The 72,089-nt window shown below is 35.6% G+C and overlaps 1 protein-coding gene across 1 annotated transcript; it reads right to left on the minus strand.

Annotated features, from left to right (window-relative positions):
- Positions 1-7,418: 7,418 nt before the first annotated feature.
- LOC145660641 (vacuolar protein sorting-associated protein 26C) lies at positions 7,419-43,748 on the minus strand. Its single transcript, XM_081725936.1, has 7 exons — positions 43,575-43,748; positions 30,695-30,838; positions 27,632-27,862; positions 23,497-23,655; positions 18,723-18,819; positions 15,143-15,268; positions 7,419-7,941 (listed from the first exon to the last, which is right to left on the minus strand). Exons 1-7 carry the CDS (start codon positions 43,641-43,643, stop codon positions 7,859-7,861), a joined length of 909 nt encoding a protein of 302 aa, XP_081582062.1. The 5' UTR covers positions 43,644-43,748; the 3' UTR covers positions 7,419-7,858.
- Between the last annotated feature and the right edge of the window lie 28,341 nt (positions 43,749-72,089).

Here is a 72,089-nt window from a genome sequence, read left to right on the forward strand (position 1 = left end):
TATGCGTTTTTACTGAAAATATTTTATAGATACTGCTTAAAATTATTTTACTGTTGATGGATATTTGGAAAAAAGGTAGCGAAAGCATTTGTAATTATTGTTTTGTTAAAAAAAAAAAAGCGAGCTAAACACGCATATTTAGTACGTTGATCAGGGATGTTAAATGTTAGGAAATGAGAAAGATATTCCATAAAAGCATCGCATGTATTTGTTATATGAAGTTATTGAGAGATAAACGAAGAAATATGTGTATATTAGTTTATTAAATGTAGCCGAATAAGATAAAGTAGCTGAGCTTTTGAGAGCGAGTACTTGTCACTATAATGTGCTTAAGGAATGTGTAAGTCAACTGTCGTTGCGACTAGAATTTATGTAGAGCACATTTGCAGAGTTATTATGACGATTTATTGAATTTGAAATTTATGTTGATCCCTTAATATAATGATGCACTTGTGATAGGAAAAAAAAAGATAAGGTGTCTGAGCTGTAAACCGTTAGCATTTCTTACTAAAGTTATGGTTTGTTTGAAAAGGAATCTGTACATGTGTAATGATAAACGAAAGCAAGAGGACAGTAAACGCTATATGCACTAAATTAAACAACAAGAATTCAAAATTTATGTTGTTGCTTTAACGTATGTTAATGGAGTATTAGTGATAGTTGCAAACAAAATTGAAGTATTTCAGTTTTATGTCCCACGGTTATGTCAGCTAGGCTAAAAGAAACGGTGATGATGAGAAATGAATGAATGAAATAGCTGAATGAAAAAATGTAGAAGGAAACGGAACAACCTCGAGAAAACCCGCGTACACGATGTTTGTCCACCACAAAGTTCACTTGGTGTGAGCGGGAATCGAACCAGGGACCTCACGCATACTCTACCACCAAGCCACCGTTGTAAATAAATAAATAATTAATTAAATTAATTAATTAATTAAAAGTTAACTAAATGAAGTCTAATAATTCTGATGACTTGCTCTAAATATATTTATTTGGAAAAAAATTATAAGAAAACCTCGTTTTGTTAATATTCGTTTTTGTTTTGACCACATTTTATATTACCTAAGTATTATAATTGTAGCAAATATGAATGTTTTTAGGTTACTGAAGAAGGAATATTTGTGTGTTCAAGATACTTTTGATATTTATTGTAAACTTTGAATTACTATTTAGACATGTGTGCTATGTTTGTGTAAACATTGATGTATGTTTAGGATGCACATAAATTATATACACTATCCGTCACGTTATTTTTCATAACCGTTGAACCTAGTCATCTCAAAAATACTTATAATTATCTTTATTGTTGTAAAATCAGTATAATGTATTCAATATATATTGCTTAGACCAAGAATATTTTGACAAACCACATACTTCTGAAGAAATAATAGTGGTAAGAGAAATATATAAAGAAAAAACTTGTGAAAGAGATACTGAATAAGAAAAAAGTGTCTCTAAAAATTAAATTAAAAAATAAATCAATAAATAAATCCACATTCAGGTGAAGTAACCATTAACATACTCAGTCAGTAATCTTGATATTAGTAAAAAGTTAATAAGCTCGAAATATTTCAGTGCTCAAACAAATTGAACTTCGTTAGAAAGTATAGTGACTTGAAGTATGTCAGTACTTGAATAGTACTGTGCCAGCATCTTATCCATAACTTATACTTCGTCGACCAATGGACTTTTATTCATGACCAAGTATATACAGGAAGTTCTAAATATAAGTGTTCAACATCACGACAAAACGGCGCAGGGTCCTTGTACAAAAATATAACTAAGTTGTTACATTCTTATTGGTTGCCAAGAACTGCATTCGATATATGAAGCCTAATTTAAACAAGCAAACAAAAAAAGTGAACGAAACATCTCTATAGTTACTTCCTTTGTGAGTTAAAAATCTTGCGAGTAGTACAGTTCTACTCGATTTGACATTAAGTATTTATGTATTGATAACTCATGTTGAAAACCCCATATATTTCAATAATGTAAACTGAAAAGTGCCCATCTTCCCAGAAGCTACTTTCGGTAAGTTCGCAACTTTCTGCAGGATGGAACTATGTTCTTATTGGCTAATTATTGACGCTCTCTTGTCGGACTGACCAATCATGTTTCATTGCTTTCTTCGGATGGAGGAACGCTATCTACCTTTGTTCAATTCACAATATGGCGCAAACTCAGTAAAGCAAGGTGCGATACGTACTTCTGTTTCCCTTTTTACACTAGTGTTATTGAAACAGTCTGGCAAATGGAACATCGATGCAGGTCGCAAGTATGACAAGTAAAATCAAACCGCTATTATCTGTAGTTTCAAAAGATGACAGTGGATTTATCGAGAAAGTTTACCGAAAGAGTAGATCATTAAACTTCATGCTATAGTCAAGGCCGAAGCTTAGTTTTGCATTTTCCAGTTGCTTCGTTAATTTCTCATAAAAATCGAGCACTGAACGTGTTATATCAATCACAGAAATAGTGAATTTGTGAAAAAGAAAGAAGAAGCAGTTTTAGTGAAGTCGTTATTTTTTCCAGTCACTAATCTTTACATGAAAAATTATCGATCGGCACTAGATGGTTAAAAAAAAAAAAAAAAAAAAGCAAATATGTAAATGAAGTTAATGTAAGGACAAAGTTCAGAGAGAGAGAACAAACGAATCAACATATCAGCTTGTGCAAACATACGTTGATATGTAATTTTTATTTTTCCTAGTGTTGAAATATTAATTAGCTGAATTGTTATTCTTCGTATTCCTTTTGCTGCATTCATGTTAATACTTATAGTATCCAGTGTTTGTAGGTCGCAGAATGTATTGTGTTTTGTAACAGCCGATTGTCCTGCATACATTCTTTGTCGAAAGTTTTGAGTTCATAACATAATTTTGGCGAGCTGAACGAGTTCGAATACGTCGCTTTTGAGAATTACCCGAGATACCTTTTTCTTGATTGTTGCCCAACGTCACAGATGGTATTCAATTAGCGCGTTGGACACACTTATTATTTTCGTTTGTAAACCTGTAATTGCTTTTTCTAATGATTAACACATTGGTGCTCTCTCGAGAGGCGACACCTGTTTTATCAGCGAACGTAACTGACAAGTTTTGTAGTGTTTTTAAAATAATCTGTTCTATAGATATAATTTAGTGACCATTTGTTTTCCTACATAATGATTTCCCTTGCGAGAAATACTGAACTACAAGTTAAAAAAAAAAAAAAAAAAAAAAAAAACTTGCAGTTCCAGAGCAGTGATAAAACAAAGAGCAATTCAGTGCACGGACCTTTATGTTTCTAAGTACTCTCCATCACCATTAAACAACTTTTCCCAACGTTTCTGCAGCTGCACACAGTACTCTAGTGATAAAACTCGGCAATCGTGCATGCAAACTGTTTGAATTGCTCTTCAAGATGCTGCAAACCGTTATTTGCTGGCACTAACAGTTTCCATGCAATTAATATTTATAATCAGGGATGTTTCATGGGGACACCCTGTATATTTATAATTTTCTTAAATGCATACATTAATGTTCTTTGCGCAGAAAATGGGTTCTAAATTATATATGGAGGGTGACCGCGTGACTATGTTACAAAATTTAAGGGATGAATCCTGGCACGAAAACAAGAAAAAAAGTTCAAATACACTTTTGTCCAATGTACATAATTTCGGAACTACAAGGTGCCGAAAGCGTGGGAAAATCACATTCAAAGCTGTATAGCTCGACTATGGTGAATGACAACTAATGCGGCATAGTCACGTCAAAGACACCGAAGCTGCTGTATTCAAAAATGCTTAGGTCGAGATCGTGCAATTCGTGCACAAGGGATTCCCCAAAAGAGCGTAGGGATTCCCGGATAATCTGTCAAGAAAGATGGGTCGAAAAGGATACGGATGAATAGCTGTCGCAACTGCTAGCAATAATGCGTCTGTACTAAGTCGATATCTCGCACAAGCACAAAATGGCGAACAGTTTTATACGTGTCATGTGTGGTTGCATAACGCGCACTAAATAAAAGTGGGAAAATATGAAAGGAAAATGTGAATAAATTGGTACAAATGGTAAATACATGATAGTACACTGTCCTGTTCATTGTACGTATAGACGCGTTTAATAAAGGGAATAATCATGAAACGTACTAAAATGTTGTACAAACATCACACTAACATTGTTTTCTTCCATGTAGTTTTGTCATTGAAAGCAAGTAAAACTAAGGGGAAAAACCGGGGGATATGGGTGCTTTCTTCCAGGCACAAATCTTATTTTATTTGATGATACGAGCCGAGGATACTATTTACGAGAGGGGGATTGTTCCGCCATCCCATGTTAATGTGACCACTGCCAGAGAACAACAGTAAAATATCCATTTCTTATCATTAGCCGTAATGTGCGTTACCCGAACATAGAAAAAGAACAAGGAAAAACAATTTATCAGGACGTTTGTTTTAGTCGCTGCTTCCGATGTTTTGCAGGACTGATTCCGAGATTTTGTCTAGAATGCTTAACATGTCGTCATATTGTTATCGTTTAGAAGATATTTTGTTTTCACAGACGGTGTTATCGCCTTAAGTACGCCACAGTTTGCAGGTTCGATCACAAGCATTTGTTCTTCCTTCTGTCGTAGAAAACAATCGAAGGTAAGGAAAGTATAAGACAACCCTACTAGAAGGCGTTGTGGAAGGTGGAAGGTCATTCTTCATGTAGTTTGTTCGTAGCGTACGAGTTCCTTAGTGCAGTTTGTGCTTTGCTTGTTCGAATGTGAGATCAAATGGAGTATTCGATAGCAGAACTTGCGGATATGATATTCGTATACGGTCAAGCAAATGGCAACAGTCGAGAAGCTGATAGGTTATATCGACTGAAGTATCCACAAAGAAGACATCCAGCCCATACTATGTTTGCCAGACTTTTTCAACGCTTACGAGACACGGGGAATTTACAACCTCAATATTACGACCAAGGAAGACGAAGAACCACAAGGACTCCGGACTTTGAAGAACAAGTGCTTGATCGTTTCGCCCAAGACCCAACAGTAAGTACCCGGAAAGTAGCACGTGAAAGGGGAGTAGCACAAGATACTGTTTGGAAAGTAGTACACGAGCAACAGTTACACCCCTATCATCCGCAGAGGGTTCAGGCCTTACGTCCAACTGACTTTCAACCTCGCGTTCGGTTTTGTGAGTGGTTTCACCAACGCTCTGTAATTGATCCGCAGTTTGCTTCCTACGTGCTTTTCACCGACGAAGCTTTTTACGAAAGACGGGATATTTAATAGTCACAATAGTCATGTATGGGCAGACGAAAATCCTTATGCAATTGTGGAAAGGGGCCACCAAGACCGATTCGCCATAAATATGTGGGCGGGTATTATCAATGATCAGATAATAGGTCCATATTTACTAACACCACGATTAACTGCCACCAGTGTATACGAGATTCCTGCGAGACATACTGTACTTCCAGAGTTATTAGAGGATGTCCCTCTCGGTGTTCGTCAACGGATGTGGTTTCAACATGATGACGCCCCTGCCCACTTTTCAGCTAGTGTTCGAGAGTGTGACAGATGGATTGGAAGAGGCGGTCCTTGTAATTGGCCTGCACGTTCCCCAGATTTGCCTCCATTTAATTTTTTCTTGTGGGGTCATGTCAAAACACTTGTCTATGAAACGCCTATAGACAACGCAGAAGAACTATTAGCATGAATACTCGCTGCCTGTGATACTATAAGATCAGCTCCTAGGTTGTTACAGCGGATGCGTCAGAACTTACTGCGACGCTGTAACGCCTGTGTTGAAGTAGAGGGACGCCATGTCCATCACCTATTGTAGGATAATTGGGAGATTTGTCTCGTTTACAGGTAATTGATGATGTTGTTGGTTGCATTCAATCCTGCTGTAAAATGTTGATTGAAGACATTATTCGCATTCTTGTGACTTTTGTTTTTAGGAAACAACCTCTTTTGCATTATGGTTGTTTCGCTCAGTTTTGTTTGTTTGTTTTCAATGACAACAATACATGGAAGAAAGACTTTAATAGTGTGATCCTTTTACAACATTTTAGTACGTTTCATGATTATTACCTTTTATTAAAAGCGTCTGTTCAATGATAGGACAGCGTAATATCACGTATTTACCATTTGTACCAAATTATTCACATTTTCCTTTCATGTTTCCCACTCTTATTTAGTGCGCGTTATGCAACCACATTTGGCACGTATAAAACTGTTCGCCATTTTGTGCTTGTGCGAGATATCGACTTAGTACAGACGCATTATTGCTAGCAGTTGGGACAACTATTCATCCGTATCCTTTTCGACCCATCTTTCTTGACAGATTATCCGGGAATCCCTTGTGCACGAATTGCACGATCTCGACCTAAGCATTTTTGAATACAGCAGCTTCGGTGTCTTTGTCGTGACCATGCCGCATTAGCTCTATCGTTCACCATAGTCGAGCTATACAGCTTTGAATGTCATTTTCCCACGCTTTCGGCACCTTGTAGCTCCGAAATTATGTACGTTGGACAAAAGTTTATTTGAACTTTTTTCTTATTTCCGTGTCAGAAATCATTCCTTAAATTTTGTAACATAGTCACGCGGTCACGCTGTGTATATATATATATATATATATATATATATATATATATATATATATATATATATATATAGTAGGCAGGATTCAATCTCATGCTACAATGAACTTATACAGAGATCTAGGATGCTAACCACTAAACAACAAACGCACGACTCATGGTTTTCTTTCTGTGTGTCTTAGTATCGTGAGATCTTGCGCCTACAACAGACTTCAATCGTATATTACACAATATGTCAGCTTTTGACTTGATCTTTCATTGTATTATTTATGACTGTTTTCTTTATGTCAATTAGATATTTAATTCGTGGTAATGTCCAGATGATTTACTCCTCTTCTAGACCCTTCTGGATTTTAAACAGAATACTCCGTGGCAGAATGGAGGGAAAATATATTTTCCTGTAAGACAGACCCGAGGGACGTAAGAATCTAGGTTCGTTTTTCTTAGATGTACTCTCTGAAAGGCACAAGTGTACAAGGGGTCTAAATGATCTGACCCCATCTTTAGAGTTCGTGACAAACAACATAGGGACAATAGTTTCTACCGGTTCTCACACTTCCTCCCACATTCTCACTCCAAAATTATTTTATAATAATTCACTTTCATTAATCATTTGTCTCCTCTAGCCTACAAAGCATACTCACGGAGCATTAAACCAAAAAGTAATTCCCCTTTCTATACAAGATTTGCTTCAGTTCTAAATAGCGCTGAAGAAACATGTATGTAACACTATGAATTATACATAAAACTGGCTATTATTAATTTCAAAGAAAATCTAGCGCGAAAACTTCAAAGGCTTAGAGTCATTGATGACATTGCACAATGTAAATGACTGGATACAAATTCTAATACTTCCATTAATTTTTCCCGTTCTATACAACATGAAATACCATATATCTAAAGAAGTCTTACATAAGTTGTAAATATGACATTTTTGAAAGAAAAAAAGCAAAATTTCTTTTAAAATAAGTTTAGTTTTCAACAATAATAGAAATTACAAATATAATACAAAATTTTAATCTATCCCGCAGTAAATGTAGAAACGCAGACAAGTACTGTATAACAATAAATCAAATGTAGCTAAATTACTTTAAAATATTACAAGGAAAATTATCACATATCAACGACAGATACAATATATACACAAACTTATTATAAATGCAATAAGCTGAAATCCATGGATTTCGTTATTTAGACATTACACTGAGTCCAATCGCTGAGAATATTATTTAAATAGTATTTGCAACTCTTAGAAGACAATGAAACTAGGCTGTTGCTCAGTATCTCGTCAACACAATAGGGAAGTTCTCCGTGATAAGATGGTCATCTTGGAAAATTATTACAATATTCACTTCAAATTCTGAAAATAAAACAGAGTAAGAACTTAATAAGGACATCACAAGAAAATTGTAGTTACTGTTTTCTCTTGCACCATAGTGGATGCAAGAAAAAAAAAGATCATTAAAGTTTAGAATATTTTTGTACAACAGCAAAACTGAGAAGAACATGACTTAAACGAAATGTTGGTGTGCATTGTCGAAAATGTTATATCTATGTAAAATTTAGTTAGCCATATCCATTACCTCAAATCCTTAAGCACGCAAACATACGCCTTGAGCCAAGATTTTTTCTTTCTTCCAAAATTACTCTAAAACATGATCTTGAAGTTGGATTGAACTGTCCTGGGTATTAACAAAAAATTGGCTACTTACCAATGAATCCTTCCTTGAAAAATTTAAAGATTTTGACGTTTCGGAACTCTCAGCTGGTTCCTTCCTCAGTGGCAAAGTAAAAAGGATTAAAACGGAAAGGAGATAAAAGGAGTAAAACCAGGAATATATACCACTATATAAAAGTAACGTACAAAAAAGATCCTGAGATGAATAGAGCAGAGTGAAAAAAGAATGAACTGAATAAAACAGAACGTGGTGTCTATGTTAGGCCACTATTGCCAGATACAAAGTATGCATCAAAGGTAGGTACCCAAGCTCGATCAATATTGCCAGTATCAAGGTTCAATGCAGGTTTGTATTTATGAATAAAGAACGATTCTTTAATTTCCCGTTGTTTTTTGATTTTGCTGAACTTATTACCCTAACCTGTTTCATATTATGTGAATGTTGTTTAGATGAAGTGCCAAACCCGACATGCCTTCTTCTTGGACTTTTTGGATTGTCTAACATGTTCCTTCATACGCGTGTTAATATTATGTTTAGTTTGGCCAATGTATGAGGAATCATATTCGCAATGGACGCGGTAAATACCTGCCTTATTTAATGGATCGACAAAATAGCTTTTAAATCCAGAGAGATGTTTTTGTAAACTTTTGGGGGGAATACTTGAAGCAGATATGTTATGCTTTGCAAGAATACGTTGAATTTTTGTTGAAAGTTGTGAAAAATAAGGAATTTCAATCCAAGTTTTTGCTTCTTTGGAAGTTACCGTTTTGAGGACTTGCAGCGATCTACGTGTTTGATTAAACCATTTTTGTAAAATACACAGCTTATAACCGTTTTCTTATCCTATTTTATATAAAAACTGTATTTCTTCATTGAGATCTTCTTGACGGTCACAAATGAATAATGCTCTACGAAAGAAGTTCTTCCAAATATTGGCCTTGTACATTGGCGGATGAGCTGACTGTTGATGTATGTAAGTAGTGCCTGCATTAGGTTTACGATATACTTTTGTAATAAATTTATTATGTGATCGGGTAATCAATAGGTCTAGAAATGGAAGGCCGTTCGTTATCAGATTCACGTTCAAGGGTGAACTTCAGCCTAGGATGCTGATTGTTGAATTGTTCAAATATTTGTGTAAGTGTATTTTCGTCACGAACAAGTAGTAAAATATCATCAGCATAACGGTAATATCTAACGTATTTAAATGTATCCTGCCGTAAAATAGACGTTTCAATCTTATTTAAAACAATATTTGACAATATTGGGGATAATGTGTTATCCATGACTAAGCCATCATTCTGAGGAAAGTAATGATCTTCAAACTGGAATATATTAGTTGTTAAACAAACCTCAAGTAATTGAAATAAAAAAAAAAAAAAAAAAAAAAAATAGTTTCATAGGTAGAAGCGCCATTTTGTAATAACCAGGATCGAGTGCTACTGATAGTAAGTTCCAGAGCTGAGAGTTCCGAAACGTCAAAATCTTTAAATTTTTTAAGGGAGGATTCATTGGTAAGTAGCCATTTTTTTGTTAATTTTGAATATCCCCCCATGCGGACATTTCTTAGAGTAGATGAATTAATAGATTGTTATCCTCTATTCCGCATTTCTACCATCACTTTTTTGTGATATGCACGAGTGCCTGTTTTATCAATCTGTCATCGTTTCAATGTACGAGGAATTCATTGACGTACATCGATTATTAAAACTACAGGACACTCGCCTTTGGGAGGAGAATGACAACGATTACAATATACGTCTCTCTACGTTATTTTTCGGTGCATAGGCTTTGTCTATGTTAACAGGCAGTGCTTTCTCAAATTACGAGTCGAAATTATGGAGGAATCATGAATTTATTATTTGAGAGAATTCGTATTCTGTTTCATTTTAAGTTTTCTTTAATTAATTTATCTCCACAACGTGATTATCGTCAAAAGACACTGGGCTAAAATAGCCTTCGTCGGATGTTCCAGCTGAAAGAAACCGCTTCACCGAGAGGACTATCAATGGGGGAACCCTCTAGATTGCTACCAGATACTGTGTAGATACTTTTCCATTCTATCGTAATTCTTTCAATTTTACCTTTTTTACATCACAATGTTTTCTACACAAGTGTTGCAAATCATTTCATAAAACAACCCAAGTTCCAACTTCAGTACCTTTTGCTCAAAATGGTTATTGTTCGAAACCCCAGGATGGGCTTGTCAGCTCTAAACTCCCAATTCTTAACGTATTATTCTGAGCTATAAGGACTGACTTCCCCGTACTGCACAAAACTTCCTTCAGTAAACTATCATTATTTTTGTGGGTAGAATCACTCCTTATAGAATCTTATGAAAAAAATTGTATTTAAAATTTGGTAGGAATACGTTGAACGGTATGGCCTCTAGGCGAGTGTACAAATATTGGGACGAACGAACGAACGAACGGACGGACGGACAAATATCCAAAGATCACTTTTTGGGTATGTAGGGGACCTTGAAACGAATAAATCCGCTAAAATCTCAAATTCCGCGTTTCAACAATCACCATACGTTTTTCCTTCCTTTTGTTAGTCGAAAGTAAAAAGGGAAAAGAACTCGGACGTAACAGAAAATTTTTACATTTGCAAATTTGTAGAAAAAAATCTCGTTTGAAAATTTCTGACTGGAAGTTCTTTTATTTGACTTTTTTGAGGTACAGCTAAACTTAGTATTAAACAACGACAATTTGAACCTACAAAATATTTTAAAAAATCATAAAATTTACATATGTCTCTCCCACATTCTGGAGAGGACCAACTAGTAAAGATGTTAAGGGAGAACTAATGGTTAGTTCTTTCTTTTGGCCCTCCTAGAAGTGGTCCATGACCATCGGGGGAGGTCGTTGAATTGGAACGAGTGATCCAAATTTCGAGAGGGTGTATCAGTGATTTAATAGCATTAGTTGTACTCTTAGGCCAATTAAAAATACATACACATACACTCACACGGATGTCTTGAGGCGTGCCTAATTTTAGGTTCGGGTGTCTTACACATGGAACAGAGGAACATCATGTATCCATATAATTTTTTGACAGGAGGCACTTGGTCTATTTTCTACTACTCAATTTTCGGCTGTGCTACGTTTCGGTACCCAGCTGCCTACATGGACAAAATGGACAAAGTTTCTCTATTTACAATACATAATCGTACGAAAATACTTTCCATCCACACAGTCACCGGTCTCTCTCTGGGGCCGTTAGGATTTATCCGTATTGACTCCAGTTACGGGGGTTCTTGAAGTTACATATGTTCTCGATCTTCATTCTGCTTGGCACTGTGTTCAGTCGTGAGGTCATTAAGCTAGTTAAACACTGCTAATTAAAAAGAAAATAAGTCAACGAACATCACACATAAGGGAATAAGGGAATGTATTTATCCTCTTAGCCGCCAAGTTTTTTTAAAAAGAAAAGTTTAAGGATAACTTTTGTAAAGAATATTTCATTTTGATACAATATGGTGCGCATTCATTTTCTTTGAGGCTTTCCTACAATCTCTACAGCTTGGCATTGTAATAATGAGAGAGAAACTAACCGCAGTTAAGGTGAAATACCTTATCCCTACTGTAAAAAATACGTTGTACAATGGCTTCCGTAAAAAGAATACATTCGATTTTGACACAACACGGCATATATTTTTTCTAAGACTTCCAAATCATCCCCACTACTTAAGAGTTAAAATTAGTCAAGGATGAGGGAGTGAATTAATTCTTCCTTCCTCCCATTAAAAAAGTTGTTCCATGTTAATTATCGAAAGGAAATTTGATTTTGATTCAAAATCACGTATATTTTCTCTGGAAATGCTCAATTATTTACTCTGCTTGGAGTTGAAATCACTCAATTAGGAGGGAGTGTATTATTTATTCATAATAATAATAATAATAATAATAATAATAATAATAATAATAATAATAATAATAATAATAATAATAATATTAAGTAAACAATTTGTAAAAGTTACCTTATTTTTTATGAAACTGGTGTGTATTGTGTTTGATTAGTTTCACTCGAATTGTTTACGGTTGAGATTAGTCAAAGAGAAAATTCTGAATTTACCTATCTGAATGAAAGCATATTAACCACAACCGCTAAAAGTTACTCACTTCTACGAAACATTTACTGCATATGCTTTTATTTTATTATTTTTTTTTCAGTCTCCCCAACTGGGCATATTGATTTTGAATAACATCAGTCACAGAAAGAAGACAAATTCACCTCAACTTAAAAAAAAAAAAAAACGTAAAATTAAAAAAGAAGAAGAAACTGTCATTTTCATGAAATGAGATCTGTGTTCTCTTGGAATCTTAGGAACTACTACTGTTTGTTGTGTCTAAAATAACGTGAAGGGTACTGTGATGAAAATATATCTTTCAAGAACTGAAAGATCTAGCTTTTACAATGCATATCACAAATTGGAATATCAGTTGGCTCACAGAAGGAACATGGAATTAATGCAGAAGATTTCCAACTAATGATTCACTCGATTTTCGAGATTTCCTCAATAATTCAAGGGTGACCTTCAACTGCTTTGAGTAGAAAGATTCATGTTTAACACTACTGTATCTAATGCTTAAAGTGTGTCTGACAACAATCAGTAATAAACCACACAACGAACTACACGAGTGTCATCCCTGGATATCCAGGTATATCCACTACCAGTGGATTCGTAGCCAGTATTTTCTATTGCTCATACTACGTAGAAAATTCCACATTTAATCTGTAACAATATCGTAAAATGGACCCATATGGATATGAATGCGATTACTTGGCGATATTCTTTATATGGAACCTTCATGGTAAGCGTCATAACGCCATCAGAAGCTGTGGCCGCCCAATAAATCTGACTGATTGGCGTGATAACAGGTATGAACTGCTGGTATCGTGTTACGGTGTACTTCGCAGATGGATCACTTGGACGATTAAATTGACGAGTGAGTTACATTTTGATTTTGTGCACTCTTTCATTGGATACAAAGTATCTTACAATGAACTCTGCCAAAAGCAGGAACTTAAATTTACCATGCCGAAAGGACCCAATTTTGATACCAAAATATGTGAATCTGGCACCAGCAACAGGGGTAAGTTAGGTTAGACATCTTCCTCATCTGGACCGCCTTTGTTCTCCGGATTTTGCCGTAGAAAATTCCACAAAGACAATTTATTGGAATAATCATTGAAGATCTTCTGTTCTGATACGCCAGAGGACCGGAGGGATTGGATAGGAAGCTCTCCCCTTTATAGTCACCGATGGACAATTAGCATGTTCGAAATTTGAAGGAATAAGAACATCAAAATAGTGAAGCGTGTATACATTCAGTGTAATTAGTGTGGAACGTAATAACACTAACACCTGTGTCTATTCTGTAAGCTATTGCCTTAGTTCAAATAAACACTTCAGGTCTTAATGTAAGCATGGATTTAGTTTTCCTACGAGGGAAATATTATGCACAAGAATTAGCTTCATTTTATTTTAAAACTTAACTATCGTTTCACACATTTTAGTATTCATTAAGAATACTTTGGCTTAGTTTTTTTTTAAATTATTTGTCTGAGTTTTAACTCAAATTTTAATATCAATTCTAATTAGTTGCCCTAATTATTATAACTCATTCCTTTACTTTGGTTTCAACATCAAAGAGACCACTGGCGTTTCTGGCATGTAAAATTTGGGGGGACATCGAAGAAAGTGATTAAAATGGTGCTACCTAGCCCAACCTATTTATTATCTTCGATTCCATTTGTTACCTTTCTGCTTACCTTCACGGAACCCCTAAGGTATATCAAGAACTCTGATATAATCGTTCCACAGCCTGAATAATATATTCCAAATAAATATAATTATTACTATTTATTTATTTATTTATTTGTTATTCTGTCGTTAGTAAATAAATTAAATTAGAATGAAATATTGAATATTTTGTACTTCAAAATATTGGGGGGGGGACGCGACCCCCTCGTCCCCCCGCCAGAGACAATCAATTCTTCGATTAATGTCTCACTGGCAGCGAGATGTAGTGAGGCTAACAGACTTCGTGTTGTAAGAACGAAACAGGTAAAGAGGTTATCGTGGTGGATCACCGGTCTCTCTCTAGGACCATTAAGATTTTCTCGATATAGACTCCAGAATAAGTTACGGGGGTTCTTCAAGTTACATATATTGTCGACTTTCATGTTGGTTGGCATTGTGTTCAGTCATGTGGGGATTAAGCTAGTTAAACATTGATAATTAAGTTGATATAGCAAAACATTTTTACGAAAAAAAAAAGTCAAAGAACCTCGTACGTATTTGCATACGGGTCAGTCATCACAGTCCCTTATACAACGGAATCAATAAACAAACGAAGCCCTTCTGGTCGTAGCTAGTCAACTTTTGTATTTAGCGGCTAAACAGTTGAACAATCAGGATGTTGTCGAAACGATATATTGCCCCTTCATCCTCCATTCCATAGGTTTGCTCTTCTGCAGCTTTAACCAATATTTTTCCATCACAAAGTGTGCAGAGTAACATGAAAAGAATGAAGAGAAATAACAGTTTTCTTGTCACCATGTTTATGTTTGTGTTCAGGGCTGAATGTCGGTTAAGCTACTAGTATGAGCACTCTAGTTTATTGTCACGGTGACCTGCACTCGATAAAAAGCGCCCTGGAGTTTCCTCAGTTTGTATAGGTAATTTAATTCTAAACGCGATTGTAACAGCGCGGAATTTACGAGACATCTGATACTAAACATAAAAAACTTATGCCCCCCCCCCCCAAAAAAAAAGGAAAGGTAAGGAAAGGAAAGGAAACTACAATTACTGAAATATGCTCTAGGAAACTTATTTCTAAATCTTAAACGCAAGGTAAGAGTTTATTTACTTACCAACTTTGAAATTACTTGTGGTTAGCGTGGGGCATGTAAATAATCTTGGGAAAATCATGTAGATAGGGATTGCCATTCCACACGGAACATCACCTTCACCAATCTGAATATTCTGAATTTCTGTGGCTGAAATAAAATCAGTGATCCAAAATATAATAATGAAAGGTCAGATAGAAGCTTCACTTACACAACAATTCGTCAGACGTCAGGCACCTTCAATCCATTTTTGAGGCACCCCACTTTGTCTAGTTTACCCGTAAACCATATCACTATACGATAATACATAGAATGTTGTTTCGATTTTTTTTTTTATTATTTTTTATTTATTATTTATTTTTTTTTTTTTCACGTGTAAGTTAATCCAATTTATTTAGTTCCTTGTATGAACAAAGAATTAGAGATTTCGTCTACACTGTGCAGTGGATCTTTTGTTGATTTTGACGGAATTGCTCTTCCAGGAAAGTTTTTCTTTTTATTTCCTTGATATTTTTATTTCTTTTACTCCTGTTTTTAGCTTCCGTCAACAAGGCATTCTGGAAGAGGGTAAAATCAAAATCTGAAGTGAGATACTTGTTAATCTTAGTTTGCGCGAATTTGAAGAAATCCTGGTATAGGATGAAATGTAAAATGTAAATTTATGATCAGAGGATAAGACGTAATTCATGGACGTAGGAAGGCAACTTTTCACATATTCAAATATTCTGACATATGTACGATTAGTTTTGAAATATTACGCATGGGACAAATTAATGTTTAAAAAAAGTGTATTCTGAATACATTTAATTTAATATATAAAAGAGAAAGTGATCGTGTGAGATCGAATCACCTCAATCACGGAAATGTTTTACATAACTTTTTGGATATAGTCATCAACTACTTCGAACTACATTTCATTTTACTTTGATAAAAATGCATATTATAAGGGGGAGCATTTTTCTACACTTTCAAAATTTACGCGTGAAATAATTCAGATACTACGAAGGCCGTTCAGAAAGTAACCTCCGATTGACTAAAAAAAAAAAAAAAAAAAAATAATTTATTATATACATTTGAAAACTATTTCTTCGCACTATTTTCAACATAGTTTCCATAAACATTCACGCATTTATGATATCTCTGCACTAGTTTCGAAATTCCATCAGGATGAAAATCTGCCTGTGCCTTGAGCCAGCCTGTAACCGAATCTTTCAGCTCAACATCACCAAAGCGCTGAGATCCTGGGAATTTGTGCAAATTCATCGGAAAGCTCGAGATTGTGAAACGTCGATTTTCACGAACTTTTCCATCAATTTTCTGAACGAGTTCATCAGTGACCACTGATGTCCTGCAACTCCTCTCTTCGTCCACTTTTAAATGAACGAACCCACTCATGAACAACTCCTTCACTCATCACATTTGGTTCATACACGGCACAAAGTTCCCGATAAATAGCTACTGACGAATATTGTTTTGCATTAAGAAAACGCATTACAACTCGAACCTCGCATGAGCTCCTTCGTGGCTAAACGGTTAGCGTACGCACCTTTGGTGTGCGAGACCCGGGTTCGATTCCCGGCGGGAGCTCATGTGGTTCGAATTCCACGTTTATCAGTAGATCCCGTCCCATATAGCTCCGCTGCTGAAAGGGACGTTAAACTTAAAATCAACTCAACTCGAACCTCGCACTTGGCGGAGTTTTCTATTGCAGCACGTATTTTGAGGCGATACAAAAATCTGGGCTCATAGTGGTCTGGTCCCTTGTAAATAGTTGAAAAGTGACCAAAAGCACACGAAAAAGTGACCAAAATCTCATCATGCCCCTTTTTCTTTGTCAATTTCTCCATCACCTCTCTCTTTGTTTGTTGCTTTGTTTCATCTTTTCTTCTTTACTTCTTTTTGAGCTTTCTTCTTTCTTAGGTTTTCTAAGTATGCTTTGTAGTTACGGTAAGCAGACTTAGCAGAGGTAAGAAGCTTCTGAGTAAGTGGAACCAGTTCTGCCCTATTTCCGAATTTCTTCATCCCAGACATTATATTTAACTTAGCATTGAGAGTTCTCAAAGCCATGAAATACTCAAATTCATCACCTACTCTTAAGAAGAACATGCAAGAAGTATAACACAAGACGAACCACACAAACACCATACACATAACGTTGAGCGGAGCGTTAACTATTACGAGAGAAAACTAAAAGACTATTATGATAGAAGAAAGAAATAGACACAGAAGGGTTCTCAACCCCACCTTGAGAGCTTAAGCATCCATCAACCATCCACTGTGCTTTTAGAAAGAATAAAAGCTGAAGTGAGAATAAAGCTGACTGTTTCACATGTTGCAGCAAGTACTGAAGTTTTCAGAAGAGTAATGACTAACAAGTTTCTGCCTTTTTCCATTTATTTTTATATTTTTCTTAGAAAACTGCCAATGCAAAACGTAAATCGCACGAAAAAGTCACTTTACCCCCCAAGAAAGTAACTTTTAGTGACAAATTTGAAAAAAAGTAACTTTTGGTGACCAACTTGAAAAAAGGTAACTTTTAGTTTTAAAAAAGTGACTGGCTATGAGCCCTGAAAAGTTGAACTAGTGATCAGCCAACCTTCACTCTACCACGGCTGGATGCAGACTGATCTACTGCATACGTCTATGCAAAGATGGTAGCGCTGACCCCACTACTTTACGCACAGTGACCAATCGGAGGTTACTTTCCGAACGCGCCTCGTATTTTTGTATTATTAGGAAAGAATTTACATTAGTCATATAACCATTACAGCAGCGTTTCCCAACCTTTTTCAACTTGCGGCACACTACAGGTGTAACTTGATTTCTTGCGGCACACTCATATAGATATTATTATTATTATTTGTAAATATAAAATACAGTGTTATTTTTTCTCTGTGATTACTGATCTCACAGAGAAGAAAGCTCGATCACTGGTTTTCCCCAGTGGTAAATCATTATGCTTATTTTCCATTCTAATTTAAAACTTGACAACAATTACAATGAAATATACGACTCAGGTTTCTAAAAATACAATTTCTTTTTCGAAAACTGTATCCAACCTTTCACAGAAAAGGAAGATCACTAAATAATGAACGAACAAACAAATCTCTTTTACTTTTAAAACAGAAATGCAGGTAATTTGCATGCATGTTTGCTTTGTCGAAAGGATTGAATGATATTTTAAAATTTCAAGTTATGAAATTGTCTGCAACAATAAAGAAACAATAATGGTCATAACAATGATAACAAATACTTTTTTCAACATTAAAAATGTACAGAAAGTAACTCAGTATGAAACTTAAAATTGTAGATTTATAGTAGAGGTTCATTGTAATGTGAAATACAAATATACATTTTCCCTATGTCTTGCAATGTGATTGCTATAGAATTAATAATTTTGTTTCAATTTCCTCGCGGCACACCAGCGGTCCACTCGCGGCACACCGGTTGGGAAACGCTGCATTACAGGACTCAAAACTTTAGAAAACGCAAAAAGAATGCCTCGACAAATATTTTGACATGATTACTTGTAGTTGTATTCCGCAATATACCAATTTCATAATACTATGAAACTCTATGATATACTTTGAGAAATATTTCTTACCATCTCTTGCATAGCCTTCAGCACATCCACACGTTTCTACCCTAACAAGTTGCAGTTCTACGGATTTTATTGGTACTTCACAATGTTCAACTACCAACTGAAAAGAAAATAACAGTGGAAATTTTAAACATTTTGCAATAAAATGAAACAACAACATTTTTTGTCATAAAATGAAAGAAAACAGACTTCTTTTCCTTTTCTTGTTTTTCAATACAAGGAAGTAGTTTGGGCGAAAATCTATAAAACTAATATTTATTACGTATTTTGTTATTCTGTTTACAAAAGTTGTGAAACAAATTAAATGTATCTTTAACTGTACGGGCAGCGTCTCAGTGTTTGTCTATACGTGTCAATGTTAAAAAAGGCAATGAACTTATAACAGACTTCAAAGGCAAATTTTATTTCAAGAGCAACTACAATAACTTAAGTAATTTGATAAATCATCATAATTTGCGCTTACCTTACACATCTTCCAACTTTTTAGAAGTTATTAGGACAAATTTATTCTACTTTTTTAACAAACTCTTTAAACGCATCTTAACTCCTCATTACTCACGTTAGGAGTTTACCTAATCAAATCTAAGCTGCATTGATACAACGAAAAACACCTCTACTAAAATGTAAGAAAACATTACGAATGGTATATATAGTAAACATCTAACTTTAGGCCCACCTAAACATTTAAAGAAAACTAAACATTTACTCTAAGATAAACAGATAATTAAGAAAACATAATCTAAGACTAAAAGTAAAAAATCACTCATTCTATTAGAGGTTAAATCAAGAATGTGAGAAGATAAGAGAAACCAAGGTCTTACAAGGAGACTTACGGAAGTGTCACTCACCGACTTGAATGAAATTTTGCATACTTGTAGAACATCGAAAAATAATCGACACGTATTTTTTTTATTTCGGCAATGGTGCGAGTTTAAGGGCAGAAACCACCCTTTGAACGTTAGGGGTGGTCTCCAAGTATAGACAGAAAACAATCATTTCATATACAAAAAAAAAAAAAAAAAATACTACCAGGGGGTTCATAGGACAACTGATTCGGAATCTGACGTCAAAATTACAAAATGCAGAATGGCGGATCCAATATGGTGATAACAATTTTAAAAAAGTTTTCTGGTTTGAAATGCTCTGCAGTTAGTCAAGAACAATCATAGTTGGCTGGGGTTACTGCGAGAAGGTTGCAGACCGATTTGAAACTCCTTTCCGTACTTATTTTAACAGGATGCTTGATTAAAGTAAATATCTGTACCTCTCACTATTCGGGGTGCTAAAGTGAATCCCCTCGTATCTTACTATGTCAGAATTTCATAGATCCTCAATTGTTACAATTATGAATTTATTGAGAAGACGTTTTACAGTAATGACATTCCGAAAAAAAAAAAAAAAGTATGTGATACATAAACATTGTTTATACCACGTAAACCTTATTGCGGCAATAACTGTGCACAAATAGCAAAATGCTGCATAATTTTTGAAACAAAATGTTACGGGATTTTCAAACGCAGGTTTCTCTCTCTCTCTCAAAGAAGCGCTTTCGTGCCACGCATACCTAATAAGATTTGGAAATCTGGGAGAAGAAAACTGATTATGAATTCGTGACTGGATCTTGATTATATTATTACATAGATGTAAATTTATGTTATAGTTGTAGAGAAGAACGTTATAGTTGTAGAGAAGAACAATGTCAGAAAAATGTCTCACGAAGTATTTCCACAGCCTAAAAAAGAACAAATGAAGAGGCTGAATCCTACTAGTTGTTACTGCAGGAAGGATTTCTATTTTGAGGTACTCTCTTGTTTTTAAAATTGGTTCAAAAGTTGATGAATTGTGACTCAGTCCACGAATCTAATATCAAAATGGACTTTGCAATAGACGCTGGGCTAAGTACCCCGAATAGTGAGAGGCGAGGGGACTTACTTTCAATAAGCACTCCATATAGTGAGAGGTACAGAAACTCACTGTAATCAAGCATCCCGTTAATGTAAGTATAAAAGGGGTTTCAAATCGGTCTGCAACGTTCTCGCAGTAACTCCTGCCAACCATGATTGTTCTTGACTAACTGCAGAGCATTTCAAACCAGAAGACTTTTTTTTTTTTTTAAATTGCAATCATCATATTGGATCCGCCATTTTCCATTTTGTAATTTTGACGTCAGATTCTGAATCAGTTGTCCTAATAAAACCCTGGTAGTATGTTTTCTTGTATATTAAATGACTGTTTTCTGTCTATACTTGGAAACCGCCCCCTAATGTTCAAAGGGTGGTTTCTACCGTTAAACCCGCACCATTACCAAAATAAAAAAAAATAAAAAATACGTGTCGATTATTTTTCAATATTCTACAAGTATGCAAAGTTTCATCCAAATCGGTGAATGACACTTCCGTAAGTCTCTTTGTTAGTGAGGTAATAATTATCCTGTCTACTCATATAGTATCGATGTTGAGAAAAGACGTCAATTCATAACAAGGGATTTTGTTTCTTGGAAATGAAATCTTTCAGTTAACGTCCTACGATTATGACCTTTAGGCTAAGGGAGACTATAATTAATAAATAACTAATTATTAATACTTGTTCTAAGGAGGATTGTGGATAACGGATGATAAAGGTTTAATAGGATAGATAATTATTTTAAGTTAGTTTAAGTAGTAATATTAGCGAATTCTTATCCTAAATATTCATTTCTCTGTTTCCATAGATGCTGGTAATACCCATGAATAATGTATAAATAAATACATTCTTTTGTGAACTCATGTTCATTAGCTGCTTCTGTAGTGTCACACAAGCATCTAAATAATTAACATTCATATTTGCTACATATGTAGGTGAAAACTCAGAATCATAACCTTACTACTTTAATTTAGAAGATTTACGAATTGATTTACATGATAGCTTATGTTTATTGCAGTATATAAGTACGAATAATATGTGAAAATCAGTATAAGGTGCATGGCTGTGTAGAGTACACGTATGAAGGATTACGTCAGTCGGCAAACACACTATCAGGGGAAGTGGGAAAGGAAGAAGGGCATATATGTTAGGCACCATCCCGTATTTGCATGGTGTGAATGAGAAAAACCTCACTCAGGCTGACTGCCCTGAAAAACCATGACATCTTCTCAACCGAATGGAGTTCATAAAAGAAAGAAAGAAAGAAAGTAAAAACATTATATAGCCTTAAGATTTCGTTTATATATTCATACATACTTCTGGGCTTTATTCGCATCTATGGTCTTAAGCCTGCCATGTATGAGGGACAACGTCCCTCACCGAACACATTCAGGGAAGGGGAAGGAAGAAAAGAATGGGAAAAGAAGGTAGTAGCCTGGGACATGTATGTTAGATACCATCCTGGCACTTGCCCGATGTACATGAGGAAAATCCAGGAAAACCCTTAGAGCGTTTGCACACGTCCGCCAATGCCGGGTCCGGTTCCGACAATGTCGGCGATGGAATCGGTGGCAATGTAATCACATGGTAGCTTGCACACGCTTTCCGACCCGGCAAAAACACCGGTGGAACTCCCGGGACCGGCAAATGCAGTCGGTCTAGCCGCCGCCGACAATGTCGGTGTAGGCTCCGGCTCCGGTTTTGTCGGCGGCAATGTTTTCTTATGCGTGGATGCACACGCAGCTAGTAATGCCGGAGCCGGCTTGCTGATCGATTTCTTCAATCTAGCTACAGTGAGTGAGTGGCAAGGCGTTGTGTATTCTTGTTTCTTTTCTGTATTTGGATTTTTTATTTACTTCAGTGTTTTCTGTTATTTTCTTTTTTCACATCACTTCAAATATATAATGAAGAATGAAATAATCAAAATGGCTGTGAGGTACCACAAATATAGCGGCTTGCTATTTTCATAAATTCGCAGCAAGGGAAATTCGGATCTTGTTTGAATTACCCAACTACGGCAACACAGAAAGTGAGTTTCACAGATGTATGTATGTATATTAATTTGTTATCTTCTACAGCTAAAACTTACTTAAACGATTTGAACAAAGGGGTCATTGGATTCGTTTTGATAGAGAATATGTCTTAGCATATATGAAGTCATAATTTTAAAAAAAAATCAACATGGCGAAAATGAACAAAATGGAGATATGAAGAAATTATGAATCTAGGATAGTTGCCCAGTTTTTATCCTGTTAATTATGCAACCCAGTATGTAGGGTATGAATAACGTAAGTACAGCAAGGCAAGGAGATATCGTTTGTTTATTGCTGGATTCATGTTCTCCCCTTCACGTTCACACTCAAACTACTTCTCGGCACCAGCATTACCGGGATGTGTGTGCAAAGCAGCCCCGGTTCCGGCATTGCCGGGGACGTGTGCAAACGCTGTTACTCAGGATTACTTGGCCTGAAAGAGCTATTATACCAATTTGACCGAATGTTCTCACCAAGAATTGAATCTGGGACCACTCGCACCAAAGACGAGAGTGTTAGCTACTACGCTACGCGAAGCTACATCCTTAAGATTTCGTTGCCAAGTGACAAGACAAGAAAGAGTACGAAAATTAAATACTAGAGAAACAGCGAAAATGGGTATGGGTAGTATTATTACTGCAAACTGTATGCTTAGACTTGAAACTCGATCATGCTAGAAGAGCACCGTTATCACATTATCTTATTTAGCAAAATTATAACTTCATTTCATAAAAACGATACGTGACATCACATTTAGGAATATCGTGCCTCAATATTCAGTATTATATCATCATTCAAAGAACGATGTCTACTAAAACTTACTAAAGTACAAACACAATTACCTCTCCTGTAAATGGTTTGGTCAAACAGCACACTGTTGAATCTAATTGACCAGTGACTCGAAAACGTGGTATTCGAGTCTTTTCCTTAACATTCTGTAGAGATTCTGGAGTGATAGTGAATTTTACAGGCTTGGGAACAGCTTTATCACACGCTCCTTGCTACAAAAAGAAAATGACCAATAGTAAATACACTGTACATTTATACACACAACTTTTGAATTTTATTTTGTGAAACATTCATTATGACATAAAGCATTCTTAAAAAAAAAAAAAAAAAAAAAAAAATCTTTAAAATGACATGAAATGATCATCATAACACAAACTTAAATCACTATCATATTTCTCACCTGCAACATTTCCAAATTGCTAATATAATGATACAATGTAGCTTGAGAAAATGCCAAAAGACACGTATGAGTAGAATGAAATTTATACCAGAGATTTTATTATATTATTCCAATGAAATAATTGCAATTTCAGAATGGTGCAACCCTTTAACTTTGATGTATCAGTACCGAACCTCCTGTGTTGCAATCAGAGCATCTATATGTCCTAAAATCAAATCAAACAGGAGCTCGATGTATTCCTAGTGAATCATCTTTCACGCTGCATGTCTGCGACTCCAGAAGACATCGACACTGTCTGCTGGAAGACCGTGACGAACAAGATGCAATTCCATGTGTTCGCTGGGCGACCGTGCAGCCCAAGAAAAAAAGTGTTGTTGGAAGAATGCTTACACATATGAACGATATACTGTCCTGCTGAAATTTTAGGTCCGATGTTCTCTGAAGGAAATGTATGACTTTGGTTCTTGAGGTAGATGTCATTGGTGAGGTTGATTCAGTGCATAGCAGCTGAGGTTGAGTGTTATGTATCATGGCATCCCACATCATCACGCTTGCCATTGACCGCTATGACGTCTGGCCATCACTATATTGCAGTTTAAAGTGGTATTGATCTTAACATTATCGTCTTCCACTCAGCGCGCCAGCCCATTGTAGCCTGAGGTTTACGGTTTTGTTTCAATGAAAGCTGATGCAAAAGCATGTATTGCACAGTGGTCCAGGTCATGCTAACACAGTAGACGATTCTGTACTATGTATCACGGACATTCGTATAAGATCTGTATTATCCAGCGATGTGTCAAATTGCAGCCTCCTCTGATGGATCGTCGCTGCTTACATAAGCGAAAACAAAACTGTCATGGTGGCATGTCCTGTACGCAGGATAATTTTGCAGTTCAAGAAATTTCCTTTCCGTACCGTACGCAGATATGTGGTTCTTTTAAACTATCATCTATTTATATTGTGGCCTTTGACATCGAGAAGCTTAGTAACGCTTACCCATACTTTTCCCATTTGCTTAACGACCTGACTATTGTGTGAACCGCCCTCTCGCGGCAATATTGAGACACAGAACCGAGGGATTTACTGAGTCCATTCCACTGACAATGTAACTTTTCGTCGTCATACAAATCATGAGAGTTTGGATCCATTCCCGTCATTCTTTCTTTGTGTTGCAATTTTCATAAACAGTCGTGTATGTGGCGTTTACTTGCTTTGATATGTTTCATGAATAATATCTTAATAAACACGAAGTCTCCCTTATTACTTATAGAGATTTCACAGTACAGTTTTCGTTTATTATTATCATTAACCAACTCTTAAATACATCTATATTTTGATTTCACTTTGTAGAAAGCCTTCAAGTTGTAAGCTTTATTTAAAAACGTACAGTATAACCTTGTTTTAAGTTCCCGCATTTAACGAAAGATTAATTTGGTTCCGAAAGATACTACATGCAAAAACGAAAGCCATCTAGTAAATTTTCTGCATTTAACAAAACAGAAGAAAGAAAATGCGGAAGAAAAATCATTACTAATGTGGAAAGTATTGATGTGCATAGCATAAGGAACACCATATTTACTAAAATCGATACGTCTATTTGTATATGGGTACTTTAATTACTGGCGTGAATAATCTTGATAACTGTCACTGTATTGGAAGCAGTGATAATGTTTAGAAAGAAATTACACAGAAGGCTAGTACACACCGCAAAAAAAAAAGTCCTGTTTCCATTTTCAGCCTAGAAACAACTCGAAGAGGATTAAAAACATGAGGAGAAATGTGGATAGGTAAAAAAAAAACCTAGTTAAAAGGATTTAAAATATGTGAAGCATAAGTCTTCGATATTGTGCTTCTTCAGTGTGTCTTCAGACTTGTGCTTCACATATTTATCTATACACATTTCTTCCCCATGTTTTAAGACTGAAGATGGAAACAGGGTTTTCCGAAAGCGCTATTTAGAAGAATACTTTCGTTTTTTGCGATGAGTAGTACCCTTTTGTGCACATTTCTTTCTATTTTGATAACTATTGATTGACATTAGGATCGATACTTTCATGGATTATCACAAAGCTCGATTTCATAACGGTCCGCGTGTATAATAGTTTATTTTCACTTAGTTCCGAGTTCAATTCCTGACTAGTCCTTACACTTCTAAGCTTTGACACTTCGGGCCTTGGTCACGCAGTACAAAAACAGGAACATCAACAAATATGAAGGATGCAGAAAAGGAACGGACTCATTATTAAAAAGCTGGACACTTGTAGGGCTATGGAAGTTACAGTCGCCAAGTGAAGGTTACCAACTCCTGTTAGTGCTTTTGTGTCAGCAATTTATGTATTTTCAATCACTGTCTTCATTTTTTTTAACTAGCTCTTCTTTCCTTTATAGCCTCTTATCTACATTAGGTTTTCGTTATTTTAGGGAATAAAGAAAATTTCAAAATTTAGTGTTTGAATTTCATTTTGTGTTCCAAATAAAATTCTTGAATAATATTATGGAATGTATCTTTCAAATACTTCGCAGTTCTAAAATAGTATATTCACTCTTTCCAACCCTAACGTGTCTTTTGACAAGTACACTTATAGATATATACACTCTTTCTATCATTCTTACGATATACCTGACAACTACACTTCATTTCATAGACCCCTGATTTTCTGTTCCAATATGTATGAGAGCTTTTAATTTGATCATGTTTTTGATGCAATTTTTCAACGCTACTCGCAGTCCGTACCATGAATATAACTTTTCCACTGCCATTCTCAACTTCGGAAATATAAATAGTGAAACCCGTTTGACCTTTGGAATCTTATTTTCAAGACCGTCGATTCCAAAATTATCTAATTACATTAACTTAACAAAGTGGATATAGAATATCCATTCAAATTGCCATTCTCAATAAATAAATAAATAAATAAACCATTTTCCGACTTAAAAGCTCATATAACAAAGTTTTTCCACATATTAGATTTAGTAACTAGCGAACATGCTGAACTATAATGAATATAAGGTACACAATGAGAAAAGCTTCTTGTTAGCGGTCTAATGTTTAGATCTAGATACGTAGGTAATTTTCTATATTGAACTTCACATCTTTATTTAAGTGAATCCTCACACTGAGCATGTTATGAATATAAAATCGTAATAATGAAATGTTATATAAATCGATTCTCTCTTCCTTCCTCTTTAGGAAAGAAATTTTCAAAAACGCTTATATTTAATAGGGACTTCTATATGTCGAGTTTCATCTCCCTAACGAACCATGAGATAGTTTATTCTTGGCAATACATTTGAACCATTTTTAACCCCCGCTCCCAAATGGAATGTATTCCAAAACATCCTTTCTTATCCCTTGCTTCCATGACAAAAGGGATATGCTTTTCAATCTAACGTTTACAACTGTATTAGTTTGGCCTGGGCGTTAATGAGTCATTTTAGTCTTTCATATAATAGGATAGACACAATCTACACCAATCAACTATTCATTTATTTTGACAATAGTATACTCAATAGGCACGTGATCGAACTCAACCGCTTACCACTACATCGCCATTAGTTGTTCATTATTCTACGCACACTAATCCTCGAACATTTGCGCACTCAACTTCAAAGCCATTGTAAAATAACCTTCAACTTCTCTTTATATTCAGGATCGAGTTACGCAAATGAGATAACAACTACTTTACCACATACTCATAAGTAATATTGCAACATCACACTCTCCTGTTTACATGAATTACTGCACAAAATAAGTCATAAATTATAATTTATAGAAAATATTAGCTTACCTTGTATTCAACTATAAATTCGGCTACTTTTATAAGGTCTTTGGCTAAGAAACTTCTTTTCATTTCACACCGAAGAAGATACTGGATATTAACAAACACACCATGGTATGTTTCATACAGAGTTTTCGAGCCTCTAGGCTTCAGTGGAAATTCAAATGGAATCTCAGTTTTCCCTGCTGGTATCTTGCCAGGAGGAGCCACTTCTAGTACGTAAGACACTAACTGTATAGGCTGTAAACAAACAGAAACATCATCATCATCATTATTATTCTTATTCTTATTATTATTATTACAACTACATTCCCTTTAACAAACCTCTCCATATACAGCAAGCAATACGGACAAATATTTTAGAAATGCTAAATACTTTTCTTCTCTTGCAGTTGTTTGTTTAACAGTAACTAATTAACTAATTCTATGGCCTAAGGAACCCGGAGGTTAGATGCCACGATCACAAAAACTCGCCAATGACTTCTGTAGATAACTGGATCCAATTTCTACTTTATATTCCTTTTCTGCGATATCCATCTTAATATTGTCCTCCCATTTGCGCCTAGGTCTTCCTAATGGACGTTTTCCAATTGGATTTCTAGTCAAAATTTTGAAAGCGTTCCTACTTTACTTCATCTGGCTACATAACCTGCCAACCTGAGCCTCCTAGACTTGATGACCCTAACAATGTTTGGTAAACGGTATAAATTATGTAGCTTTTCGTTGTGAAGTTTACGCCATTCCCTATTCCTGTTATATGCAATAGCTAATAGCAAAATGTTTCAACTATGAATTGAAAATAGTATCCAGACAATATCGACAACTCAACGTAAGTTAGTACTTTGGGGCATTCACAAAGAATGCAAATGGTTATCGGCCATTCCCTATTCCTGTTATATGCAATAGCTAATAGCAAAATGTTTCAACTATGAACTGAAAATAGTATTCAGACAATATCGACAACTCAACGTAAGTTAGTACTTTGGGGCATTCACAAAGAATGCAAATGGTTATAGGTAAGTTTCACAATTAAATTTTGTTAATTCAGTAAATTCTTTATTGAAGATACATTAAAAAACTCTAACGTTCCCTCACTTCACGATATTAGCGTGTGATGCTTTTTTAAACAGCAGCTAAACATCAAGAAAATTACGATTTTGCTTTTACATCATTTTCGTTCTAATCTTAATATGAATAAGTTGTCTTTGCATAAGTAACTTGTGTTTCATGATAAAACGAATTTTCTGAATTCTATCAGTCAATCGAATTTCAATCTTAAATTATATTTAGAACTTAAAATATATTTATACTATGAAGTCCCAAGGCTACTTATCATAAATTCTTGGTAAAACACCTCACCTAAATTCTCATGATATATTGAATATCACTTGCAATTAATCACGAATACCATTCTCAGTATACAAATCATTAATGCAATTACACTGAAAACATAAGATTATCAAAACCTCTTCTTTCTACCCAGACTGGCTAGAAGTTTTTCTTTAATACACTGTTGTTTATGAAAACTAGGGTCCGAACTCACAGGATTTGGCCACTCTACTGAAATTGTAATCATTCACATGACATACCCGCCAGTACAAATCAGGACATACCATTCGAACGATTACAACTTTACATACAAGCAGTATCCTTGGTTCGGTACTCGGAGTAGCATCATCAGAGGGCAGTACACATAGCTTAGGCAGAATAAGCGAACAGGAAACTGTGGGAAAGCCTTATTACGCCCCCCCCCCCCCTTTGTCAAACGGCAATAACTGACGACTGCGTTTGAACAGAGAATGTTTTCACAGAACAGGATGACAAACATCTTGTTCGCATGGCAGTAACGGATCCTACAACGTTGTTTACATTTAGCTTGACGCTGGACCACGGTAACGTTCAAATTTGTCTGGGTCAATGGTTAGACAATGTCTGTTGAGCAGCGTCTTATACATATGCTTTAGGGTACAGTGGCACACAATGATGAAATTTTCGGACGAGCTCCGCTTCAACCTGTGTTGTGATAATCACATACGTGTCACACAATATTGTGGTGTGCACAGTCTACCAGCGTACATTGTCGTTTGACACAGCGGTGGATGATGATGTGAGGCCGCAGCTGCATAATACATACGTAAGCTGCTACGCACTGAAGGCACACGCATCAATGACAACTACTTCAGAGAAGTTCTACAGGGAGTATATACCGTTGTTTCGGAAAAGTTCGGCTACTATATTCCTGAGCTAGTATCCCGAAATGTGCATGCCTTCTTCAGGCCACGATGGTTAGCACTGTTTTCCTGGCTTACAGAGTCGACAGATGTCGCCCTTAGAGCATATGTGGAATATGTTTGGTCGGCACCTTGTTCGCCACAATCCTTCAGATAACACTGTCGAGTTGAGTTGATTCTGAGTTTAACGTCCCGTTCAGCAGTGAGGCTATATGAAACGTGGCCAACTGATTAATGTGGAATCCGAACCACATGAGCTCCCGCCGGGAATCGCCCCGGGTCTTCCACGCCAAAGGCGCGTACGCTAACTGCTTAGCCACGAAGGAGCTCATAACACTGTCGATGTCTTGTGGACTTGCATATACGCAGCGCGAAAAGCGATTCCTCAAGAACACATCTAATGCCTGTTTTATTGAGTTTTTGAAATTATAAACATCTTTGTGTAGTCATGTGGTATAAATTTCACTTCACTCACATAGATGTGGAATAAATTTTGTACGTGATACCTTGTTGTACAAACCTGGTACAGTCAGAAACAATATTAAGTACAGGTTGGACGTATAAGAAATGATAGCTCCAACCTCCTCGTATAATTAATATTACTTCTGACTGTATATTTGCACGCATTTTCGACATTTCCTCTTCTGTTGCAATTTTCACAAACAGTAATGTATTTATATACACAGAAAGGGACACTATATGCTAGAGAATAATGTGAACGAAATTAAATACCACTGTATCGAATTTTTATATTTTATGTACAAATCCAAGGAAAATATGACTTAAGAATGGAAGTCTATCTTTATTCGTGACTACGTGAACAACGACAAATATTACTCACCTTCACAGAATTATAAAAGGCTTCAAATATGCCAACATTTTTGGCGCTCAGCTGTAAATTGACCGACCCTTCCATTGATAAAGTAATGCCATCATGTTTTACATCAGTGCCTGAATGGACTAGAATTACTCCTGTTATATTTTCCTTTAAAAGAAAACACACATACAGAAACTAATATTCCTTAACTAAAATTACTAGGAAAGTTAATTTCTAGTACTAAATCCTTATCTCAAGAAACTAAATAAAATAAATAAAAAAAAGTACAAATTAAACAAATGCAAATATATGGCTACTAATTGCAAACTAATACATTTTAGATTTAACATAACATTTTATGAATTAAGTATATTACAGACGTCAAATGCAACATGCAAGTACTGTTTTCTTCCACGGTAATACGATTTGTTAATCGCAGATACGATGATGCAACAGGGTTATGAATGTGTAGGTCTTCTTGTATTCCCATTTATAAGTAAATGATGATTATACAATGTAATACCAACTATTTTGGGTTCTTATAAGATACAGTGCTCATGAAAAGTAATAAATGATGGACGTTCCCTCGTAAAATACCTTTTCTAATAGATAATACGATCTTGAAAAGAAATAATAAGTCGTATAACAATAACAGTATTATGATTATCCCTTAAAAGTCAGTCTTTCACGGCACGGACTTCACCTGACTTAGTTTGCGACCATTTGATACGTGTCCATACCTTGCAAGTTGTCGCACCGTGAAATACATAGTAGTCACGGTCAAAGGACATGATTTGATTACGTTCAAGAAGATATCAGACGTAGAGTAGCATATGTCGAAAATTTGACTCAAGTTGTGGACAGGGGTCAGCAACACTTAGCGCCTACGTCTGTTGCCTACCGTTTAAGTAGGATGACCATCATTGGGTTCACAAGAAGTGAAAAACCGCTCCCGTGGTTTATGATGAATTCAAGTTCATGCTCCATTCAGCGGAATGGTAATAGCATACACAGCACACAACATAAAATTAGAAATGAAATCGTTCAGTTTTATGTTCCACGGTTATGACGTACAGACGGTTGAGAATGAATGAAATGATGGGATGAAGAAAATGAAAGAAGCCCGAGAAAACTACACACACGGTTTGTCCACCTCAAGGTCCACATGGGACAGCTGGGATCGAACCAGGGACCCCATGCACTAGAGGTTAACGCTTTACTACTGAGCCACCACAACCCAACATAAAAGTAGAGTCTCCTTAAGAAAATTATGAAACGAACTCAGCTTGTTTATAGCAGTGTTCAGGTTTCTAGTACTATCTTGAGCCCTCTATATGACTCTCCTATCTGTACACGCTGCATCCAATTGACTAGCAATGTTTATTTGTGAAAATACTTGCATCATCGGATTTTGTGTGTGAACCCAGAATTACATACTGTGAGCCGCAGATCTGCACCAGTTGGAATGGGTAATGTCTCCACTCTCCATTGAGCGACACAAGTTTGTCATTCGTCCAAGAGCAGTTATTCCAACAGATAAATGGCCATAACTAACGTTCCAGTACGGCTGTGTTTCCGTGTTATAAAGTTTAAAATGTTGCCGACAACATGTAATATAAATCAGATTACACACTAGTGGCGTAACTAAAGGCTTGGGTGCCCTCCCGCAGACAGCTTGGAGTGAGGCCCCTTCTCTACGTCTCACCTCATGATTTGGGGCCCTCTGATGGCTTTGGGCCTCCGCAATGCGGGGTCTGCGGGGCCCATATTTACGCCCCTGTTACACACACAGACACAAAAGAATATTGGTCTTTTATTTAATTTCAAAATATTGACAGAGCACTATGGACTGAGACTTAATTCGTCAATGAGTTTAAAGCACAAAAATGCAGTTACGAACAATATTCCAATAAGCAAACTCTTTTTTCATGTACTTTATCAAAAACAGAAGAAATTAATTGGTGTTTATGGCCATAACGAATGACCTGTCTTAATTCCCATGTATTTCTCTTGTAAAAGAAAATAACCTGCTGCTTAAGTATTTTCATATTATTTACTTCAATTTTCTTTCCATCAAAGAAAAAAATGTACTTTCCGCACTTTAGGATTTTATCTTTCTTTTGTATCTTTTCATACCCCCCTCCCTCAATTTCTCAACCTAAACTTTCCACACTTTTGCAAGTCTTCTTCCTTCTTTGCTAGCCATGAGATGTCTTCTGCAAATTTTAGCGCATATATGTCAAAGTTGTGACATATCATGTTTAACAGGGTGTCAACTAGTCTGAAAACCCTGAAAAAGTCAGGGAATTTCCTGTATATTCTGGAAATTTTTGGTAAAGTTAGTCATAACAGCAAAAGTCATCATACAATGAAGGGCTTCTAGGAGTGGCAACCTTTGCGTCTGGAGCTCATGGTTTCTGCTCTCCCTGTTAAAAGATGATCCTCATGTCCATCGGTGTAGTAGGCTATTGCAACCGGTAACCCCCAATAAAGTCCTAAATAACACTTGTTCTAATGCTGTTGATTTTAAAGTAGCAATAAGTGAGAGCCTAACTATGTATAGTTAACTCTAATTTATAATATAATGCGTACCTACATTAGATTTAAAACTCCTATTCCATTTTCCGTATGGTTTAACATTCCGCGTGTCTTACTGTATTTTATGCAAACAAAAGTTTGTTTAGAGTAATATGGGAAAGCAAACTGTTGTTTCCCAAGAAAGTGAAAAAAAGCCTCGTTCATTAGGAGACTCAGAACAGAAGTGTAGCAATCTTAACGTATGGTTAACCAAATCCAGAAATAAATAAATAATAAAAAATAAAAAAAATCAAAATGGTGTTAATAACCGAAATGTGTGTCCTTAAAATTATTATAAGACGTAAGTATGTGTTCTCAGTGATGTGAAAAGACCGAAGTATGCGAACATTTCTTTGTAAAGAGGACGTTACTCGTGCAGAAATTTTGTGGAGTTTACATTCACTTATAATACATCAGTCTTTAAGAGAAACAGGTAGTGCAACTATATATATATATTAGTTGCATTGAAACAAGGAGCGAAGAGGGATGGTTATAAGGGAAGATGGGAGGCCATCACAAAAAAAAAAAAAAAAAAAAACATTGTATTTAACTAGGTTGTTCTTACCAGCAATAAATAGATACTTGTTTTAGCATTGTTCGTAATTTTATAACAGCTGTCGCAACTAAGGGAACAGATATTATAGAACTACGAGTATTCAGAGAATAGTGGTTACTTAATTTCACTAAAATAGTCTGGAAAATTTTCTGTTTTGGTCTGAAAAAAATCAGGAAAGTTTATTTGTCTAAAATAATAGACACCCTGGTTTAATAGAATCATAAACAAATTAACGAGCCTGTATACTAATCAACTAACCTGCTAGGTGATTACTATGGCGGTGTATTTCTGCACAGTGTACAAAAGCTGTATTTTATGCTTTCAACTGTAGCATTACTAGTTTGAAACCATGAAAACTGTTATTGAAACTCGTATTGTTGCCAATACTTTCTCTTACGCGTGTACCTACCGTCACTAACTCGCCATCACCCTTCGGAAGCACCCTCTTGTTATCACGTGGTTTAGCAGTTTGGGCACTGCCCTGATTCGGTTAAATGGCATTCGTGCTTTTTAGTAACTACGTAGCACATGATAAGTTTGTTTTTTGCACTCTAGTTTCTATGCCATACATTCGGACACCATATTTATACACAAACAGTAATTTTCTACTCAAATTGCTAAAGTTTACAAGCCTCTGTTTTGAAAGTAACTGACTTGGACAAGTTTTTACTTCAGTCATTTCATTCATTGGGTGATTTCAATTTTTTGGTTCCGATTTTGAGAACGTATCTGTTCTAGGCTCATTATTTGCATCGAGTCACGTCGTGACCTCCTGTCGATGATTGTTCGTTTTCTGTTTGAGAGATGTATAGGTATGACTTGACGTCATGTGTTGTTGACAGTGTTTTTCTTCATGTGGTCTTGCTTATGATTTGGCCTCATGTGCTGTAGTTCGTTATTACAGGTGCATTTCGCGCGTGTTGCTTTCTACTGTGTGTTAAGCTGCATTCCTGGAGGCACATGTCTAATGTGGTGAATGGTTGATAATTTGCTTCTGTGTTATTATTGTGATGTACCTTTTATAGTAAACGAGAAGGAGAGTGGTTCTTGCTGTAGTTTTTTTTTCTGTTATTATATACGTTGCAAATTTCAAGTTTCGACAAATTTAGAACTATGTTACGATGGGAAGTTAGCATGCTTCTAAATCTATCAACATTTGAATCTGGCAATGTTTAAAATAATTGTAGAAATGTTACAGTCCGAACCACCATGGTTTCTATCCGATTCGATTGATGAGGAACTGGTTCCTAGTGATATTTAACAAATTGTCCCCAGGGCCCAATTCCCTACGAACCGATTCATTTAACGATTCTTTGAATAAAATGACTAAAATGCCTGCCCTGACTTGTAACTCACCTAACCTAACGTAATCTAACCTACCAAACAGAAAATTTATAGGTAAAATATGTGAAACTTTTTTTTTTTTTTGTTTGTGTGTGATGAAATGAGAGTATGAATATAAATAATTACATTACTGCTGTATTGCCGAATGAGACGAAAAAAAAAAAATACTATTTATAGCTTCTTCCCCCAAATACTAGGTTGTGACCCTACCACACTTGGTAGTGATTATTGTTCGAAATACAGTGTGCACGTGGCATGAAAGCTAGTACACAGAACATGAACCAACTTGTGCTCGGCAGGCACTAAAAAGTACGAATGCTATCGGGTAGGAGGAGGAGGGCCGAGTGGAATGAGGGAGTGCGTCCGTAGGAAGCAGGCGCGTCAGCGGTGGCGAGTATACGCATAAACGAGGATAGTAGAAAAAAATTGTCATAAAATGCGTGACTTATGTGTAGCCCAGCTTGAGGGGAGATACAAAACGTCATCCTAAAAAGCACCAAAATGTACCAAATTATGTTATTCTACTTTTCTGTAGTTTCAATTCGTTTCTACATTTACGACAAATTGTTCTTCTGTTTAGAAGACCATATCTTTGACAATTTCAACAACTGACACTCCTTATTTTTGAATAACTCGATAAAATTCAAACACGATATTAACAATATTGTTATTTACGCACCATTTCCACACTGCCTTTCCCATGAATCATAACAAGTGTACCTCTCGGCCTCTACATATAGTGTCGCTTACAACATCAAAAACTACGGCAAGATTTTACTTTGACTCGGACAGTGACTTTAATCGGTTCTTATAGGTTCAATCTCTTCTAGGAACTGTTTATGCCTTTGGTGCGACATCCTTGAATGAAAGATAGATTGGTGGTAGTTCATATTTTCCCCTCTAGGTATCTGCGTACTACTGTGATGTCACATGTTCTTTCTGCCTGTTTGTAGTTAGTTAGTGTGTGTGTGATTTAATTTTCGTTTCATGGCAAATAGCGTTAGCAAATGCGATTGATAACCCGTTAAATGAATTTGATACAAAGCATTTGAACTTGTCTTTTTTAAATAACTTTGTATTAAATTCTAATATTAATTCCTCTCGCTTTGCAACATTGTGTGGTTTAATTGAGTTAGAGAAAACCTGTGATGGTTGTGGTCGAAGGCTGAAGCTATTTCCAACGTACGGTAAAAGTGGGCGTTTATTGTTTTTTTTCTTGCTTGTAATAACTGTGCTCGCTTTAATAAACCTACGTCTGTGCGGAAAGGAACATTTTTCAGTAATGTGAACTTGAGTATTCGGCAAGTGTTCTTGCTGTCTTATTTTTTCATGTATGGAATCAGTAATTATGAGTGTTCTGGTATGACGAAAACCTTAAGTACTAAAACTGTCTCCGACTGGCTAACGTTTTGTCGGGATGTCTGCTTAGAAACTAATTAAACAGTCAGGTGGTTTAATAGACACACATTATTTCATCACATATGCATCCGGGATCTATTGTAATTACTGATTGCTGGAAAAGGTCCATAGATCTTATTCAATAGATGCTTCAAGGAAGGGTATTATCCCACCACTTGGAAACTAGCTCACGTGACCCCAATATTAAATCAGGACTTAAAGATTATGTATCCTCCTATAGGCCAATATCTCTTCTTTTTGTAATATCAATTATCTGCGAAAAAATAATCAAAGACAGGCTACTTAAATTCACCTCACCTTACATCCATAGTTCTCAGCACGGCTTTCTACCGAAAAGCTCAAGTCTCTCAAACTTAAGTACTCTTCTTTCCTGTGCAGTCAAATGTATGAATAACAATACTCAATTAGATGTTATCTACTTTGATCTTTCGAAGGCCTTTGATTCTGTCAGTCACATTCATCTTCTTCATAAACTCTCCAATAGATTTAATGTACATGGCAAATTTCTCTCTCTGATCACAAGCTACTTGAAGGACCGTAAACAGAGAGTTGTTCTTTCAGGGGCGACTTCTAACCCCCAACCCGTTATCTCAGGGGTGCCTCAGGGGAGTGTGCTTGGGCCTCTGCTGTTTGTCCAGTATATGGATGATCTCTACACGCACTTATCAGCACAACCTAGTGGCCTTCTGCTTTTTGCTGACGATTGTAAGTTATACAGAGAAATATCGTGTCTCCATGACACAATTGCTCTACAGGAAGACATAAATTACCTTACAGGTTGGTGTGAAATGTGGCACTTGAAACTCAACAGTAAGAAATGTGACAGTCAGGGTTTGCCCAAGTGGGCCCAGCCCGAAAAAACCCAGCAGGTTTTTTCGGGTTGGACCCACCTGAAAAAACCCGCCTTGAAATCCACCTGGGTTTTTGAGCTTTTTGGTAGTATATTATTAGTACAACTAAGGTGATCATATTGAAAGTTATTTTTATCAGATTTTGAACTTCCTTTGGGCAAATTAGATGCTTTCACTTTAAGGTAGACAACAACATTCAACATAAGACCTTTATAAAGTTCTGAATAAACTGAATGAATGAATAAAAAGAAACTTCCCTTAGCTTGAGATAATTATAGAACAAAGTAATGTGTGGATTATGCTTATAGCCTATTTGAAGTAAAATAAGCAATTCTATATTTTAGAAAAATACTTTCCGTGAATAGTTTGCTTGCTGACTCGGCGCCGCCGAGAGACGTTATCCCTCATACGTTGACAGGTTTAAAGTCATAGGTGCCGGTACTAACAGTAAATATGTAAATACATTAGTAAAACTATTAGTATTATTTCTTACCTTTGGTGGTAACAAAAGTATTCAGTAAAATTTGGTTTTCCAACAACAGTCATTTGTTGCTATCCTTCAAATAAGCATTCTGTAGAATCAACACCAGCAATAGCAAAGAAATTCTTGTCAAAATTATGAAGCTTAACGCTCGGAGCTCCCAAGACTACGTGACGCTTACTATTTCAAGTGCTGAATTCAAACTTCAGTATTAATTGAAGTTTCGATGTACAGTAAAGCAAGCTGCATTTTCAGGGAAAACCTGTCGTGAAAGAAGTGTTCGGGAAATTCCCGCAATTGAATGCGCAAAGCATCGGGAGTGAATACTTCAATAATAAAACTATTTATTTTACGCTGGAAGATATTTAATTTCATTTATTACATTTTGAAACACTTACTTTATAAAATACTAGCAGCGTTCACCCCGCTTCGCTGCGGTCACCCCGGAACGCAATAAACTTTGTTACTTAGATAATTTTTACTTTTTCGCTTTCAAATTGCAGTAAATGTTAACATTATAGCGCCTGTCATTTATGTTAACCCGCCGAGTGACACGGTCATGCGGGTTGCATATAAATACGTTTATTTTTACCTATGATGAACTAATAACAAAGGATTTGTACGTTATGGACACTTGAATGGTCAATTATCTCAAGACACTGGTAATTAAAAATTAAAGTGATATGATAAAAACCATCTAGGGTCCAAATCCTAATAACCCCCCAAAAATAAAAGAAATTGGTTCAGCCGTATTAGCGTGATGAGGGAACAAAGGATTTGTACGTTCTCTTTTATAATACTAGCAGCGTTCACCCCGCTTCGCTGCGGTCACCCCGGAACGCAATAAACTTTGTTACTTAGATAATTTTTACTTTTTCGCTTTCAAATTGCAGTAAATGTTAACATTATAGCGCCTGTCATTTATGTTAACCCGCCGAGTGACACGGTCATGCGGGTTGCATATAAATACGTTTATTTTTATACCTATGATGAACTAACAAAGGATTTGTACGTATGGACACTTGAATGGTCAATTATCTCAAGACACTGGTAATTAAAAATTAAAGTGATATGATAAAAACCATCTAGGGTCCAAATCCTAATAACCCCCCAAAAATAAAAGAAATTGGTTCAGCCGTATTAGCGTGATGAGGGAACAAAGGATTTGTACGTTCTCTTTTATAATATAGATAGATGAATTATAGGCCTATCTTTGTTAATTGTTTTAAATTAATTTTCGGAAAAGAATAGGGTTGGTTTTTCACCGGCCTGGCCGGAAATATTGCTGTTATTTTGATTAAAGCTGGTGACCGGTACAAACTTCTTACCAGCCCATTTATGACCGTTTTTTTCAAACTTGTATCTAGTTTAAAGTATAGATTTAAAAAGTAACTTTCATTATGTAAATCCAAAACTCACCTTTCACTATCAACGATTAATATATTTTGTTCATCTGCTTACATAATTTTGAAGAGATGACAGGGATTGTATCACGGAAAATTTGAAATTTACTTGTAAGGAACTTTATACATTCATTGAGGGAAAAAAAAAAAAAAAACTTCTTAAAGCAATTTCCTGTAGTTGAAGTGTAAGTTTAAAGAATAAATTTCATTTTCCAAATCCAAAATTGTCAAGTAAAGATTAATTTATTCATTTGTTTCGATAATTTTAAAGAAGTGGTGATAAATACAAAAAAATGATCAATGCCGATTTCAGTTTCTCATTTATAGTAAGGATGGCCAATTCTGGAATTCGGAAAATTTTCTGAATTTTGGAATTTTCCGAAATCCGGAAAGTAAAATTTCCGGAATCCGTAAAGTTTTGGCCATTCCTTATTTATAGCATTAAGCTTATTATTGAATGTACTAAGGATATGCAGAATACAGGTGCTAATGCACTTTTGTTCACTATGATAGTATTTTCCTTCCCATGGGGGAGGGGGTCCGAGCAGAGATACGTTACACTTAGACTTATATCATAGGGAATTTTGCGGAGGTGCGGTTTTTCTACTTTCCATAGTTGGCAAACACTAGAAAAGAACCGTCTTGCAACAAGTGCTCGGGAAATTCCCGTAATTGAACGCACAAAGCATCGAAAGTGAACTTCAACAATAAAACCAATTATTTTACGTTGAAACATATTTATTTCATATAACATTTTGATGAATTATGTCTTTGTTTCAAATTAATATAGCTATTTGGTATTCATATTTGCCGAACGTCACTCAGGCTCCTGGGATGATCTACATTTGTTCGTTTGTCTGCCTGTACTACACAGTGTTCAACTTTCAGTCTTTTAAATTTTCAGGATACAAACTGGAGACACTCTAAATTTTCTGCATAGATTTTGGCGGCATACGAACGTAAAATTACAAAATGGCTCTTTTAAAAAAATAGCGGATATTCACGCTACAAAGGGCAGTTTTCGGTCTTTCAAGTTGAAATTTTCAGAGTAAAAGCACGAGAGACTTAATTAGCTGTATATATTTTGGCGGCATAAAATTTCAAAATGACGGCCATTATTCAAAATAGCGTGTATCCATGCTACAGGGTACTATTTTCGGGCTTTTTAAGTTCAAATTTTGAGGGTAGAAGCACGAGACATTCTAAATTTGCTGTATAGATTTTTTCGGCTATCCAATAAAAAATTTCAAAATGGCGCCCATTTTTCAAAACAGCAGAGAATAGAAAAATGTTGCAAGTTGTAACAATGACAATCTTGAAATGTAAATCAAATTTTAACATTTTTACCCCAAAGACATTGAAATATTTCGAAAAAAAAAAAAAAAAACAATTAAACCCGAAAAAACCCACATGGACCCAGGTGGGTTGGGTTTTTTTCAAAAATACCCGGGTTTTTTCAAACCCTGGTGACAGTATTACTATTACTTTGAAAAAGTCTCCTGTTCCCTCCACATACCATATCAACAATTCCCCTATCACACATTCTGCTAGTCATAACGATCTTGGTGTCATCTTTGATTCAAAACTCACCTTCTCTGACCACATCTCCTCAATACTAAAGATTTCAATGCGCATGTTGAAACTTCTTTATCGATTCACCGAACTACGCACTGTTTCTTCATTAGCAACGTTTTATAAGACTTTAATACCGCCTAACATCGAATACTGCTCTCCCATATGGGCCATGGCAGCACCTACACATCTCTCCAGACTTGATTTTGTTCTCAATTTCTTCATCGCTATAGTCCGTTTTCGTGTTCCTGCACTTCGAATATTATCTAAGAAGGAGCTCTTGGGACATCTTAATATTCAGACTCCTGAAATACGCAGAATTATCTCTGACCTGAAATATCTACATAAAATAGTTAATGGAAGCTTAAGATCGGAAATATTACTTCAGGAACTATCTTTACGTGTCCCTTCCCGCATCCCCCGGAATACCCACCTATTCCATCTTGCCCGTCTTAGGTTGGCTGTTATACAGAGGTCTCTTTTTTATAGAATACCAAACTGTTATAATCAAGTAACAACTGATTTTTTCGAGCTACCCAGTGTTTGAAAGAGCAATTAAACGAGCTTTGACGGAACAGTTTTACTCTTACACTCTTTTTTCTATGTTGTTCTTATTGTTTTTTTTTTTTTTTTTTTTTTTTTGTTAGCATGTCCCTGTGTAAAATGGCAAAGTTATGCTGTATCTGGGAATTTGTTCAATAAATAAAATAAAATAAAATAAATAAACAGGAAGGTGTTCGCTTTACATAAACAGATATTTTCAATTTTTATGCCATGCTAGATCCCTATATCATTAGCAGTGTGTTTTTTTATTTTTTACTTGATATTATTTTTATTCTTGATTTATTTAGTATTTGTGCATGTTTTAAAATTACGAGATGTATTATTATACGGTTTATTTTATCCAGCTATATTTTAGGGGTTTGGTGGACCGGTAGTCCCCATCTACTTCCGAATGAAAGCCGTCCACATTTTACATTTTTCATTTTCAAGCTTTTGGCTGAGAATTAAACATCGTAGTTGAACATTATGGATAGTTTGGATGAGGTTAGTTTGGAAATTGGTTTTCACTTCATTTAAAGTATATTAGTTTCATTTATGGCTGTTTTCTTGTCCACATTTTGGAGATTTTGTGAATTACGGTTGTTTAAGAATTGATTTATCTGAACCAGTTTCCAGAGTAGTTTGGGAAGCAGTTCCCAAAGATTTTTCTATTCTCCAGACTAGTCTAGGGATGAATTTTGGGGGAGAGTAACAGGTTGTCTGTTCCAAAGAACTGATTCCTAAACTGCCCCGGGAATCGGGTCCGATGAATCGGTTGCAGTCACTGTCCGAGTCAAAGTAAAAATTTGCCAGAACTACTGCTAACAACAAGTATTTTCTTAACTTCAACTATTTCCCTCATCTGACTTTCACTCACTCTTCCTCACAAACCAAACTGAATTACCCAATTCATCTGGTAAATTTTCTAAAATTGGTCTGGCGATACAGCAGTTAACTCTGTAATTACTGTCAGAGCACAAAATATTGACATAAATTTTGAGTGATAGTGAAAGTGTGATATACTGACACCCTCTTGCTACCGTTAGGGCCCCCTGCTACGTTCCTGCCCTGACTCTGCTAGTAGTAATTTTGTGCCCACCTAGCACAAGTTGTTTCGTATCTTATGCACTCTAGTTTGTATGCTATACGTCCACACTGTATTTATGCTTAGCCTTCCTGAAGTCAATCTGCAAGTAGTAATGGATATCCATTTAGTGCTCTCTGCTGAAAGAAATACAAAGGGGTTAAGTTCCAAAGTTGGGCGTCCCTTTCTAGCAAAAGTTTTAAAATTTACAGGAAAGATATGGATAATTTGATTGTTTGTGCGGGTTAAATTCCAAAGTTGGGCGTCCGTTTCCAGCAAAATTTTTAAAGTTTACAGAAAAGATATGCATAATTTGATCGTTTGTGTGCTTGATAATATATAAAAGTCTCAAAAAATCTGTTTATCTGTTATATATAAGCGGTTATAAACATGGGACTATACGGCGAGCGGAGGGAACTACTTGGCGCAAGGTAACTGAACAGTTGCATTGTGGGAAAGAAACGAGCATTTAAGTTATCAACATGGCGAATGTACAAGGGCAATTAACTAACAGTTTTAACATTTCTGAAGCAATACGTTGATAACGAGCAAAATATTTTAAAAGTTTGTGAAGAGGACGGATTAATGAACCTAATAATAAATTGCAGAAAGTGTGGAAAGGAGATAACAGCGAAAAACCGTGGCGAAAGCGGACGCCCAACTTAGGAATAAATGCCGATTAATGAAACTAATAACAAATTGCAGAAAATGTAGAAAGGAGAGGACAGCGAAAAATCGTGGCGAAAGCGGACGCCCAACTTTGGAATAAATGCCATACAAAGCTCTAACCTAACCTGAAAATGTAAGGAGTGTTTCAAAATTTGCTAGAACCATCTGGTCGAATAAAGACGAAGTAAATTTTACCCGTAAAATTTTCTGATTTCGTTATTCTTAATCTACATCACTACTGCTTTAGCTAGATGTACCTCGCATCCGTTCTTAACTTGCTAAAGGTATAGCCTTTCTTTGTAAAGTAATAAATTTTATTTTATTTATTTATTTTTTAATCGAAAATCCCCTTACATTTATTGTCAAAATTCGCCCTGTACCTGAAATATAAATATTTTAACTTACACCTTCATGATAAACTTTGTTTGCTTTTTTCACTCTGATATCCAACAATGTTGACGTTTTATTATTCATCTTCAGGGTATCTTAATAATATTCAAAGCATGATAAACAGTTAAAAATTCACATGTTACAATCACAGATTACATAGCCAAATAATAGAGTCCAAAACGGGCTTTATTTAATCAGTTTCTTTCTTCTTCTTCTTTTGCTGTTGGTAAAGCATTAGCGAAGATCGCTCACCCGGCAATTATAGACGGTGTTTTCAAAGAGAATGCAAGTAGATGTAAGTGGATACGGTAGTAAATACATCGAGCACCGTTTAGGCATACAACTCGAGTGCTTACATATCTGTGTAGTGTTATAAGTGTGGAATCTTATAACTTAGTGTTTCAATTCTCAATAATAGTACCAAGTGAAACCTCTGCAAACAGTGTAAGTAGAGTTTAACCACCCCGCCTAATGGCGGAGGTGTCAGGAGGTGATTCCCTTCCCCCCTCGTTACCAACTGTTCCACTCGATCATACCTCAAATGAAGTACCTATGGCAGAATCCATTCCGGTGGCCAAAGAAGTCACAGTAAACTCAACACCACCCATAAATTTATATCTACCACATCATGCCTCTCCATACGTCGTGCTAGTGTTGTAAATAGAAAAAAATTTTATGTAGGTGTAATTACCATAAAATGCAAAACACTAGATACTGAAACGGTACCAATATTTTACAATTTATATGAGTAGCGTACCTAGTAATAATCCGGGTTTCTGTACTGTTTTACCAATATCAACGAAGAAATAAAAGTATAAATGAACATTTGTTTCTTTCGTGAAAGAAGGCCTTTAATAAGTACGAAAATAATATCACGAACAGTATAAAATGCAAATAACTTGTCTAAAGGTAAAAACTAATACTAATTTTCCTACTAATATTTTTCTGAATATCATATATAAATAATTTGTCGACTAGATATATGATATGCATTGCTGGCTCTATCATATGTGCAACACGTGCATTTGCACGGGGCTGGAATATTTGTCATAAGTATTTTATTTAAAATAAATATTTCTTGTTGGAAAGACTTCATGATCATGGGAGCTAAATTTACTAAGCTGACCTTCTATTTGAATACTACATTCATAAATTATTTTTAGGTCGCATTAGTTTAAGTCACATGGTCAGTGCTAAAGCAAATGGTAAAATAAATCCCAGAATAAATTGCTTGATTGTTGTCAAATACAAGAACTCAATTCTCGAATGCCTGCCCCCTTTGGTTAGTTATCAGAGTTCTGATATGAAAGCTTCTCTTGTCTTTGTTGCAAATAAAATCGTTATCATTGAAGGTGGAAACATTTTTTTTTAAATAACAGATGTAGAAGGAAAATCAAGAAATAAAGGTAAAAGAGCTAGTTGCACTATAATTGCAAACTGATATGTTGAGATTGAAACTCGATATTGAATTCTATAAAAAGGTTTACCATCTTTCAGATGTATTTGCTTTATCTTTCACTAACATAATAGATTAATATTGAAAGAAAAAAACAGGCACAACAATATTGTATTTGTAGTAAGTATTTAAGCCTTTCTGAGTGCGAATGTACTTTCTCTCCCCTTCGTTGTTCATGCTGGAGTAGCATACTTAAAATCGTGACTTTTAAGATTTGTTCTTTCTGGAGAAAGAGGGAGGCGGCAAAGGGCGACAAATTGCCTAGGGCCGGCCCTGATGATATGTGCACTCATGTCCAAAATGATTGTCACATATCTATAACTGTCTTCTTGTAAGAATATAATTTGATAATGATTTTGCAGGATACTTTTAATACTGATGCTGTGTGTATAATCGGAAAATGTATATTTGTGGTAAATTTCAAAGGAAAAGAATTATGAATACGAAAATTAGAAAGAGTAAAAGAAAATGTTGCTAAATGGACAAGAAAGTTTTATTTTCGTTTTATTGTTCTTATTTACTGCTGTTTTGACATGAAATTTGCCACATACATGTCTTTGCCGATTATACACATACTAACATTATAAGAAATACCAGGCGGATTCGTTATCAAATTATATTCCTACAACAACATATTTATAGACATGCGACAATAATTTTGGACATGAGTGTACATACAAGACATGAATATAGGATGACATAATTAGAAGTAATGCAGGGTGTTTCAAAATGAATATTAGGGTTTGAAGCTTTGTAGTATCTATTACAATTATAAGTACAATTATAAGTAGATCTACTTATAATTAACTTACAATTATAAGTATTATCAAATGAAAGAGCAACTCAAACAGTTTTGTACACACGCATGCCATGCATTGTTTCCTCTGTCTGCCGTTAGAAAGAGCAAGTAGCAAAGATGGAGAATAGAGACCAGAAAGCTCTATGTGTTTTAATTTTGCAAAGACTGAATCTGTATTTACAGTGCAACCGTCTGTGTGAATTAATGTTTTGTGCCATATGGCGGAAAGTTTATAGGCCTTTCTAACCTATTGACTCAATGTGTGCCATATGACGAATGAAGCTCACATCGAACACTTGAAGCAAAAACTGTTTGAGGTGTTCTTTTATTTGATGTATTGTTTATAATTGTGCGTAAAATATAATAAGTACTATGAAGACTTAATTCCCCGATATTCATTTTGAAACACCCTGCATTTCTCAGCATCAGTATTGGAACTAAGATGTAAAAAGGAGAGATTGTGATTGTTTACAACAACGATATTATTATTAGTCAAGACTATAATTACTACAACAACACAAGTTAGTAGTCAAAAAAAGTAATTAAATGTACACTCGTAACCCTTTCGGACCCAGGTGGCCAAAGTGGCACATACGGATGTGTCACTTTTTTAAATCCGCTCCTGTATGGTCACTAATGAAGATAGGGTATATATTTTTTTGCCAAATATGGTTGGTCCATAGTTTATCATTTTAGTTTTTTTTTTCTTTTGTGTGTCGAATTTCCTTCTCAAGTTTCTCTCCAGTTAAAAATTCGAGAATTTTCGATTTTTCTTTATTACTTTTCCCCTGTAGCTTCAGTCGTTGTAGAGAGACCTCCTTAAGACTTGTCAGGTAGATACGTCGGATGGATAACTAATTGTTGACATCAATTGGACTGGCTTGCGCGCAGTGTTGCCAACTACGGAAATTAAAATCTCCTTAAATTTGGGGAAAAAATTGAAATTTTTGTTATAAACCGTACCTATATGTCCGAATGCAAGTCAACTTACGCCAGTCGAACATTTGTCCTTACTGAACAAACTCGGGTACATATCGTTACAGTGGGGTAATTAGGGGACGCACGAAAAATTCGGATTTAGGTTCTAACTCTTGATTTTCCCCTACTTTTCTGTTTATCGAAATATATTTTTGGTAATTAGAAGCATTGTTTCTTAAATATTGCCATTCTACTTGTAGGATGTATTAGTTAATTTCCGATTTTGGAGGGAAATTTTGGAATAATTCCCTTTTTGTCTCTATTATTTCCCTCTTGTTGGCTACATTCGAACAAACGTACCACTGTCTGAAAGCCTCGTTCTTAACCTACACAGCGCACCATAAAAAGTTTCGGTAGAATAATTAGGAGAAGTACAGTTAGGCTTATAATCAGTGGCGAAGGGACGTAAGAGGCCCTGAGGCCCGGCTTACCCATGTACTTTCTGAAATTATAATTTATAATTAATTCATTTTCTTGCACAGAATGTGTGATAGTTCTCTAAGTTGAAAAAAAATATTGTTCGATAAAGAAATCGTGGTTAGCACCACTGCTGGGAGGCTCACCGAACAGTGTCTCAGGCGGCAGTAGAACTATCGCCAAGCTACTCAGAAAATCCCGCGAGAGAGCGTGTTGGTAATAACCTGCGAAAGAGACCGGCCTCAGCACTTATCGACTTTCGTTTCTACATAAAGCGTTTCTCTCGCGACTTTCGATTTCGATTCGTTATGTCAAACAAATAAAGAGCAAGCGAACGTAAGGCCCCATTCTGTACCAACTTTGCTTAATTTTGCGGACTCTAACGCAACGCAAAAGCTGGAACAAGCAATTCTAAAGGTGCTACACCCATTATCGCAAACTAATGCCCCTTTATTCCATTACGTTAAATTAAACTTGTACTAAACCAGACACGTTGAGTTCATTCGAGTTGAGTAGAGTATGATTTTGGGATATTGTGAGTGACATATTTTTCTTACATTTGCAAAAGTGAATGAGAGAAAATGTCAGTAAGTGGAGAATATGACCATAATATAATTCCTATTAAAGAATCTACTATGTCAGTGGTCTTTTGAAAATTAATGTGTTATTAAGGAACGAAGACCAACTCCTGTGTTGAAAATAGAACAAAGAGGGCAAGAGAGGTCTGCATGCATTGGTACAAAAAATATTTGTAGTTGTTGAAATAAAGAGCAGCGTATGAAAAAATATTTAAGTCTGATTCTGTTTTTAAAAGGGAATTAAGTGACACACAAAATGACTTGATTGAATGCTTGTTTCGAACAATATAATTAAAGACGAAATTTTACAAGCAGAGTTTGTTTCAGTACAAGTAGACTAAACAGCATATGTTTCTTCTGAAGCCAGATAATGTGATAGTCCATCTTCTCCACCGGATCACTCCCAATTAAAACAATTAAATTGTAGCGAATTAAGATCAGCTATGAGTCACATACGTGAATTTCATTATGAAAATTGAGATCCGGATCGAATAAGTGCAGTCAATGGTCTACAATTACGTTAAATTCGTGTGAATTTGTTTTCTTGTGTTTCTGTAGAAAAATATTTATGTCTAATCTGTTTTATTATTATTATTATTATTATTATTATTATTATTATTATTATTATTATTATTATTATTATTATTATTATTAGTAGTAGTAGTAGTAGTAGTAGTAGTAGTAGTAGTAGTAATAGTAGTAGTAGTAGAACATAGAGTCTACCCTCTTGAAACTATCACCCTTCGCCACTGCTTATAATAAACCATGTTCTGTAAATGGTAAGAAAATTGTGCATTTCTGAGTTAGAATGAGATTTTTGTTTACAAATTAATGCTTACTTTGTTAGATATTTCCATGATACTTGTAGGATATATTCTTATGGTACCAAGGTTTATTTTCAGATAGTTTACGTCTGTTTTATGGCAGTGTTTCTAGCCAAAATAATTAATTCCTGATTTTACGTTAAAAAAAATCGGCAAATTTCCCTTTCCCCTCTATTATTTCCCTCTTGCTCGCTACGTTGGAAAAAATGTACCACTACCTGAAAGCCTTCTCTTTAGCCTACAGAACGCACAATAAAAAGTTTCAATAGGATAATTAGAGAAGCTGTAGCCCCGGCATATCTGTTGATTTTTGCTTCTGAGGCGTAAAGAGTGTCAAAATTTAATGTGTATGGAAACAGAGATTTTTTTCTTTCTCTCTTTGAATGGAAGCCAGCGACTTCAGGTTTTCACTGTACCTTGTCAACGCACCAAATAAATTTTTTAGGTGACTTGGACCCATATGGCAACAGTGGTGCTAGATACAAAAAGTCTTGAAATTCGGTTAGGGATTTTTTGTAAATTTTCAGCCCTACATTTCCCTCAGTAATTTCCCACCCGCTCGCAACACTGCAATGTAACGTACACCAAAAAATAGCCACATTCCTTTTCTAAAAAAACAGTCTTAACCATATCAATAGGGTAAATGGTTTTTGAGCAATAAGTCACTAACTGACAAGGTAGGAAAACGCCAAAAATGACCTGGGTCCGAAAGGAATAATCACACGATTTTGCTTGTATAGTTACAAGGAAACAAACGATTTGTAAGTTACGAGGGCTTCGACTCAAGTTCTATTGATTATTTCAATAATCTTCAACATAAATCAATAAATAATAGCTGTCAGAAAAAAAACAGACATTTGAAAAAAAACATGAAAAAGAACGATGTTTTTATTGAAAAAAAAACATTTTTTTACAACACTACGTCGTGCACATGGTACCGGAGGCTAATTAGGAGAACAACATAACAGTTAGGAAACATCCTCAAGTACTAGGGAAAATACGGTTTCAAAACAAAGTGGCAGGAATTTTATACAGGACACAAGGTCAATGAATTCCTCAATCATGATCTACTCGAACTCCATGGTTGGTCGGCCTTCGTGCCCTATTACACAACTAGATCTATCGGAATTATTCACGGGGTTTATCACGAATTTACTGAAGGCGAAATATTAGAACATCTCGAGTGTCGCGCCAACGGTTTACATGTCCGAAGGATCAATAAACGCATAGAGTCCGTAATACGTCCTACCCAATCAGTGGTTATAACTTTCGATACGCAACGCCTCCCGGATTTCTGCTCTTTATATCACGCGGGTCATACTATATACACATACATTCCAGCAGTTAAACAATGTAAAGATGGCTGCCACCGCCTTGGCCATCTCCAGAGGGGGTGCCGATCGAAGCAGAAGCTATGCCATCGATGTGGAGCTCCACACGATGCTCAAGCTTGTACAAATGCACTCAAATGTATCAATTGTGGAAGAGGACACTCGGCGAGGACCATATTAAAAAACGCAGGGCCCCACGCGCAGACGGAGAGATGAGCTCTTTTGTCACGCTGCAATACACAACTAATACAGGACTTCCCAGGAAGATTCAGAGGACTCCCAGAAAGGTTCACCGTCTCTTTATCGACGCAGGACGACACTAAAAATGCGGATGACCAACACACCAGAAAACAAGGAAGAATCACTGGAAAACTTTCTTCAGACTCTTTTACACAGTATAGAAAAATATGCTCTCATTAACTACGGATATCAGCCCGAAACGCACCATACAGAAGACTCCGTGATATACCAACAATTACACACATACTTCCGTTCATTAGCGAATGGCCAATAAACCAGTGTTCAAATTATTGCAATGGCACTGTCGACAACTGAGGGGAAAAGAACCTTTCTTATGGCAAGTATGCAGATTCTTCACTCCTTCTATTCTTCTCTTACAAGAAACGTGGTCTACTCTAACATCTCCAACAAAGCTGCCGGACTACAGACTGTATACGCAAAATAGACCAGACGGATACGGAGGAATAGCAGTTGAATTTCACAAATACTCATCCTTTAACGAAATACAATTGGATTTTCAACATCCACAGCTGCTGTACCCGATCCAAGTGCAGGGATTCAAATACAAACAGATCACAATTCTCAATGTTTACGCCCCTCCAGACAGAGCAATACCAACGACCCTATGCAAATATTTGTTTACTCAGTGTAAGGGACTTTGTATTATAGCGGGAGATACCAATACCAAAAGTACCCTATGGGGTCAAAGAATACCAACAGGGCCGCCGATCTGCTGATGGAGGCACTAGAAAACCAATTTTTCTGATAGCCAACGATGGCACAGCAACCCGCATGACCAATCTCAACTCTTCACCTTCTGCACCTGACTTAACTCCCCTTAGTGTGGATGCTTACTTATACCATACTTGGATGGTCTATGGTTTCACAGGGGCAGCGATCACTTTCCCATCATCACCACTTTGGCAAATATAGAAGGGATCTCTTCACAAACGCAACCGGGATACGCCTCAACACCTTTCATACCGTTTAACCGAAACTATGATACATTACCAGGAATATTTAAAACAGGCCATGCCTCACATACGTACAGCCAATGACAACAGGCGGGGAAAGAACGGGACATAAGAAGGGATAGCACTAAACGTTATACATATCCGTGGTGGGACACACAATGTCAAAAATTGCTCAACAAAAGCAGAGCGGCACAGAAACAATATTTTCAGGATAGAACTCTGGAATCATACTATCGCTCGAGACAGGCACAGGCGCAATTCAAACAACAGATACAGAGGAACCGCCGAACAGACTGGCAGAAATTCTGTAACAGCCTACAAGAAGGAAATAGTGTCATATCCATTTGGAAGTATGTTAAGAATACTCTGGCAAAACGTCACACACATCTGGATTTCAATATACTCCCTCTTGGTTGGAGGAATTCCACATACAATTAACAGCACCATCAGTTTTGTTTTCGAGAATTGACACATTATCTCACCTTTCTTCTTCCTCCCCTTCGACAGCCATCTAACATCTACCAAGAGGAACTAGTAGAAGCGCTACCAAGAGGACGACACACCAGCCCAGGCGCCGACAAAATCTCAAATCAGCATATCCAGGATCTTCCCGCGCAAATTCACCCGATATTACTAAAAGGTTTCCAATACATATGGTCCACCGGCCATATACCTCAGATTTGGAAGCAACACATAGTAGTCCCGACCTTGAAACATAACAAACCGATCGGACAGGCCAATAGTTACCGGTTTATAACTTTGCTTCCATGCATCAGCAAAGTGTTGGAAAAAATCATACTACGAAAAGTGGAATGGCATACCGAATACTATAACACATTCCCCGCCACAATCATTGGAGCGCGGAAAGGTACAGCTACATTATACGCCTTAGCTACATTCCTACTAGAAATTTGGCAAGCATACCAACACCGCCAATACGTAGCACCTATCAAATTGGATTTTGATAGAGCATATGACCGTATAGACCTCGATAGACTGGTGAACCACCTTACCAAGGCCAACATGCCGTCAATATTTATAAGCTTAGTACACAATTGCTTAGTAAACCGCATGATTCGCATTAAATATCCAGGGAAAATAATGGCAGCACGTACCACTTCTCAGGGACTCCCTCAAGGATCCTGTCTCAGTCCACTGCTCTTCAACCTATATATGTTAGAATTTCACAACGCACTGAGGCAACACGTTCGAATTCTCAGCTATTTTGATGACCATCTGATATATGTTCGCGGTTCCTCCTTAACAGAAGTGCAAAGCCGATTACAAGCCGTTCTGAACTTTGTACAACAATGGAACTTAACGAACGGCATGCATGTAAATTGGGACAAAACAACCCATACCACCTTCACAAGGAAATGACAGATAGGTCTCATTAACCTGAAGATTGACAATCTCAAATTGACACAACAGCCGCAGTTTACCTATCTGGGAATCATCTTTGACCAGCGATTAAACTGGAAGTTACAACTAACATCGTTACACGAGAAGATATGACCGTATATCAACATCATACGAAGTGTCAGTAATAAAAAATGGGGGACGGACGTAGGCCCATTACTTCGCATCTGTCAACAATGTGTGGACGCCATTCTTCTCTACGGAGGTTGTCTGCTCGCACCTAAGCCTGTGAGACTTTACCAAATACCACTGCGACTTCAAGCTACTACACTCCGTACAATTTTTTTCTTTACCGCAAACCGCTCCTACTCACGCATTATTAGAGGCTGCAGGTACAATCCCATTCGCAGTCCAAATGGAGTACTATGCCTCGAGATTCATCATGAGAAGATTGGGAACAACTACATCCACAGTGATTCCGAAACTCGAACTCCTCTACACGCATAACAAACAGAGAGCATTACCATATCGACAGAGACTTCCATGGTTATATCATACATATTTAAACCTGAGACGCTGGAAACAATCAATATATCGGAATCCTCGTCTACCCTGCTATAACCTTCCATATCGAACTACATTGCAATCAGCTACACTGGAACTACCGATTTCTACTAACAAACGAACGAACTTAATATGCCCCCAGAGCGTGGTCCCCAGATGGGAATCTTACATGGCAGCAAACCATTGTCATCGCATCCTAATATATACAGATGCTTCCAAACGAATGCAAGCAGGAGTGGAATACACAGGGGCGAGTATATACATACCCCATTCCTTGCAATCAGATGTTAATTTTCCACGCAGATCTATGGGCTATACGTATGGGATTGTGACATGCCATAGAACATTACTACCAAAGTTTTGGAATCTGTAGCAACAGTCTTAGCGCCTTAACAAGCCTCCAAACCACGGGCCTTTCTAACCGAATGACATGGATTCAAGGTAATATCAAACAACAGATCACAACCCTCATGGACAAAGGACACAGTGTCATATTTTTCCATGTATTTGACCACACTGGAATACATGGCAAGATGGTTGTTGATTCTCTCGCAAAGGAAAGTACACATCTGGACCACATCACTGACATCTCGATCCCAACGGAGAGCCTCCACGCCCAACTCCAAAAAGAACGAATGAAAAAATGGAGACGATATCAAGAACAACATAGACATCATGAAGGTAAACACTTTTGGGCAATATTCCCAAGACCTACGACAAAGCAGTGGATTACGCCTGCAGGTTGGTCGCGACGACATGTGTGTTTACTTTTTAGATTATACTTAGGAGTTACTCAAACACCGTATAGATTATACCAACAAGGACATCGCAACACACCTCTATGTTATTGTGTCGAACAAGAAGGGAGATTATCTCATCTCATATTTCAGTGTTTGTTAACTCCAGCCTATCCTGCCACTCTCTATACTGTAAAACATCACTTCCACCATACCACACCAGTGACTCTCCTTTATTTTAGCGAACAATATACGAACAGTAGTTTATCACCTCCTCCAATACATAATAATCAACAACATTACGCTTTAATTAGACCTTGCACTACAGCTCAGTGCAAATTTCAAGTGGGATAAATCCTCTTGCAAGGACTGCCAAAAGTACATCTACACCATTATAGATCAATCTAACTGAACTGTCCAGAAGACTTAGCGTCAGGGCAAAACAGTTCACAAGAAGAAGAAGACGGTGTTTTCAAAAGAAACAGATAATGTAATGAGATGAATCTTTAAAGATGCTTATAAGATGCTAAATAACGTAGATCTTTGTAAATAAAGATAATAGCCAGCAAGAACAGGTGGGGATAAGGTGAAAATTAACGAATCTACATTAAATGGACCAGAGCCGTGAAATTTATAAAGAATAGAGAGAAATGGCTGACGATATTGTTGGTAGAGAGGACAAGAGAAAATGAGATGATTGATGGAGCCTATATCGAGACCACAGGTACAAAGTGCAGTAGTGCGTTTCGGAGCAGATATAAGCGTTGGGGAGTATACAGAATGTGAAGTCTGTTACGGAGTAGAAAATGAAGGTAAGAGGGAGAGAAAGTATGTTGAATGAACCAAGATGGAGAGCGGAGAGAACAAGGATGGTGCCAGTACCAACGTGCCTTTGTACATGAGGCATTATAAGCAGTCCAGCGTTGATAATGAAATGTAATAAGTCGTGGAAAAATATCCATAGGCGAGACTGAAAGATCTATGGGAGTGCCGTGCAGGGCGCCGAAACGGGCTGCGGCATCAGCTAGAGAATTCCCAAGTATGTCGACATGACCTTTGGAACAAATTAAGCAAGTAGTATAGTTGAGGGAAGTCCGACGGTATAGAAGAAGACGAATTTCATAAAGAATCCAGGAGGATTTCGAACTCCAGGGGGAAGATTGGAGGAGAGATTTAGAATCAGTGGCGATACAGATAGATGTATACTGATACTGAAGAGAATGAAGAAGAGTCGCAAAGCAGGCATAAGCTTCAGTGAGAAAGATAGAGACATAATGGGACAGTTTAAAGCTGAAACATTGCTGAAGAGAGGAATCGTAAAAGGCTGATCCCAAATGCAAGCCCTGGTCAGAACCGTCGCAGTACAAATGCACAGTGTGCGGAGGGAGAGGAGGAATGGATGAGGAGAAACAATGTTGGTAAGATACGGGAGTAAAAAGGTGGTCTGGAGGGTGTTGGGGACAAATGATAGAAAAAGATTGGGGGAAAACTGGATAGTAATGCAAGTAGCAAGATAGTGTATACGTGCGTAACAGATGTGATGCAAGATCTGGGTAGCTGGTGTATATGAAAGGGAGAGATGCGAGATATGGAGAATGTTTACGACCTGTATGAAGGTGTCGGAGCAGAGTGAGTTTAGGGAGGAGAGTGGATCGGGTAAATTGGAAACGTTGAAGACAGAATTTGTCGGAGAGGTGTTTCAACTGAATTGCTAGGGGTGGAACTCGGATCTCGGAATAAAGTGCAGTAGCGGAAGGAAGGCTAAGAGTACGGCAGAAAGTAGTATATTGAAGGGATTGGAATTTTTGAAAGACCCTAGAAGGAGAAAGGAGATAAAAAAAATCACCATATGTTAAAATAGGTAAGTAAACCTGTTTATATAACAGGAGGAGGACACGGAAATCTGTAGACCAAGTAGAAGTGGAAGTAGAGCGAATTAAACCTAAGAAGGATGATGTTTTTTGATGTAGCAGTTGATAATGGGGTCCAGCTTACATACTATTAATACTAAAAAGAAACTACATAATGAAATCGCTTTTTTTATAATTTCATTTAACATTGCATTTATTTAGTACTTTTATGTACCATATTTTAGGTTTATTTTGTCCTGTCACCTGCAAGCTAAAATCCATTTCTGGAGACATTTCCCCTTTTTTTGAGGAAATCTAAAGTATTTTATATTAGTTCCCTTAGTCTTTATGTAATAATTACTACAGCCGTACACTACACAGGCATTCTCGATATCATTTAAAAGAACAAAGTAACAAAGAATTTCCACTTGTCACTTAAAGCCGCGCCGTTTCCGTTGTCTCTTGCAAACCAGATGACGTCACAGCCACGACATGCGCATGCAACCACCTTGTAGTCTTTCCAACTTACGGGAGATTTATAAAGGAAGTCCCAGTCATTAGGGCCTTGTGGACTATGTCACTATATTTGTTTTATTATGAATTGTTTCAAATAAGTAAATGCACTAAAATGGCACGTGCCAAGATGGCTGAATTTGCCTATTTTAAATAAAATTATTTATCACACTATTAATGTAATAATACAGAAGGATAAGCGGCGCATGAACATATTGAAAATGCATATAATATATTAAAATTGTAACAAATAATAAAATTGTCCAAAGGAATGAATTGTAAATAGTTAAAATTGAATAAAAAATTAGAGCAAAGCTCCCCAATACTTAGTGTTTACAGCCCCATCTCTTATCCTCCAGCTACGGCTCTGTACCGAGATCGTTCCCACAATCACAGTGGGGAGAGGGGCGTTGACGTAAACGATAGAGATAAACAAGAATGAGGGGCATGAAGGCAAAATTGTAGTATTAAACTGTATGGAAAGTAGGAGGGGAGGTGAAAAGAAAGCAAGAAGAAGTGAAAGCAATAGGGTGACGTCAATACCAAGTAGCGGCAGAACCAAGGATTTATAAAATAGATGATCTGTCCATATATATCTTCATCCTATTAAAAAAATGAAGCCAAAAAACAACCAAGCATCAGCACGTCTGATTGGCTACTCTCGTTTCCGCCATCGTTTGATTGGTTACTTTCGTTTCCGCCATGTTTGTTGGTTCAAAACATTACGATCCTATTGGGTGGAGTGGGCAGAGTAGGGGTGGCGAAACTGGGACGTATGGGTTCAAGATTATGTTGCAAGGACAGATCCTCTATTTTATAAGATCCTTGGGCAGAACTTTTGAGAGTTGTAATGTTCCCAACGCTGTATGTAACGGGAAAGGGATCGAGAGTGGTATACAGAAGGATAAAATTTAGTATGACCGGACAACAACACGGGCAGCTCGGTCGGCCAACTCATTACCAATGATGCTCACGTGATTTTCACTAACAAAAAAAAAATAGACACACTGTGAAATGTACGTTGTGCTATCAATGATTTAATCTCTAAAAGAAATTCTACCGCTTTTAGAAGTCCAAGGATATGGAAGTAAGGAGGAATTTCGAATTAGTAATGAGACAAATTGTAACATGTACACTCATGTCCAAAATGATTGTCGCGTATCTATAACTGTCTTCTTGTAAGAATATAATTTGATAATGATTTTGCAGGGTACTTTTAATACGGATACTAATGTGTATAATCGGGGAATATATATTTGTGGTAAACTTCATAGGAAAAGAATTAAAAATACGAAAATTAGAATGAGAAAAACAAAATGTTGCTAAATGGACAAGAAAGTTTTATTTTTGTTTTATTGTTCTTAATTACTGCTCTTTTGACATGAAATTTGCCACATACTTCCCCCCCTCTTAAATTTTGGATGGGGTACATAGGACCGCCCCTTAAGTTTGAGAATTGTCAAAAACTGAAATTTGGTTAATGTGTTTTGGGACTCAAACATATAGGGGAGAGGGGGAACATTGGTGCATGGGGCACATAGGTACGAGGTAGATATTTTTCCACTATGAAGAGGTAAATGGACAACAGTTTGGTGTTGCCAACATTGGTGACAAACACCGTGAGGCACAGTTGATAGATGGAGGCAGCGTTCTTTTCTCTGTGCAGAAAAAGCTTGATTTCTTAAAACAAAAATAAGTTTTCACTTATGTCTTTGTGAGCTTATATTTGTAATAAGCACTGGATTTTTGAAAACTTATGTATGTTGCATGAAAGTGTAATTCTTTACAAATAATTTCATTTATGTTAAATTGCCCTGCGTGGAGTAATTTTTCAGTTATAGGAATTAATGATCCTGAAGTTCGGTTGAGGCACATTAGTACACATACATGTGGAGTGGATGTCACCAATCTACCAGTTCCATTTGTAATTATAAGGGTAGACTACTCTTTGTGCATTTCCCATGTATCACAGTTTTCGTTGTGATTAACATCAAGTAGAAAAAGTTACTAACAATATAGGCTATCTCATGTGTGATCGCTTGATTTCCGTAATCAAAGCATAAAAATAAATTAACCAAAATAATATGGAAAACTTTCCTATTATTATATTTCCGACTTTCCGGAACTATATGTATAGCCGATAGGTACTCGAACTTTCGAATGGAAAATTGTTTAACCATTTAGGAGCTTTGATAGCAAAAATGTGAAGATTCTTTCCCCCAGGTCATAATATACGAGTGATTTTAATGGGCACATGTCTAAAAAAATCAACCTCAAATAAATATTTGTACATGGACACTAAAAGCCATCGTGTAGTAAGCGTCATATTTATTCGACTTTCAGCAACCTATTTGAAAGTTATCCAGCGAAGTTCTTGAAACTTTAATATTATAAAGGTAACCAAGAAAGTTCTGTCGCTTTCTTGTGGAGGTTTGTGTTTAATTGGCCCTCACACCGTGAGTTGAATGCGAATGGAGATAAGACGAAGGTCAGTTATTGGTGTGGATATACCCAACATACTACCTGGTTGTGGCATTTCAGTTACACAGTGAACTTACTTAAGGACAGAGTAAACATGGGACCTCCACAGAAAGCCCTAAGGGCAAGCATGGTATACGAGTTCAAACTGGAGTCAAACGCCGGTGTAGGAAGGGAGAAGATATGCCAGGCCTTTTGTGAGAGTGTCGTGACTACGCGGACAGAGCAACAGCGGTTTAACAAGTTTGAAAACGGTGACGAAACACTGGAAGACGCACCACGTGCTGGAAGACTAACACATGTACAACATGAACATCTTCAGGTACCAATTAAGGCGAACAGTGACCAGACATGTGAGGAACTGAGACTACAATTCAATGTGAGTGAAGAAACCGTTCGGCACCATCTCCATCAACTTTGGAAGCACTAGAAGTTGGGTCGATGGGTTCCACATAATTGGATCCGAGCCAGAATGCTTTCAGAACCTGTTTCTTTGCTGTCTTGTCTGAGGAAGGGGATAAATTTCTGGAAGGCTGTTGACATATGGGAAGTGGGTTCTGTACGAAGCTCAACGGCGCCGTCATCATTCGTTAGCATCCCAAGAACCGGTTCAAAAACAGCCAAAACCAGTATTGCACCAAAAAAAGGTCCTCCTGTGTGTTTGGTGGAATGCTCGTTGGATCATGCATCGGGAACGGCTACCAGCTTGTCAAAGCATCAATGCAACTGTGTACTGTGAGCAGTTGGATTGTATTCAAGAACAACTCAAAACTCTAGAGCCAGCACATCTGAATCGCAAAGGGGTCCTACTGTTACAGGACAACGCTAAGTTCCACGTGGCTAGGATGATCCGGGACACCATTGTATACCTTTTATAGGAAACATTACTGCATCCGCCATACTCCCCGGACATCGCACCATCCAATTACCATCTGTTCTACCGCGATGGAATCCTTGGCCTTCAAGAGCGTTGGCACAAGGTCGTCGATGCTGATGGGACTCTCTTTGATCTTCCAGGTACGTCTTAAGTGACATATCGATGTTCGAAGATTGTGGGTGAAAACGCGACAAAACTTTCTTGGTTATCTTTATAATAACAAAGCCCCGCCTCCTTTGGAGACAAGGGGGTGCTCGAACCAAAATTATAACATCTTCTCCAGTTAGTAGTTGAGGTATGAAAGATTTCAAAATTTTGTAAACTGTAGCCCTTGGATTATTTACTTCTATTTTTCCTTATAGAGACAGAACCTCATTTATACTACGTTTCTAGCTTTGAAAATAGCTTGTGGAACTTTTAAATTTTGAAGAAAACACAAGCAAGCATTGGACTTTTTATTTTTTATTTTTTTGTAACAGATTGAACTTGATCTATTGAATTACTAAAGATTCTGACAAATCTTCACATTCTTTTTATGAAACATGTTTTTATTTTGCATTTTTTGATGCTGTAGGTCCCTAAATCTATTGTTAAAATACTTGAGTTTGTGAGAGTTTAATGGAATATTATATTTCAAAATATTTTATGGAAAAATAAAACGAAAAAAATTACATTATCTCTATTATCAAAATGTTTGTGTGATACTTCACTTTGCTCGTACCAATCTGCCCCAAGCCAGTACCAATCTGCCCCCACATGGGGAAGATTGGTACAGATTGCAGACCTTTCGTAAATTGTAATTTACTCCAGGTAGGACATTAATAGAAACAATATTGTACATTTTAAATGTAGCTAAAGAATAACAGTTTAAATAGGAACACAATCATGTCTCTCAAGCTGACGATATGTTCTAAAATCTGGGGTAAGTAAAAACGTACCAATGCCCCACTCTCCTACCACTGTAAATTTGGGTGGAACGTTTTCTTCAATTTTATATGTATAAAATTGCCAAAAATTCAAAACTTCGAGGTTTTTAAAAACCTAATTCACCCCCTTTATTGCTGGATATGATCATAGGGATATGCACAGGGTCCATTCTCTTGAAAAGAACATTAGTAACATGCTCCTCTAAAGTTTCGGTAAGAGTATATTATTGCATTTTAAATTTGGAAATTGTCAAAAATAAAAATTAGTGTGTGTTCTACAGGACTCGGACACATGCCTGTAGATTTGGGTCGTCCATTTTGTAACTTTGAATTGATAAAAATTGCCAAAAAATAATAATTTGGATGGAGTTCGTCTTAATTCATAATCTAAGATGATGCTTTATCATAACATTGATACCTGATGCACTCGTCTCAATATTTTGGCTTGGGCATATTGGATCATCCCTTAATTTGTTTTAATGTCAAAATTTTGTGAATGTTGTACAAGGCTCGGGTATATAGTCTGGTGGGACTTTACTTTTCGGTGGTTAATCGTGTAATCTTAGATGAATATAAAATTACCGAAACAATAAAATTGTGAAATCTAATGCCACGATTCACTTTTCAATTTGTAAAGTGTATCATAGCCTGGATGTTATAAAGGTATAGGTCTCTAAGTGTATTTTAAAGATAGGTGTCCTTTAGGATACTCCTCCCAAATTTTTAGGATTGATATGTATATCAAAGTTTAAGTTTAACATATAATTTATATGCTCAACTTTTGGTTGTGTATCCAATTTAACAGTTTTAATAATTCTAAAGTCGTTTGGCCGTAGTTGAAATTTTAGAAGAGTTCGTTAATTTGCGAAAAAGAAAAACAATAGAAAAAATAAAATAAAGAAAGAAAAGAGAAAAAGAAAAATCTATATATACCGAACCGTAGATGAATCATACATGATTAACGAAACGGAAGTTGAATAAGAAGAATCTATAATACAATCAGACAATAATTTTATGGACATGAAACAAAGTACCAATACAGAAACAAACAATACCAATGAACAAACGAACAGTTTGATGTCATCTTCCGTACATGGCATCCAAACTACAGGTAACGTGGAAATACCTACAAAAACTCAGAATAATTTTACGCAAATAAGTTAGACAAAATATAGATCACATCATCTTGCGCCATATTTTGTTTTCGTGAATTAACCACTGAGGAACTAGGGAAAAAACACATCATGTCTGTAAGTAGAAAATTATTCCTTGCGGAATTTCCAGGAATTGAAACAGTAGATAAAATAGGTAGAAACCTATTAAAAATTAAATTCAGGTCAGTTGAGGAAGCTAATAAATTCCTAGAACATCCCATTCTTGGTCAAAACAAATGGGAAGCATACATACCCCACCATTTAATATTCACCACTGGTGTAGTACATGGAATAGAAACGGAAATAGAAATGAATGAACTCTTAAATGACATTAAAAGTGACTTTCCTGTTACTTCTGCTAGAAGAATATACAAAAAAATTGCAAAAAGTGAAATTCAACCAACCGCTACTGTTATATTGACTTTCGACTCCCTACAACTACCAACAGACATTAAATTATGTAATATTAAACGCACTGTTCATACATATATACCGGCTGTACGACAATGCATCATGGGATGCAACAAATATGGTCATCGAAAAAACAATTGTCGCTTAAATAAAGTGCTATGTATTAAATGTGGATCACCACATTAAGCAAACCAATGTACAAATCCCCTTCATTGTATTAATTGCGGAGGAAACACTCGGCGGACTATTCACAATGTCCAAAACGCAAAATAATAATTAAACAAAATAAATTGATGGAACTCATGGCTAGGGAGAAAATATCATTTAATGAAGCGAATGCTCTTCTGAAACATTCTAATAGCATGACAAATAATTCAAATCAAGGTAACGACAAACATCATAACATCTGAAAATATTTCAGCTTTGCAACATAAATCATTCATGTCAGCTCTAAATTATGATATGCCACCTTTAGTAACACACTTACCTCCCCCAATAAACCGTATGTCTACTTGGGTCCATTCCATGAAAGATATTTCAGGATCACCACCTTAAAAACGACGTAGAGGTCATGTGGAAAGTTCTTCATGGAAAACACAATACCTCTTCATACCGAGAATATACAAAAAATGGTAACAAAAATAACAAATATGCTCAACCTTCTACATCTTTTGACTTTAATAATAAAATCATGCAATTACAAATGGAAACTGAATCTGTTAAAAACACTAGTGATAATCAAAGTACAGAAAGCTCATATCCAGTTAAAAATAAATCCTTTTTATCGCAACAAAATACTCAGAATAAAAAGGAATCACAAAACGCATACTTAAAGGGACCAACCAACAAGGTTACCTCAACTTTCACAAATCAACAGGATGGAATCATTCATCACAGAATCAGGATCAATGGATGGGTATAAATTCACCATCAAATGTGATATTAAATATTGAAGATCAACAAAAAATACAAGAAGGGATTAAAAAATTCTATATACGTATGCCACACCCAAAGAGGATACCTTCTCACAAAATCAATTCGATGCAACTTTGAATAATGTATATTCATTATTAAAATTATAAAGTATTACTCTGTATGGCCATTAGTAAAAAAGAAAGACTAACCATCATACAATGGAATGCACAGAGTATATATGGCAAATTGCAATATTTAAAAATATTAGTTTCTATTTTTTTTCCTGGTATTATTTTATTACAAGAAACTTAGTGTATTCCAAGAGTTCCTCTAAAACTCAAAGGATATCAATGTGTCAATCAGATTCGTCATGATGCTCACGGAAGAATTACTATCTGTGTTAAAAATCATTTGTTTCAAAAATTTAAATTTTTGTTTACAAAATATACACCCACATATCCAGCTGCTTGGTATAATGATTGGGAACCTAAAATACTTAATATTTATATACCTCCTAAAATAATTGTGGATCATAACTTTTGGAAAAATTATTCGCTAATAATGATATTTATTATATAGGTGGATTTTAATATCCATTCTGAATTATGGGGATCAAATAGAACTGATTCAGGTGGTAGGAGTTTTCTTAAAGAATTGTTAAATTCGTCCTATCTATATCTCAATAACGGATCTTTTACTAGAATACAAAATAATATATTAAGCGTTCCAGACTTAACACTAACGAAGAGTACACATTATATAGAAACAGAATGGCAAACGTATTTTCATACTTTCACCAGCGATCATTTTCCTATTATTTTTAAAACTCACTTTATATCAACAGGACTTACTTATAATGATAGAAAAAATATTGCCTTTAAATCAAAATTACAACATGTGACCACGAACATCTCATGGTCAGATTATCAACATATATTTCATAATCGAATTACTCAAGATCAGAATACTTCAGAAATATTTAAATTGATAAAAACCACGGTTTCTACTTTGGATAATGAAATTAAAAATTCAGAAACAAAATTTAGACAATCATTTGAGAGGAAACATCAAAAATCCATCTGGTGGAATACACTATGTCAAAAGTATGTGAATCAAACTATTCAAACCTTCAAAATATTTCTATCGACACGTACACCAAAAGCTTTTTTCAAATATAAACAACAAAGAGCTCAAACGAAAAGAATCATTAATCAAAGTAAACGTTCAAGATGACAAGAGTTCTGTAATACTTTATCTGATCGTACTCCACCTTATAAAATATGGAACTTCTGGGAAAAACTTCAACAATATCACTCCACACATGATAATCAATTTTATTTGCATGATTTAGGGTGGATAGCTAATTTTCATTTTAAATTAACACCATGCACTGTTAATAATGATCGGCGTTTACTATCCAAATTTTTATTCTCCAATACGAATCTCGAATTGGATAAAAATTTCACCATGTCTGAACTAGAAACTGTATTAAAAAATATACGAAAAAATACTACACCGAGCATAGATGGCATTAGTTATTTACATTATAAAAATCTACCAATCAAAGGATTGCAGATGCTATTAAATTATTTCAATCACATTTGGAATACAGGACAAATACCATTAAACTGGAAAAAAGTTTATATATTACCTATCCCAAAAAATGCTACAGATTCAAATGTAACAAACAACTTCCGACCAATTTCTTTATTATCTTGTTCATACAAAATTTTCGAAAATTTGATATTATACAGATTAAATTGGTTTCTAGAAAATTCACAAACTTTCTCCTTCAAAATAAATGGTTTCAGAAAAAAATTCAACATATGATGCATTAACGATATTAATAATTGACATTTATAAAGCTTTCATTTCAAGAGGAGCTCTATTGGTTACATCATTTGATATAAAAGGAGCATATGATCATGTGATATTAGATATTTTAGTGAAAAAATGTATAAATTTCATATCCCTGGAAAGATGATTAGAATCATACATAATACTTTGATTAACAGGCAAGTATATATAAAAGTGAAGAATTCCTATTCAGCACCGAGAATAACTTCATTAGGTTTGTTACAAGGGAGTAAATTAAGTCCGATTTTATTTAATATTTATATTGCTGATTTAATAAACTCAACATGGGATAATACCAGCATTACTTGTTTTGCTGACGATCTTCAGATATGCTCTTATACAACATAAGTTGAACGATCAATACCAAGCATGGTGAAAAACTTAGATATTAATAAATGGTTGAATAATAATGGATTAGAACTACACTGGAACAAAACAAAATTTATTATTTTTTCCAGGCAAAGGAATTTACAAAAATACCAATTGACATACCATGATAATAAATTGAAATCAGAAAAACATATAAAATATTTGGGTATACTATTAGATCGCAAATTAAATTGGAAATTACAACTACAATCACTGAGTAAAGAACATATAAAATACTTAAGTTTAATTAAATGTCTATCCTCCAAGCGATGGGGAATCAACCCATTTACTTTATTACGAATACTACATCAAGGATATATTTCGAAAATTTCATATGGTAGTATATTTTATAACAAGTCCGGTTTATATTATAACTGTTTAGAACAATCAATACATAATTTAACAAAAATAATATTTTCACAACCATCATTCTGCCCAAAAATGGCTTTATTAAAGGAATCAGAGTACACTCCATTACCAATATTATTTTCTTTGTTGGCATCAAAATTTATATAAAAGCATTTGTAAATCAAAATCCCCTATTATTATCAAACTTCAACAGTTAGAACTATTACTCAAGAAACGGAATCTTCCTTACACTCGTAATTATCCATGGATAGTCCAAGCATATCTCAATTTTAAAATGTTAAACACGATGATACATAAAGTTCCATCGCTTTCATGCTTTGTCTGGAATTATAAGGTTAATACGACACAAATAGCAGTGATGAAACCTACTTATATCTCGGTATCAAATAAAGATATAAAAGAAAAAATTTATCAACATCTATGGAAAGAATTTAAACAAAGATTTGATGAAGATACTACATTCATCTATATAGATGCATCAAAATTTAATAATATCAATGTAGGAGCAGCAATATATATTCCATCTAGAACAACAACACTTAAGTAGAAGCTACCCATCAATACTACAATATTTGAAGGAGAAGCATTTGCCATCCGGCAAGCATTATTATACATACAAAAATATGAAATAAAAAAATCTGTTATTTGCTCAGATTCGTTAAGTGTGCTAACAGCATTGAACTCTATTCAGTGGAACAACTCTACAACCTGGAGCATTCTAAATATTAAATATTTTTATCTCAACATGACGGAAAATAATTATAAAATTTATTTCACTTTCATTAAGGCTCACGTTAATATTGAAACAAATAGTAATATTTTAGATAATGCTGCGAAAACAGCATGTCAAGAAGGAAAACCAACGCATATAAAATTATCACCCAGAGATTATTTTAATCTTATTAAAGCATATTATAAGGAAGAATTAAACAAATGGTATGATAAACAACAACCACTTCTGGTGAATTTTATTGGTTAATTTGTACTCTTCAAAATTCAATGAAACAAATCACTAAAACATGGACTCGTCGAGAAATTATAATTTACTACCGCCTGATTTTTGGAACAGCGTTATCACCTCTAAAATTATTTCAAATAAGAAAAAAAAAACACCTATCATTGTTGGTGTGATAAAGGAACAGGAACTATTAACCATATTATTTTTGAATGTGAATTGTTTCAATCTCTACGTTTTCAGCTACTAAAACAATTATATTCTTATCTTGGATATGCACCGTTTTCTTATAAATACATATTGGCAATTAACAATTGGCTACCAATCAATGCACTAGTACATTTTGTAATGGACCGGTTTGATCCATTACAGCGTTTTGTGTTATTTTTCTGTTTGTACCCTTATTCTTACCAAACTGATCTTCACAGTAAAAGATGACGTAAAGTTTATCTGCACCATTGAAGTGCTGGCAAAATTGACAGTTAAATTAATGCCTGTTTTTAAATTCTTCTTTGACAGTTGAAGTTTGATCTTTTTATGTTATGTTAAAAAGAATAGTTTTATCATATAGAGAAATAGGTGGTTGATGTGTTCCCTTCTAAAGTGGTAAATTTTATATATTGTTTCTGGACGTAATATAGCTTAAATAATGTCCAGCTAAATTTAAACGTCCGGAATCCATAAGGATTCCGTGAATGGAATATATTCCTTTTCTCTTAATTTCACATTTGGTGTATATCATATCAGGAATTGCTGTTTAATTTTGTATTAGGTCAAACATATAGCGATAGCAGTCACAGTTGTAATATCGATTCTCAGGTGCTAATTCTTCTGTATAATGCGTTGACTTGATCCATTAATGTAATTTCATGTTTGATGGGCTTCATGTTGTTAGAGGAGATCATTTACGATATATCCTGCGACGAAGATGATTAATTATATTAGATATAAATATTTGATGAACTGGATCAATGAATAAAGATATGATAATTATGTATATTGAATACTTAAAATGATGATTCTCCTTAGGCACTTGACGGCTAATGGCGAAAGTAAACATGAGTTGTATGTCACGCATTTTCTTAAGTGTATCTTAAGCGTCTCACCTGTTATTATTTAATCATAATTCGCATCAGAAACAGTTATCGCCCTTAACCTAATTGGAGCTAAATAAAAGTGATCCGTTGTGTTAAAAGTTGGTTGAAGTATTTTATTTTCATCTTTTGTAGATTTCCAACCATAAGTATTCCTGATATGTTGCAATGTTTCTTCTTCTGGCGTGGCTTTCCTGCGTAGTGCAACGTATCTGCAGTCTACAGTCCGATGCTTGTAGCTGATGAAATTAATCACTTTGTTATCTGGCATATCATCAGCCAACGAATACAAGCAGTCCAGAAATAATAGCATTACAATTTTTCATAAAATCTGGTATAAATATTTTAAAAAATCTACTACATAATATTTTCTAATGGACTATATGGAATATAGTGAAGTAATATACAACAATAAGAATACCAGAATGTCTTTGCATTAATTCTTTTAACATTCCAGAAAACAATTACGACACAGGAAATTCTGATAAACATTGCATTCACAGTGAAAATAGATTAACAGAAACATTACTTCAAAATGGGAAATATATTACTTTCTTGAAAATTTATGCAATTTGTTGTTTATAAATACTATTTGGAAAATGAATAACTAATTTCTTTAATATTTATAGCACATACTGGTGAAAAACCTGGTGCGCCCATAGAACACTGATAATAGTATAAAAGACAAGACAAGACAATCATACATGCTCAAGTAATAGTTAATATCTTATAAGATAAGGCTTTATCTTTGATTTATGTTTTTATAAATTAACTTAATTTCGTCTAAAAATCATTTGATTCGTTCGACAAACAACAGAGTCTGGTAATAGTATACATGAGAACCCCCTGTCTTCCGTGCGCGAGGATACTTCATATTATATATTTATACGTTACCAAATTAAATCACTGCGTTGTCTTCATTATATGTGTTTAACATTCTATTTTTACTTTCTAGAATAAATTTTGTTGATTTCGATTCGAAAAATGTTAAATATTTTTAAATTTATATCATGATGCAGACCAAAATCCTTGTTGCATATAATGTAATGCGCTATAGCATATAAAGTACAAGGGCAAATAGGTACGTTCTTTTTTATTTTCTGGTAACTTTTCACCAGAGGATTATCAAAAAGTGTGAAAAAACGAGCTTCTAAGTTTCCTGCAAAAGTAGTGTTTAAGATCTGACGCTGTTCTTTCATTATTGATACCAAACTGGCATGGGGAAAAATAAACTAGACACTAGTCAAGTTGAAAAACAGGTGTGTAACAACAATAATTAATTTTATTTTTATGACATTTGTTTCTGAGGGCCTGAAGCTTAAGGAGTTTATGTACGTAAAACGAAATGGAAGAGGGTACCAACGAGTATATAAATGCATACTCTTATATATTCTATAGTTTGAATGATATTCGTAAGTTTTGTTAAGTATCTGAGTAGTAGAAAATGGATCGATCTGGGCCAACCTGGAACATATGAGGCCAACCTAGGCCAACTCACGAGCCCCTGAGAAATTGAGCACCTTACACCGTGAGCCCACGGTCTTTTACGACCTCCATTTTAGGGGTGAATTTATTCCCTTTTATGACCACTTTTTCAGGGGTGTATTCGTTCTCTTTTATGACTACTTTTTAGGGGGTGAACTCGTTCCCTTTTATGAGCATATTTTCTAACCTGACCTAACTTAACCTAACCTAACCAAATTAGGTTAGGTTAGATTCGTTTATATTAGGTTAGGGTAGATTATATTTCTAGCGTAAGCTAACCTATCCTAACACAACCTAACCTAATTTGTTATTACATACCCAGAATCTAGGAAATTTTGAATAATGTTTCCTTTATGTATCTTACTACCTGAAATGTTCTTATTGAGAGGATTGGTTTATGGAAAGCATTTGAACTCCTTCTACCCTTAGAATTCACGCTTCAATGAAAGTGCAACGACAAAAATCCATAATGCCACCCCTTTCCCACGCCCAAAGTGGATGATTTTTTTAAACGGTATCGGTTGGTTACTATTCATTTCAGTGACCCTGAAAATTATGGACTGGACACCAACTTCGGCTGTTTTTGATTATTTGTCATTTCCTTCCTATCTCCTCTCATCCCGAGCCAAAAAAAAAAAAAAATGATAAGATCCTAAGTTAGGCCTGGCTGCATTAAAGTACCAAAAATCGTTAAAGTCGGTCGAGGAGAAGTTAGCAATCAAACATTATTACAATGAATAGAAAATGACCCCTCTTCCCCTTAAAACGGAAATTTTCAAAAACAATGGAACATGTTTGTCTTTAAGCTTAATGAGGAGTTTATATACCGAATTTTATCTTTCTAACTTGATAGGTTCGTAAGATACAGTATTTTAGGTACAAATTTTGAACTCCTTCTCGCCTTAGGATTCGTCCTTTAGTCAAAGTAATGTGATAAAAGTCTTAGTTAGGCCAGATCAACTCATGTACGGTACTAAAAATTATGAAAATCGGTCCAAAGCTCTAGAATGAATTAGCGAGTAAACATTATATTTATTTTTATTTGTATAGATAATTAATCATTATTGACGGTATTTATATACTTATTACATTATATTGTCTCATCTATGAGTAGAAATAACTCATTATTTGTATTTGGAAAGACAAGGAATATCATAATTATGTATTGATTCCAGTTATACGAATAAAGCGCGAAGTGTAACATGCAGGCAAGCGAAAAAAATTCCACCGATACCTCCACATGACGTCACGGATAGGGAGCCAATCAGAACGCTAATCGCGAACTGGGGTTACCTGTTATTTTATATACCTTGAATTAACCTGTTTTTTTTTTAAATTATGTAATATAATCTATTAAATTACAAATGCCTGCAGAAAGTTAGGAAAGATATGTGCAGGTCTGAACTAAATCAATACGGCAGTTTCACTTTCATTTGTTTTCATAGTTACAGTCAATTGTTTTGGACTGCCATCTATCTACAAGTATATAAAACATGATTCAATACCTCTATGATCGTGTAAAAGTTGTTTCAAGTGCATTCGAGACACTTGTTCAAGTGTCTTGAACAATACTAATTTGAACGTGTAAATTTGAATATTGAATGGTCTTGTTCAAGCTTTCTTGGATCGTCTACAAGCAGCATTAGAGAAAGCAAGTAGATGTAAGTGGATACGGTAGTAAATACATCGAGCACCGTTTAGGCATACAACTCGAGTGCTTACATATCTGTGTAGTGCTATAAGTGTGGAATCTTATAACTTAGTGTTTCAATTCTCAATAATAGTGCCAAGTGAAACCTCTGATACAAGCAGCATAAGATGGGTTGGATTGAATATAAGGAGCAGATAGTCTATCAAGGCGTGTGTTTGATTGTTTAAGCACACGGCGCAAGACTTTATTAGTAATTTGGACTTGAACTTTTGTAACATTTTCATTGCCGAGTACTGTCCGTAGTTAGCTTCCTGTATGCCTTTAATTGGTGCTTTACCTTATGAAGTCAGTTTAATTTCCATTAACATGACATTAATGCAACAAAAAATACTCATAGTTAAAACGTTACATATACCTACAGTTTGTGTGGAGTATAAAACTACGAAAAATTCAAGATATTTTAGTGGCAACCAAACAAAAGTCAACATGGTGCAGTGCATGTCATTATCTCAACACTGCCGTATGATGCAGAATCGTTTTGACTTATGATTAGCGTCATACTAAAAGCTTAACTACTGCAGGAAACGTGTTAGTCGAACTCTTTAATATGGCACTAATCACGCATCAGAAGGGCTCTGCATAAGGCCCATTACGTTTAATGAAATACGTATCCAACCTTTGTATCTGAAATCCAGTTTTATGTATAAGTATCAAGCCTAAAACAACAAAATTATAAAGCAACCAAAGAATGTGTTTGCAAGAATGTAGTATTTTGCGTTCAAGAAAGTCCTAAAAGATAAAACACGCATCCTCGAAGCGAACTTGTGAATCAAGAGGTAATACTTTAAAATATAGAAAAATTATAAATATGTTAACGTGTAATTGAAGTATAAGATAAAATGTTTTTATGCATAAATGTTGTGTGTCTAGTATTTGGTAAGTTGCATGCTATGTTTAGTGTTGTAAAAAAAAAACAAAAAAACGTTTTTTCTTTGAAGTTTTTTCAATTAAAAAACATCGTTTTTTTCAAATGTCTGTTTTCTTTTCTGGCATAATTTATTGATTTATGTTGCAGATTATTGAAATAATCAACAGAACTTTAGTTGAAGCCCTCGTAACTTACAAATTGTTTGTTTCTTTGTACCTATATACTAGCAAAATTATGTGATTATTCCTTTCAGACCCAGGTAATTTTTGGCGATTTCCTACATTTTCAGTTAGTAACTTATTGCTCAAAAGTCGTTTATTCGATTGATATGGTTAAGACCATGTTTTTTAGAAAATGGATGTGGCTATTTTTTGGTGTAAGTTACATTGCAGTCTTGTCAATGGGTGAGAAGTTATTGAGGGAAATGTAGGGATGAAAATT

This window comes from Thermobia domestica, chromosome 9 (genome assembly GCF_964235325.1).
Source record: "Thermobia domestica chromosome 9, izTheDome1.hap1.1, whole genome shotgun sequence".
Classification (NCBI taxonomy): domain Eukaryota; kingdom Metazoa; phylum Arthropoda; class Insecta; order Zygentoma; family Lepismatidae; genus Thermobia; species Thermobia domestica.

What these genes read in the sequence shown, in the direction of transcription:
- LOC145660641 (XM_081725936.1), bottom strand. Translation starts at nt 43,643, where the DNA reads ATGAATAATAAAACGTCAACATTGTTGGATATCAGAGTGAAAAAAGCA. An exon ending in CCTTTTATAATTCTGTGAAG is followed by an intron (nt 27,863 to 30,694) that starts GTGAGTAATATT and finishes GTTTGTTTACAG; the next exon opens with CCTATACAGTTAGTGTCTTA. An exon ending in AATTTATAGTTGAATACAAG is followed by an intron (nt 23,656 to 27,631) that starts GTAAGCTAATAT and finishes TTCTTTTTGTAG; the next exon opens with CAAGGAGCGTGTGATAAAGC.